The sequence below is a fragment of the Juglans regia genome, chromosome 16, assembly GCF_001411555.2.
Source record: "Juglans regia cultivar Chandler chromosome 16, Walnut 2.0, whole genome shotgun sequence".
Taxonomy (NCBI): Eukaryota; Viridiplantae; Streptophyta; class Magnoliopsida; order Fagales; family Juglandaceae; genus Juglans; species Juglans regia.
The window spans coordinates 10,720,783-10,792,871 of NC_049916.1; the positions used below are offsets into that span (position 1 = coordinate 10,720,783).

Genomic DNA, 72,089 nt, shown 5'->3' on the forward strand with positions numbered 1-72,089 from the left:
CGTGAATGTTAACATGAACATGAAACTTAATATGGACTGAGCAAGAACTTAACGTGAAGCTGAACATGACATTGAATGTAAAACTTAACATGAATTGAACATGAACTTAACGTGAAGCTGTACATGAAACTGAAACCTAAGATGAACTTTATATGAACTTAATGTGAAGCTGAACATGAACTCTAGGGCTGAGCACCGATTGGTTCGGAGTCGGAGGGCCCATCCTCCGACTCTGACTCCGACTTTGTCGGAGGTCGAATCCGACCTCCGACTCTGACTCCACGAGTTACATAATCCGCTCCGACTCCGACTCCGACTTGTCGGAGCGGAGTCGGAGCGGAGTCGGATTTTTTTATTTTTTTTAACTTCATATTTGACCCACTTTAAAAAATATATATATATAATTTGTGGGCTTTCAAATTTCAACTTTCTCAATATTACAATCTAAACTAAATAGAAGACCTGGACATGCATGCAATATCAATCTAATGTTATCATTATACTAAAAGAACATGCAAACAAAAACCTGCATTACAAAAGTTTCGAATGGCCAAACTTACTGATATCCACATCATCCATTATCCATATCCTCATATCCACATCCAACTAAATATTAATCACTACAATAAACATCCACATATCACACCTACCATCTATCATCCACATCTATTATAATAATAGATACTTACACTACTACAATAACATGCATCAAAAATTAAAAAAAAAGACCTATTTTTACATGTACTCCCATCATCTAGATTCTAGATTCCATATCCTGATATCCACATCATTCTAACAAAAAAGAAATCCAAAATGTTCTAAGAGCAAACCAAAATAAATGTTCCAACAACATTTAAATATTTAATTACAAACTTTCAAATGCACCAAAATAAAATAAATTACAAGCTTCCAAATTACAATATTCTAAATGCCCAACAAATGAACCAAAATATATTAAATGTTACAAATTTCCAAATGTTCCAACTTCCAACTTTCAAGTTGTGCCTGAAAAAAAAAATGAAAATATTAGTAAGAAAAACAACCCAACTTTAATATCATATGAAAAATAAATTTAAACAAACATAAAAAGCATGTATATTATATCTTTTTAGGAAGATGCAAAATCTTACATAGTTGTAATATTCTCAAAAAGCCTATTAGGAGGAATGGATCCATTTAGTTTTTTTGAACTAAGGTCTCGGAAACATAAATAAATATGGACCAATGGTATAAACAAAGTAGAAGTAGATAGCATAGTTGTCTTTGAAAAGTAAACAGAATTTAGCATGAAGCATCTAGTATGTTGGATAGTAGCTCAAACCTCAAAGGCTCAATATGTCAAATTGTCAATCATCTTCACGAAGTAAGTTGGCCATACCAGTGATTAATTCTACATTAAGATGTTAAAGTATAAGAGGTTAGTATCAGAAAATGTCAAAATCAACATATATAACAACTTAAAAAAATTCTCTAAATACCTGAGTCTAACTTATAACTCTCCGCATCATCAATGGCATCCGTATAATTTTGACTCAAGCATATAGGAGTTGATTTCAACCAGTTTTGCGTGCACACAAGAGCTTTGACAGTTCTAGGAGCCAAAGAACTCCTAAATGGATCCAGGACACGGCCTCCTATGCTAAATACCGACTCAGATGCAACGGTGGTGATCGGAATGACCAAGATATCTCTTGCCATTAGGGCAAGAACCGAATATTTGCTTGAGTTGACTTTTCACCATACCAAAATTTCAAAATTCCCCGTAGGAATCTCAACATCCTCCAACAAATACCGCTCTAGTTCAGACTTACAATCCATCAAGGATGCTGATTTTTTATCTTTATGGAATTCGAACAAAAAGTCCATGGGATCATCATCATTACCGGTACCACTATTACTCCCCATTGATGCACTAGCCTCACCACTCCGACTCCGATTTGACTTAGACCCAGTTACGCGGCCACCACAAAACCCTACATATTGTTCATATAAATATTCCATATCTCTCTTGAGGAGTACAACAAACTCCTCACCCCTCTCATCCCCCAATGTTTTGTTGAACCAATATGCTTGAGCAACTAATTTGTACCGTGGATCAAGAATGGCAGCAACAAACAACAATCGATTTATTTTTTCAAGATCACCCCAATATTTATTATATTTTGTCTTCATTCTCAAAGCCATTGAACTCAAGCGTCGATTACTATTGGTACAAAAAACATTCAAATTTTTATGAATATTAATGAGCTCTTGGACATACAAATTTGATGTAACATATAGTGTACTAGAAATACGCATGGTGACATTATAAAATACATGAAGAAACTTCGAAAAGTTTCTTATGGTCTCCCAATCATCAGCCTCAGGAGCTCCTAGACCCTTTTTCCCATGCCCATCCTCAGATAAATAAACTCTTGAGTAGGGATCCTCATCAAGCAAAAGTTGGAAGGCTTTTTGATACTTCTCAGCCACGTCCAACATAAGAAAAGTCGAGTTCCATCTAGTAGGCACGTCGAGACACAAGAAACTAGAACATGGCACTTTTGACCTATCAACACAAGACTTGAAAGTGGCAAGTCTTTGGGGAGAAGACTTCACATACTTAATCAGATTTCTGACTCATATGATCGAGTCATCAACATCTTTCAAACCTTCACTCACAACAAGGTTTAAGATGTGTGCCGTACACCTCATGTGAATAAACTCGTGAGCTGCAACACAATCCTCACTTCCTATTTCCCTTGTTCTCAACCAATCAATAGCAGAGTCGTTAGAGGTAGCATTGTCCACCGTAATTGTGAGGATTTTATCAATGCCCCAATCAAGCATACACTCCTCCAACTCCCTCCCAATCGTTGCCCCCTTGTGGTCGCTAATCCGAACGAATGAAATGATCCGCTTCTGCAACTTCCAATCACCATCAATAAAGTGAGCGGTCACACACATGTAATTAATATTTTGGATAGAAGTCCAAGTGTCAGTGGTCAGGCACACTCTTTGTTTGGTGGTCAAAAACATTTTCTTCAAGCTATCTTTCTCTTTCAAAAATAGCCTCATACAGTCACGCATTACGGTAAATCGAGAAGGAATTGGAAACCTAGGATCAAGGGATTTAGTGTATTCCCGAAACCCTTGGCCCTCAACAACCCTAAAGGGTAACTCATCCACTATCACCATCCTAGCAAGGGCTGCCCGGATTTTTTTCTCATTGTACTTGGTCATCCCTAAGGTCTTCTCCCCTTGGCCTTCAATTCTTGCTTCCGGGACCAAGAATGTTTGAGTGTTGTCCAACTTACTCTTACGGTTTTTGGGACAAAGTTGGATGTGTGTTTTCATGGCCGAAGTGCCTTGCCTTTTGGGATGGCATTTCCATTGCCTCCCACAATGGTTACAAGTAGCTATAGGCTCTTCAAGATCACAATCGGGCACTCTTGTGAAGTGGACCCATACTAAAGACCTATTCTTAGAAACTCTACTACCAGGTGGAGGGCGAGGGTTAGAACAGAAGGCACTAGGAGTCCGAGTGCCTACCGAAGATTCTATTGGTCCGGTGGATTCTTCAACCATGGGACAAGGAGCATCAATAGGCTGTTCAGGGATGCCAGGAGAAGATGCAACTATGGATGTAGACGTGTTTCTGCCTTCTATATTCATGATTTAAGAACTAACACACAACAAACAAACAAAATAATACGGTTAAGACAATCACTAAAACAGCCAAACACAGCCCCAAAAGCATAATACAAACTCATTAACTCAACTTGTGGATGTTTTACAATCACTAAAACAGCCAAATATATTTGAGAAAATATATACTCATCTAAAACAGAAAAATAGAAAAAAAATCAAACCCAACATTCAACAACATGAACGAAAACACCACTGGCACTAAAACAACATCAAAAATTACATATAAAAATTACATATAAAATTACTAAACCACTGGCAGCAAGATGTTGTTTGCCTAATACAAATAAAACTAACATTTATAGAGTGAAATTAAACACATCAAAATCAGAATCGCTGCAACCTCTTTAGCTTTCCATGTTCAAATCCTTCTACATCAGACTATTCGTACAGCTAGGAATTAATTATAGAACCAACAAAAATCAACATTATCAACCTCAAAGATTCGAAAAAATCAACATTATCAACCTCAAAAATTTGATTAAAGAACAGAGATGGATTTGGGTAATCGGTTACCAAGAGGAGCTGCGGCCTGCGTGACTCCGTGAGAGGAGGGTTGCTCGAGACGGCGAGAGAGGGGCTCTGCGAGAGGGCCGTGCGAGGGAGAAGCTGCGCGAGAGAGGGGTTGCGCCTGTGCGAGAGATGGGTTGCGCGAGAGAGGGGTTCTACGAGAGGGCTGCGCGAGGGACGGGCTTCGCGAGAGGGAGGAGTTGTGCGAGAGAGATGCGCCGGCTGCGGCGCTGCGCGAGAGAGAGGGCGACTGGCGAGAGAGCCGAGAGGGCTGCGGCACTGCGCGAGAGAGAGGGCGACTTGCACGAGAGAGAGGGTCAAGGGTGCGAGTTCTCGGTCCGTAGGCTGCATTGCAGACCTAATTCTAAATTCAATACCCTCCCAGGTATCCAACGGCGCCGTTTATGCTGTAATGAATAGGTTTTTTTTTTTTTTTTTTTTAATTTTTATAATGAATAGTTACTATAGTAATATACTAATATACATTATATACTAATTAATATGAATCTATTTTATATTATATATATATATATGAAGATTCATAAAAAAAATATATGATATATATTATTATATATGAATATTAGTTATACTAATAGTTATATTAGTATTAGACTATTAGTTATTATTAATACTATATATTATACTAATAGTGATATTAATACTATATAATATATATAGTTATAGTTATAACTTATAGTCATTTAGTATAACTATATTAGTATAAGTTATAGTGATTTAGTATAATTATGATACTACAAGTTATAACTATAGTCTATATTAGTATTAGAATTAGTTGTAGTGATTAGAATAATTATATATTAGTATTTGCTATAATGATTTTAATTTAGTATAACTATATAATAGTATTAGTATATTAGTATTAGTATTAATATTAGTTATACTAGTAGTGATATTAGTTATACTAATAGTTATATTAGTATTAGACTATTAGTTATTATTAATACTATATATTATACTAATAGTGATATTAATACTATATAATATATATAGTTATAGTTATAACTATAGTCTATATTAGTATTAGAATTAGTTGTAGTGATTAGAATAATTATATATTACTACTTGCTATAATGATTTTAATTTAGTATAACTATATAATAGTATTAGTATATTAGTATTAGTATTAATATTAGTTATACTAGTAGTGATATTATTAATTTAGTATAACTATATAATAGTATTAGTATATTAGTATTATACAATTATACTGACTATATCACTGATTGTATTAGTATACTTAATGTCTAATACTAGTATATCACTATAGTTAATAACTTAATAGTATCATATAGTAATATAGTATTAGTAATTGTCAAATTGATACTACATTAATTTATATAGTCATTTATATATAGGCTTAAAGTGGTTTACTAATTTATATATAGTAATTAATACTATTAGACTATTAGTAATTTATATGAATAATACTTTAGTTATTATACATTAGTATTATATGTTATTATAAATTTATAGATTAGTGTTTATACATTAGTATTACAATATTACATCAACATGTCGATGTCATTATTCATCTTAGTGTTTATAGTATATTATATATACATTAATTATTAGTATTATATGCTATTATATTTATACATTAGTAATTTAGTGTTACATGGTAGTAATATTGTAAATTTGTAATAGTATGATATTTACATATAGTCATATACTAAACTATTATTAGTCAATTTAGTCTATATATTATAGTATAAATATATTATTTAACTAGTATATTATTGAGTTTAACTAACTATATAAGATATAATTGTATAAAATTTAAATAATTAATATATAGAAAAACACATATTTTATAAAATATGTATAAACTCGGAGGCAGAGGCGGAGGCGGAGTCGGAGGGCGACGTCGGAGGCGGAGGCGGAGGCGGAGGATCGGAGTCGGATCGGAGCGAAGTCGGAGTCGGATCCATTGAAGATCCGACTCCGACTCCGACTCCGACTTCCAAGAAGAAAAAACCTCCGACTCCGACTCCGACAAGTTGGAGCCGGAGCGGAATCGGAGCGGAGCCGGATTCGGAGTCGGATTGTCGGATTTTTGCTCAGCCCTAATGAACTCTGACAATCAAAATGATTTTTCCAGTTGTTTCGTTAAGAATAGTGAATAATCAGAATGATTCCACTCAACATATTCCGTCAGAGATACTCAAACAGTTAAAATGATCACACCATGAGTATTTTAAATGAGATACCCTAATAATTAGAATGATTACGCTAGAAGTACCTAGTAATACTTTGACAATCAGAATGATTATGCTAGGAGCATTTGAGTATAAGTATTCTAACAATCAGAATGATTATACTGGAAGTACCTCGCATGAATTATCAATGGGGATACTCAAACAATCATAGTGATTACGTCACCAGTATCCTAGGCATGACTGGCTGAGAAATATTGTTTTCGAGACACACTCTGTACTCGATGCATGATGTGACGTGAAACGAGATGATGGCTGACATGACCTACGTAAGTTGTAACGTAACATATACATGAGATGAATTACAAAGCATAACATGAAATAGATAACAATTCATGACATGACATAATGTGTAACAGATAACATTACGTGAAATGACATAATATGTAACAAATGAATATTTTATGACATGATAAATTTGTAACAGATAAAAATTTCATGACATGATAAAACGTGTAACAGATAAACATTTCTTAACATGATAAAACGTGTAACAGACATACATGTAGTGACATGGCATATACAAGAACATAAGAACATGAACAACTGTTCTCTTACCAACACACACAATATATTGACAGTATGTTAGAGGCTAACTTAGAGTGAACGTAGCGTGATGAATTAAATGTGCGAATAAACGAGAAACTATAAAGAGAGATTTCTAAATGTTAAAAATTCCTCACTAACAACTTAAAAACATAAAAATACAGACTTAAAGTAAAATTACCATTTTACCCCCTCTATATGTGGGAAATGACCATTTTACCCCTAACTTAAGGATTTCACATCATAACACCAAATATCTAATTAGAAAATTTTAAAACACATTACAACTAGGTTAAGCATGCATAGGTCAAAACCCTAAATCTTGTTGCAATTCTATCCAACCCCATTTCTCATGTTTAAACTGAAATATGTAACATACAAAAAATCATATCTTATGCTCAAATAGCATGCTATACAACCAATAAAACTCACATCACAAAAACCACAAATTTCTTTAATACAAAACTTCAAATTTTTAACCTTAAGAACAACCCTTGATATTCACGATTTTATCTCTTCCCAAACAACTCCATGAACTCCAAAAGTTCAATAACATACTCTCAATACATTCATAACACATTCCTAAGAGATATCATGCTTTGAATCATCAAGCCAAAACCACAAAAAGTCACAAAATCCAACTTAAAACATTTCGCTTTCACTTTACCAAAACCGAAAACTATGTGGTTTGGTTTTGATCAAACCATTAGATCTGGAACATTTCATGAAATAATCACAAATGAACAACATCATATGGTTAATAATCAAATCCTAGTATAGATCTAAGCATCAAACCTAAGATCACATGGCAAAATTTGCATCAAAATATAGATCTACCCAAAAAACTCAAATACAAGACCTATCTGAACCTTTGCATGCATAAAAATTTGTATTTTTAAAACCAACGCCATAAATCATCAAACTAACATACTAACATGTAAATAAAAATCCTAAGAACATCATATGTAAATATTAAAGTCATTGGAGCATGCTTTTACAACAAAAGATTCTAGCTTAATCAAAACTGAATCTGTTTTAGATCTATGTAAAACTCTAATAAAAAAATTTATAAGATGCTACTAATATTCATCAAAACTTTTATATTAGCATGTCAAGAACACCATAAAAAAAATTCAAAGAATCACACATTGTCTAGTTTATCGTCCATAATGACCTCTTCATGCTTAAAAAAATGTTTCACCCACCAAATAACCATGAAAATTTACACCGAGAATACCAACAGAAACTAGACTTGAAGAGGAACAACTTATGTGAAGGGTAATTTGTGAGAAAACACTTACAACAGCTTGAAAAAAGTCAAGCAAGGTAAGCTAGAAAAACTGCTCGAGAGTCTCTCTGGTTTCCTCTCCAAGAAAAGGCTTCAAATGTGATCAAATGCAAGGGAATGGAAAAGGAAGACACTTAAACATCTAGAGGGGTGATAGGAGATGTGTGAAAGACACTTTGGGTGATGGGTTGTCAACCAAGACCGTGGGTAAAAACAGTGGGTAACAGTGCATGGTTTTCAACCAAGGAATCTTCCATATGAAAGGTGGTGGTCAGGTGGCTTTTGGCTTTCCCATCAAACACTATTTGGAGATCACTTGGGCAATGAAAGGACACCCTTGGTAGGGGGAAACTTCATCCACAAGCCTTGTCTTGGTTGTGAAATTTCGTGGGCCTTAACCGAATGTGCCTTCATTTGGGGTTTGGGTTTCTATCAAGCCCAAATCTAATTTTTTTTTATTATCCAATAAAATTACCAAGGTATAAAAGAATAAAAAAGAATGTAATAACATGAATTTGAGTGGTTAATATCTTGTGCAATTGATTTAATCGAGTGATTAAATACTAAGCTGCAACTGGTTTCAATTTAGGGTTTGGAGGCAAACTTTTGGGGTTTGGGGAAACCATTTGGAGTTTCGGTTTTCACCAGATTTTTGGGGTTTCAATTGAATTCAAAGTATTTAGAGTCTTACTAGGATTCAAACCCTCTTTGGTTCGGCACAAATTGGATGGTTGGATGGAATAGTATTTGGCTTAGGTAGCATGATCACAAAACTTGATTTCCTTCACATTTCCATCTTATGGTTCATTTTGGTGTCAAGTGTCCAATACTCTTCATCAAGTGTGGCTAAGATCTTGCCAAATGTTCAAATAAAACTTCTCTAACCTAATTTGAACATTCCACACTGTGATCCTGAAAACACTGGACTGAGTGCCACATGGTGCTTACACTAAGTCACTATTCATTCCGAAAATGATGAAAATAACTTTGCACCATAAAATCCTAGATATTCACATGAAATTAGGAGCATATTTCGTTTCGTGAAATTGAACTCTAAAGTGCCTCAAACAACTCAAAACGCGCCTTCAAACAGTTGTCTAGAAAACAAAAATTGTTTTATTATGCCATAAAATTTTAAATATTCATATGATACTAATGGCGCAGACCGTTTCTAATTCTCACACTCCTAAGTAGCTCAAATAAATAAACTTGCATTTCTTTCGTCATAGTGAGTAATAGACTGATTATGCTGACAGACTAAAACTTACATGGTTGCTTAATGCGTGAAAACTTTTGAATTTTCACTAGGTTCCTAAAGCCTAAAGAAAATCATCCGTTGTTACAGTTGCTACTTCTTCCAATCACTTAGAGATCATTGCAATTTACGAAGCAAACTGAGAATGCATTTAGTTGAGATCAGTAATTTAACACATGAGAAAAATATGGTTTATCCACAATTAATGATAACTCAACAGCATTATATGAAGATAATGTTGTTTGTTTCATATCAAGGGAGGTTATATAAAATGTGATAGAACCAAACATATTTCGCCAAAGTTCTTTTATATACATGAGCTCCATAAGAGCGATGATATTGATGTCAAGTAGATACAATTATGTGATAAGTTGGCAGATCTATTCACTAAAGTATTACCAATTGCAGCATTTATGAAGTTGATACGCAAATTTGAATATGCCAACTCAAGGATCTTTTATCATAAAGTATTGAAACTCTGCATACTCTTAAGGAGGAAAAAAAACATTCAAATTGTACTATTTTTCCTTTATTAAGATTTTTTCTCATGAAGTTTTCATTTGCAAGGTTTTTAACGAGGTAATCCCAAAATTCTAAAGTATACAATAATATTATACTCTTTTTTCTTCACAATTGATTTTTCTCCAATCGAATTTTTTCTTAATAAAGTTTTAACGAGATATGTTCTTTATATATGATTATCCGCCAGAAAAAAGGTTTTTTTTTTTGGGGGGGGGAGTGTTATAAATGTACACAAACTTGGTAGATGACAATTTAGATTCCACCTCTTATAATTATGGCCTATTCATGTATCAATTCTTAGAATTTCTAAATTCATGAATGTATTTTATTAATTAATATTTCACCCTTTCATATTTCTTATCCTCCTATACTTATAAAAATGTCTTGAAGATTATTTGTACAATATAATAAATTCAAAATGAATAATATCGAGCTCCTAAGAACCAAGTGTATTGCATCTTTCAATCTTCATCCTACTGCTCTGTGCTCTCTAATTTCACAATTAGTAAATTCTAATTTTCTTTGACTTCTCTTACGGGGCATGCACTCTGCAATTAACATTAATAGGAGTACAGAAAAATGCCTCAAGGAAATAGAGAAGAAAGAAATATCCCCATTAATGAGATCTAAATACAACGAAAAAGTTTTGATTGGTACAAGAGAAAACTCGATGTCCTAATTCTGCAAATAAATCCACACCAGCTATCCTGCTCAAATTGAAACCAACTACCCATATGAGCGTAGGTCCACACAAGACGTTTATAGGAAGGAGCAGTCAGTCGCCTCCCCCGTAATCATGAGAACATGACACCAATCTTCTTAGCAAAGTCATCTCCGTCTCCATCTTCATCGTCTACGTACTCCTCGGGGTCTGCGTTCTCACCTTCCTCGATATTATACTCTCCATCATCAACTTGCTCATAGTCATAGTCTCCGTCCCTCTGATCATCATCACCTTCAAGTTCCTGACCCTCCACAGTTTCATCAAAAATCATCCCATCTTCAGCCTCAGACACATCCACATTCGGTGGTGCTTGAGAGGACCCATAAGCTTCATCAATTTTTTTGGTTGGCGTTCTAATGGCATCTGTAGTGTTCTTGGACTCTTCCTTGTTGCCAAGCAAATGGCCGACATCATCTTCTTTGGCACTTTGTGTATCTATGACAGCTGTATTCGCAGAGCCTGCTAATGCTTGTTTCGTTTCTATCTGATTATAGTCCCCTCTGTTGATTGATAATTTCCCAGTTCCAGAAAATGCTACTTCAGCATCCCTTTTTCTCTTGAGAATCTCGTTAAGAGGCTTTGGCCCTTCAAATGAAAGATGACCTTCAGACTGTTGATGATAGTCTATGTTCTTTCGCTTTCCAAGGAATTGTTCTTCCTTACTCTCGGCAATCTTCACAACTTTAAGCTCCGCAAGACTTTTAGGACGAACAAAATCAGCATTGTCATCGGTTATTTCTCTCCTTATATGCGGACTCCTGAGATTTCTCCCCTCGTTGAAATCCTCTTGCACCCTTCCTTTTATTCTGTCTCGGAGCCTTCCATGAAAGATCTGTGGCCTTCCAGGTGACAACCTACCCCAACTCTTTCCCTTGTCCAATTCCTTTTCTCCATGCAAATCACCACCATTCACAGGAAAAGATCTGCCTGGAAGCATTATTCTGCCCCGCAAGCGATTACCGAGGGAACTCTCATTTGAGGGCAAATGAAGTGCATCCCTTCGTGAAGAAGTCCCGTAATTCTGCCCCTCAACATTGTTATCATGAGCATGATCCCGACTGACGACAGATCTTAATCCATTAACCCTCCTCTGTTTGGCTAAATGATACCGTAGATCCGACTCATAAATCTGGTCAGGACTACCAGATTCACGGTGACCCCTCCGCCTTTCCATATGAGCTGGTTTCACAACCATTCTCTCAGATGATGCCCTGTGCTGCTCCCAGGCATGCTGCCCTGGCTTATGATTATACGAGCCATGACCTCGTAGAACATGGAACCTTGGTCGATCAACATCACCCATTGAATTATAGTCAGCAGGATTACCCAAATCATATTCATTCACAGAGTTTACATTCATTCCTTCATGATCCCTCGGTTCCTCAAATTGATCTTCACCATGGTAGTAATCAGAATCACCAAGCTCATCATCTACAAGAACATCAAAGCCAGGTGAGGACTCTCTTAGAAAGTCGTCAGCATCTTTACCATTCTGTAAACTATGATCTTCAGGTACATGAGTCTGCTCTGAACGGTTGGACCGGCTGGCAGTGTTCCCACTAATTAGAGGAAAAGCATTTGTTGCCCTGTATCTAAAAGCATCATCCTCCAATCTCATAGGTGGTGGTATATTTCTCTCAATACCAACTATGCTTCTAGGTAAATCTGTTTCAGCCTTTGGAGCAGATTTAGCATGGGGAGGTATCTGTGCTGGCTTCAAAACATTCAATTGTGGAATTTTCTGCTCCTGATTATACTTTTCAAGGCCTCCGAAAGTCTTCTTAGAAGTTAAAGGCTCAGTAACATTGGTAGCTAGTGCCTGTGGGACTTTATTGCTGGTGGTGGGACTCGGTCCATGGGAGAAGGCACATCTATCACCTTTTAAGCAGAGCCCTTTTTGGTAGAAAATGCAAGGGACTGCTTGTTTACTGGAACCATAAAGAGCATTTGTTGCAGGCATGGCTGCAGTCTGTGCTGTAGGCAGAGATGATCCAACAGAAGTTGCTGCTTGTGCTCCTAATGAAGCATCCAGAGGCTGAAGATTAAACAATCAGCAATTAGAAAAATACTGCCATTAAAATTAATTTCAAAGCATTTGAAGTTGTGAAGTAAGAGCAGACACTTACCGGATGCCGGAACGAACATTTTGGATTCAAGCAATTACCATTCAACCAGTACCAACAATCCCTGGGGTTAAGCCTTGCAAATTCACTATGACGATACTCACATTCACTTCCCTATTTATTCAAAGAGAAATACAGAGAAAGAAACATTGATCAGTATGCCATCCAATACTACTGGTGGCACATTATTATTGGCCAAAAATTTTACCAACTGGTTTTGATGCCTCTAAAATGAATCACATGGTTTTAATTGATGGATCATTCACATATATACAGTACTTCTTTCGATAATAAACAGAAATACCAACTCTGAAAATCTCTCAAAATAGTTAATTAATTCTAACCTGAAGTAGAGCATAGGTGGTCAAACATGGTAACCTGGGGCACAAAGAGAAGTATTTGCAAAACTTTTGGAGAAAAGGGGAAAAGACAGCAAAAAACACGGTCCATATTTTCAATAGCATATTTAGGACTTATAATTAAAATATCTTTTCACCCAACCAACTTACCAATATCCTATTGATCAATCTTCCCCGCAACCAACTAATCTGGAATCCCACCTTGCTTCAGCCACCTCTCAGTTAGATCAGCCTTTTAAACAGAAACCCAACCAAAACAAACCCTAGACTCACCTCTCACCCAAATATAATGGAAACTTTGCTCGAACTAACGCATTCATGAATGCCTTCAAGTTTTCAACTCCTCTGGAAAATCATCTAGAATTCCCTCCCCACCAAACCGAACTTCCCTAGTTCATCAGCCAAAAACCCCAAATAGACAATCATTGTCCTCTTTGCAACGATGAACTAGAATCCACTGACCATCCTTTTCAGTAATGCCCCTTTGCTAGAATCATTTGGCATGAAAACATCTAGCCTCTTGACATCTCCCTCTTCCTCAATCTCACAATTACAAGAAAAAATGGATCCACACAATACTACACCCTCATTCTTGACTCTACCTCCCTCCCGATTAAGCCCACATTTCTATAGCAACCCAAGGAAAGACTAAGCTGCATGAGTCTATACTCCAAAGGAACTAGCCAATTGAATCACTCCAAATCGTTATAAAAGACAAGAGCCTCTTCCTCCCAAGAGACGTGAAATCCTATTCACCATCTATGATACTCAATTTGGGATATTAGAATATTTCCATTTAAATTTCTAAGGTCCTCATCAAGCCATTTCATTGTAGTTTGCACGAATCAAGTGCAACACTTATGGCCAGAAATTGGATCTAATACCATCTGTAACGACCTAACCAAAGCCTCTTGGGCCTATACTCCTAAAGGATTACAATGTTAAAATTGAAACCTCTTGAAAACGTTATGGGACACGAAATGTTTCCTCCCAAACAATGTGGGACATCATTCGCCACCTCCATACTCGTTCTTCGGTATTAAAATGCGGGATGTCATTCCCAAACCTGGAAATCTAACTCCCACAACATAATGATCCAAACATGGACCGCCCTCCCCACCCATATGAGCTCGAAAATCAACGACGATGTTAGAATCAGAGCCAACTTCTCCACTATGCCTTACATTTCTCAACATAATTTTTGATTTCTTATCACAAAAAGTCCAGGTCAGCTTCTTTGATGTCATGACCCTATGAGGGGTCTCAGATGGCACCATCTTGGATACCTGGAAGAAACAATATTTGACCACGGATCACTCAAATGAAGAGGCCCAAACTGCTCAGCTAGTTGCCACTTAAGCTTGGAAACTTGGTCTAGTGAATGTGACCCTTGAAGGTTCTTCTTGTCATATCTCATAAAAGTGAATCTCAATTAGTCCGCAATGCTATGAAAAATCCAAACAAACAAAATGATTGGCAGATTTGACCCGTTACCCAGCAGTTCCAAACCATACCTCAAAATCATCCCAACTAGAACTCTGCCAAACTAACCTGTAGTGCAAACCCCAGTACGCACAATCTAGAGAAAAAATTACGAGCCTGAATCAGGAAAAATTATAATCACAACTGCCATCATAGCTTAATCCTTTTTTGCTGAAATAAGAAACCATATGGTCACTTACACAAGCAAAGTTTATAGCCCATAAAAGAACACTACAAAATGTTCACACTTTTCTGCATATCAAGCAAAACCTGATATATTTTCTTAGTCCTTCCAAATCCAATGCAATAATTAATTACAAAAGCTGATGCAGATAAAATTTGACCCTCAGAATAAGCTCACTAATATACCAAACTCCAGAACCACGGAGAACGTTCAATATTCCCTTATATTCCATCCCTACACCATTCTTCGCATAACCGTTTGAGAAATGATAATCCCGGTAGATATAAGAGCCATATATCACATTTTCCCATAATTATGGAAACATAAAATCTAGGGTTTCCCCAAGAAACTGAGATCCACTCAGAAAATGCATGAAAACCCTAACAAGATCCAACATCTGAATTAGATAGGAGATCCATACCTTAGTTCTTTACATTAAAATAAATCGATCAGTCAGAATCTATAAATACTAAGGAGCTAGTCGTTCATCTGAAACCCAGGGACGAGCAGAGCCCACGATCCCAACAAAGCCAAAGATCATAAAATAGTAACCAAAAAGAGGAAAAACGTAAAAACCCTAGAATCAGATAAAGCTGAAAAGGAAAAGAAAATCAGACCTTTTTGCAAGTCAAAGGTGAAGCTAGAAAGTAAACGCAATCGGTGTTTCTCTTCAAGGCCTCCTCCTGGGAAGATGTCGTTGGCGCTGAGGGGGCTTGTTTCTGTTTCTGTTGCTGCTGTCGCTGTGCTTCTTGCTGTTGCTGTTGCTGTTGCTGCTGCTCCTGTTGTACGGCCCCAACCATGGCGGAGTTCTTTAAGAAAGAAAAAACACAGATCGCACGCGGTCTCAGATCCAAATCTTCCAAGAGACGGGAAAGGGGACAACGATCCAATCTGATAGGAAAATGGAAAAGCCGCCACAAAGATTGATGAGTTTTGGGGTTGAGAGAGAGAGAGAGAGTATATGTGATGGGGCTTTAAGCTAAGCCGAGTTTTGCTGCTGCCTTTTTCTCTTTATTTATTTATTTATTTTAACGTTGGGAGACGATGATGTTTTTGTGCGTGTGTTCGATGCCCTTGAAGCGACAGATCCGACTCACGCGTTAACTAGGTCATAGTCGGGGGCTTCACGGAAGTAATTGCTCTCCGAGTAACCATTTTACTTCTTTTGCAAGTGTGATCAGGATTTTTTACGACAAAGAATTATGATGCTAAAAGAATTTGCAAAAAATGTTTATGGTTTATCAAATTCAGTATGGGTGGCAACATGTGTCGCGACTCATAAATTTCACATCAAACAATATAAAATTAATGAATTTAGATTTGATATAAATGGGTTCAGGTTAAAATGGATTGACCCGTTAAAATATGATTAATAAACATGTCAATATCGGATCTTTATATGACGTGTCCCACCATCTGTTGTAATCGTTAACCTGCAAATTATTATGTGGGCGGCGCGGTGTGCCTGTGACACTTCTGATACTTAAGTCAGCAATAAGTGAAGGATAATAATTCAAGAATGTTCAATTAGATGATTCGAAAGCTACCTGCTGACCATATATATAGGCATAGAGAAGTATTAGAAACTGATTAACCTTGCATAATGCTCAGCCATTAGAAGGCTTATCCTTGATGTATCGAAATTATCTAATCACCACATTATCCATATTCATAATGTGAGGGTTTGTCCCCCTAATAATCAAGGCGGCTAGGGTTTGCGTTAAGCTGCACGACTTCTTTGAGTAGCTATCTTTTATGGATGATGGGCCTTGGGCCCCCAGTTTGGGCTAGATCAATATTGACTCCTCCAGTTACGCTGCTAATTTCTCTCGCAAGTAAGCTTGAGGAATTCACCAATGAAGGAATTGTAAATATCTTACTTTACTTAGTCGAGGATGTTTGAGGTCCTAGAGTACTTCGTTAGGGGTTTTAAACCTATGGACTACCCTGCTGGCCCATTTATTACATTACTCGTCGTTAACACTTTTTGAGAGGTGGGAATTTTAAACTTGGGTAACGTGCGTACGTTGCCCAATAACCATCGCCACGTTCTTTTTCATTCACGTCATTTAGTCAGGTATTGATGATTTTCAATTATCACCTGCTTTTCATTTCCTTACTCCTTCTCATTTTTCATCTTCTTCCTGATTTCTTCCTATCTCCTTTATGTTCTTGAAACCACACTGTCTCGACTTCTTTATCTGCGACCCTAATCTACCCATTTCTTCATTTTCCTTTGCTTCTTTATCATCCTTATGGTCCAATGAAACACATCTCAAACCCTTGTTGTCCTAGAGTCTTCTTATGCTAAAGACGTTCCATGCTTCAAAGGTTTTGGGTGGCATTCCACCCTCACTTCTAGGGACTTGGCGAATCTGCACAACGCCTACGGGATCCCAGACTCAATACTCTTGCGTCGATGAAGAAGGGTTTGCCGAAAAGATTGCTCTTCCTATTTGTGCCATAACCTCGGTTTGCGATTTCCTTTTTGTCACCCAATACACAACGTTCTTGTTCTTCTTCGGCTAGCCCCTGTGTAGCTTCATTCTCACGTGTGTCTAGTTCTTCTATGCTCTTGCATCGTGTTTCGTTTGGTTTTGGAACCCGCTAGGGAAGAATACCCAGATTTAACCGTAGAAAGTTCCTGACGTTTTATTCTTTGAGGAGCTCTCCGAACAACATTTGCATTTTTTCGATTAGGAAGTAGCGGTTGATCCATTTTGAAAGCCATCATTCAAATGCCAAATAATGAATGAGGAAGTTTTTCTTAGTCTATAGCGTAGGTTGGGAATTTCCCAATTCAAAGGCTATGCGCCTGGAATTCCCAATTAGAGCTTCCTGGAGTAAAATTCCCGATGACAAAGGCCTGCCGGTGGCTTTGGAACCTCTGTCTGAAAGAGAGCAACCCCGTGTCGACATGGTCGCCGCCTAGGCGATAGAGCATGAGGATGACCTTTGGACCGAGGACCTCTTGACACCCGCCAATATTGATTGTTTCTTGGTAATGCCTGACCGTTCGAAGGTCAAGGGTCGCCTCTTCCTAAACAAGGTCATGGTGCCACCTCCTCCAACTAAGCCTTCCTCTGAGTATACTCCAAAGGCTTCGCGAAAGCATTCTCACCATGCTATTATGGATACACCTTCTTTTGCAGCGAAGTGGGGGGCTGCAAGCACAGGTGTTGGCGCCTCCCCCATGGCTAACCGACCTTAGAGTACCCCGCCTTCTCCAAGTCTTGACTACTTTGAGAGCTTGATGGGTCAAGCCCTTTCAGACCTGGCGACCGCTTTTGACTTCGAGCTTGATTTGGCATCTAGCCCAACCTTTGAATTCCCTACATTCGAAGCTTCTAATTTGCCAAGAGAAAGTGGCGAGGTCAATGTGGATGTGGATGTTGCCTTTTCGTTGAGCCTTGCCTATCGGGGGGCCCACAAGGGAACTTAGGGTAGTGAAGACGGTGCCCTAGGTGACCATGGTGTCCAGGGTAGAGAGAAAGGCGACGACACTCCTATTTTTGAAGAAATTAAAGAAGAGAATGAAGGTAAAAGTTCAACTCCCCACTTTTTGCCCACGACCATCTCGGGAGGAGAGACTCTTCCACTTGACCTAGGGGATGGTAGCGACCATGTTTCTATCCCCTTTCTTTTTCCCTCCTTCTTTGGGGATGACCATGAGTCATCTCCCTTATAGGAGGGTGTTCCTCCAGGAGGTCTCGTGAGTGAGGACATTAGTCTGGGGGATGTTGAACTTGCTTACATTGACGTTGTTTGCCCAATGGGAGATTTGGATAAAGCTCCTGCGATTGGAGGAGGCTCAGTGATGGCATCACCTAAGGCTTTCCCCCTCAATCCCCACTAAGGGCCTGACATGAGGTATGATGGGGAGGTGCTTCCACCTCCTCTGGGCCTGCTAGAGATTGGGCCATCAGTAGTATGGCTAATCAGCTAAGGAATTTCCTCTCTGAGGTACCTCTGACTTTGCTTCTCTCACTTATCTCTTTTTTTTTTTTTTTTCTTTTTTAACTTTTTTCGGTTTTATCTTTGTAGGGTGTCGACGATTTGGCAGCCTAGATCATGATAGATCTTGCTGACTTGGAGGATGAAGTTCACTCTAGGCCTGTCTTTTCTTCCTACGCCAAGAGGGAATTTGAGAGATGGAGGGTCGAGAAGGCAGAGTTGCTGATCCCACTTGAGCAAAAGGATGGCTACATGCACTCTCTAGTAGGTGACTTGGACATTCTTTGCTACGAGGTTTTCCACCTTCATGATGCACTCCGTGGCATCAGGGAGGTGAAGGCCTGGACAACTTCTTGTTGGGGCTATTAGAGTCAGAGCGTGATTTCACTAGAGCTCAGCTTTACCTTTCTTGGGGGAGTTAGAGTCAGAGCGAGGTCGTGCTCACTCTCAGCTCTCTGCCCTCAAGAAGGAGCTAAATTCTGTTTGCCAGGAGTTGTCTAGTTCCCAGCGGCGCTACTCTGAACTCGGGGAGGTGTTGGCTGCCTCAGAGGAAAGCAAGTGGCAAGTTAATCTTGACCTCTCTGAGGATTACAAGAAAAATCTCATTGACGCAGATGAACAATAGAGGAAGCTTAACGAAACTCTTCTTCATAAGGATACCTGACTGAAGGAAAAGACCCAATAGGTGAAGACATTAGAGTCTGAATTGGCGACTACAAGGGAGGGACTTGCCTGCCTTCACCCTCGCTGGCGTCAACGCGTGGCATCAGGGATCGTGCTTTTGGTTATGGGTATGGGGCCGACGTGTTACCTCTTAGATCGCACTTGCTGGCCAATTCCCGTATTGACTTGAGGCATTTAGATTTGGAGATGTTTAAATCTAATGTAGCCTTGCATCAGTTTGTTTACGCCATTTGTGGGGATACCATGCCCGATGCCTTTGACAGTCCTCGTCCACCTCCACCTTCTAGTGGTCCTAGCACTTAGCCTTTTGTAATAGCTGTCTCCCACTGCTACATTTGCAATAGCTTTTTGTAAATAATATAAACACTTTTGTACTTAGCCAATTTTGGCTCTTTATCATGTTACACTTTGCTTTGATTGCACGAGGCTCTTTCTTTTTACTCTGCGAGTGGCTTGTTTTTGCCCTTGTCATTGTTGTATTACGCACCCTTTTTCCTCGGCACCACGAGTGTTTGTCATTTTTGTGACGCCCCCAAATTCCGCTTGGGATCGGACGGACATTTGAAGCGTCGAGACATGCAACACAAGGTTACCTGCCCCCGTTCATGACATATAAGATGCAATATTCCTAACATGCATCTAGCATTATGCAATATTCGCAACGGATAATTTTTTTCTTTTAGCAATACTATGCACCAAACCTAAATATCCTAAATACTTAAAACATATTTCATACATAATGACGTACTAAACAACTGAGATCACTACACTAGTCCAAAATGGTTGTGATCAAAAGAGTGTTGGAGATTGAACACCACAAATACAAGTAGTAATGAGGTAACTACTGTACTACCATATACGTCACACCATTGTTTAGTCGATCATTTCCAGTTGGTCGATTCTCGATTCTCCTTCAGATCCTGTAACAAAATCTACCATTCGAGGGGAAATGGTAGTTGGGACTACCACGGTGAGATTTGATTACAAATCTCAGCAAGTTAACAGAAAACTTCCACACAGGTTAATGATGCATGCATGGCAGTAAAAGCATGAATGCATAATCAAATCATAAGTAATCATAGCATAACTTGACATACAACATAACATAATTGGCATAACTTAAATTGAAACTGAAGCTTAGCATGAACGTGACTTGAAACATAACATGGACTTGAAACATAGCATAAACGTGAACTTGAAACATAACATGGACTTGAAACATAACATGAACGTGAACATGCATAATTTGAACATGAACTTGAAAAATAACATGAACCTGAGCATGACATAACATAAATGTGAACTTGGAACATAACGTAAACGTGAACATAACATAACATGAACTTGAAATATATTCTTGTCTTATGGGATTACCATGATTGCGTGAATGTAAAATTGAACATAACATAACGTGAAACATGACTTGAACTTGGAATCTTATTCAATAGACTTAATCATTAAAGTGACTATATGGGTGCTACACAGGTCCCCTTGAGCCGTGTGTACCTGCCGATTACCACATCACATCACAGGTGTCTATACTAGCTGTGAGTGCGTTAATACGTACTCCACAGTTGTTGTGACCCCACGTATTCTACGTGTCACAATTACTGTGTCTCAAGTAGTGTATGCTCCACAGTTGTTGTGGCCCCATACTTCATGCTCCACAGTTATTGTGGCCACATGACTTATCTGTTTGTGCCACACTTGCTATGGACACACGTAACATAATGTGTGGCACCATCGGCGTTAGTGCCTGGCGCACTCCGATGACTAGCTAATTAGGCCCCATTCGCAACCTGTTGACTGTACTTCGTCAACTCAGGGAATTTCACACCTATTTAGATACTCCAGCGTGAACAAAGGAGTTCCACTAGGATATTACCCCATCCTAGCGCTTAGGGTCATGATTGACATGAATAGCTTAACTAGCATACATGACATTTCATAACGTGACATAAAAGACAGAAGTCCTGACGTAGCATAACGTGACATGAACTAAGACGACAAATATGACATACTTCGAGGCATAAATGTAACTGAGAACATTTCATAACATGACATAGATGTAACATGCAACATTTCGTAACATGGTATACTATATAACAGACAACATTTCTTAAGATGGTGTAACATGTGACAGTGAATATTACGTGACATGAAATACATGTAATAGATAGTATACTTAACATGACATACTTGTAATGTATAGCAATACGTGACAGAATATCTTGTGTAACAGATGAATAATTCATGACAGAATAAATTATGTATAACAGATAAATATGTAATGACTTGGCATGACACATATGATAACATGCATACATACACTTTAGTTCCCTTACTGATAACTCATACACATTAAACTGATAGTAAGTTAGAAGCTAACTTACCTCGATCTTTGCGCTTCGAGACAAACTCAAGTGCGATCACGAGAAACTGAAAATAGTGATTTCTAAAAATTAGAACTTAATCACTAACAATTAGGAATATGGAAAAATATCAACTTAGAGTAAAGTTACCATTTTACCCTCTACATGTGGGAAAATGACCATTTTACCCCAAACTTAAGGATTTTGCATCCTAACTCCAAAAATCACCAAAATTTACATACCTTATGCAAATTTTGTCCTAAGCTCAAATATCAATTCAGAAAAATTTAAAACTAAATACAACCATCAAAACACTATAGGGCCGAAACTTACAAAGGCTATATTTTTGTTGTAGTTCTTTCAAATCTCAAAACTCATGATTAAACCAAAATTTTTCTTCTACTATACTCATAACATATTCCTAAGAATAATCATGTTTTGAATCATGAACAAAATTCATCAAAATCACTAAAACCATACTTGAACTTTTTGGTTTCTCTTCTAAATTCAAAACAGATTTTTGTTTCTAACTTGTTTTGATCCACCTCTTGATCCATGACTTATAAAGAAGTGATCTTCAAACCAAAACATCACATTGTTCAAAAAGGTGTCCTAAAGCAGATCCAAGCTTCAAACTCAAGATCACATGGTTAAACATCACCCAAAACATAAATTTAGCCAAGAACATCATCACTTTGGCCTAACCAAATATCTCAATGCATAAAATTTCATATCTTCGAAACTAACATCAAATATCTTCAAAATAACATTCTAACATGTATATAAGAGGCTTAGGATCTTCCAATAAAAATATCAAAGCCATTGGAATAAGATTAAACCATAAAAGATTTAAACTTTCTCAAAACAGAAACTGTTTTGCCTCTTCCAGTTTCTAAGTTTCTAGACCTAAGAAAATATTTCACCAAAACTTTTAATCATGCAACAAATCCTCAACCAATAATCATATACACATGTTAACAGTACTCCATAAAAATTTCGGACCAAGATCTATTCATTAGCTTGGTCAAAAACTCAAAAATATAACACACTCTCCAGTTTATCGCCCAGAATGACCTTTCTGGGTTCAAAACAACTTTTGACCAATCAAATGATCTCCAAATGGAACAAATAAGATATCCAAGTAAACTAGACTCCAAAAGAAACAACTTTCATGAAAGAAATGTTGCGAGGAAACACTTACAAAGGCTTCTAAATAGGCATTCAAAAGAGGTAAGAAAAACTGTCTAAGAGTGCCTTTTGTGTTCTATGAAGGAAAAGTGTAAAGGAGAGTTGCTTTTTCATGGGAAGTGGACTGAAGAGCCTCTTACACAAGTTATGGGAAGTGATATGACTGAATGAAAGGTTGAGTGTTGGCCTTTTCTTCTCATAAAAATCAGTCCAAGATCTTTTCTCAAGGTAGAGTGTAAGAGTGAAAAAGTGAGGTGGCCTTTTACCTTTGTATTTCAAGAACCTTCTAGGCCCTTCTTGTACAGATCTGGCCAGCCAAGTGAGGGTACAAAACTTAGCCATGAAGCAATGCTAATGGTGACCAATTTCATGGGCCTTAATGGGCCTAAACCGAATGGGCCTAAATTTTGGGGTTTAAAGAGGGTTTGGGTTGCTATCAAGCCCAAATCCAATATCACTTGGCCCAATCAATTTTTCAAAGTTAGCAAGGTTGGATAATGATGTTCAAACACAAATTTGAAGGATTAATAGCATGTGGAAGTGATTTAATCAAGTGATTAAACACAATGCTAGAAATCGGATTAGAAATTGTTTAGAGGCCAACTTTAGGGTTTTGGGGAAACTGTTTGAGTTTTGATTTCAACCATGCTTTTGGGCTTTCAATTGGACTCCCACCATTTAGGGTTTCACTAGGATTGAAGCCCTCTTTGATATGGCACAATTTGGTTGAACAGATGAAACAAAGTTTTGCTTAAGTGACATGATTTCACAGCTTGGTTCCTTCAAATCCATCAAACGCTCCTCATGGCGCCAAGTATCTAATATTATTCACTAAGTGTGGCTAACATCTTGTCAAGTGTCCAAATAAAACTTCTCTAATCTAATTTGGACATTCCACATTGTGATTTCGAAAGACTGTAATTGGTGCGCTTACCGAGATATAAACTTATCACTAAAAATTCATAAATATTCATATTAACCTACAGTGAAAATCTTTTACCAAAATTCAACCTCGAACTGCCCCTAAAAATAATTTCACAATTTCCAACAGACGTCTCTTCCGGAATTATGAAAATAGGCTATTGCGCCATAAAATCCTAAATAATTCACTGAGTCTAATGGCATAGACCATAATGAGTTCTGACACTTCTAACCACCTCAAATAAATAAAACTCATATTTCTAGCACCATAGTGAGTGATAACACTAACTATGTTGATAGACTAAAACCTATGCAATTGGTCGATTCGTAAAAACTTATGGAATTTTTACGAGATTCCTAAAGTCAATAGAAATTCCACCAATGAATTTCTAGGGGCTGTTACAATTTTTCTTGGTGTTTAAGGTCCGCTGACCTTCACTCCCTTTTTCCTTGGCACCACGAGTCTTTAGACTTGTCATTGGTGTTTAATGGTCGCATGGTCTTTTGACCTTTATGCCCATTTTACTTGGCATTGCAAGTCTTTGTACTCATCATTGGTGTTTAAGGGTCGTGTGGTTTGCTGATGACCTCCACGCCCTTTTTACCTGGCAATCCGAGTCTTTGTACTCGTCATTAGTGTTTAAGGGTCATGTGGTCTACTGACCTCCACGCCTTTTTCCCTTGGCACCGTGAGTTTTTGTACTCATCATTGGTGTTTAAGGGTTTTGTGGTTTGCTGACCTCCGACCCTTTTTCCTTGGCACCGCGAGTCGTTGTACTCATCATTGGTGTTTAAGGGTTGCATGGTCTATTGACTTCCGCACCCTTTTTACTTGGCACCGCTGGTCCTTGTATTCATCGTTGGTGTTTAAAGGTCGCGTGTTTGTTTAACTCGGCACCCTTTTTCCCTAGCACCGCGAGTCTTTGTACTCGTCATTGGTGTTTAAAGGTCGTGTGGTCAGTTAACCCCCACGCCTCTTTTCCTTGGGTGAGTCGGCATTGGCCGGGAATGGATGCATTATTTACTACGAAACATAATCAAGAATTCAACAGTAGAGTTCTAACAAATCAAGAAATTAACATAATCAATGGTAGATTTCTTCAAATGTTCAGCATTCCAAGGGTGTTGCAACTCTTTTCCTTGGCTATCCTTCAAGCCGTATGACCCAGGCTTGTGGTTGGCCACTACCATGTATGGTCCTTCCCATTGGGGTCTGAGCTTGCCCTCTTCCTTGGCCCTATATTCCCTCACCAGGTCTTCTATCTTGAATGTCCTGGGTTTGACTCTCTTGTTGAAATAATGTTTGCCTTTTTCTTGTCAAGTATCATCCTAACTTCAGTCGCCTCTCTCTCTAGAAGGTCAAGGTGCTCTTCCATAGCTTCATCATTCTTGGGCGCCAAAAAATGACGGGTTCGGTAACTTGGTAGACCGACTTCCACGAGGGGCATTACTTCACTCCCGTATGCTAGGGTGAATGGGGTCTCCCCTGAGGGTCTTTACTGTAGTTTTGTAGGTGCACAATACCCTTGGTAGTTCCTTCGCCCACTCCCCTTTCTTCTTTATGAGTTTCTTCTTCATAATTCCTAGCAATGCTTTGTTCGTAGACTCTGTATATGCGGAAACCTTTCCCCAGGAATGGTTTCCGCATATCCCTTCATGTATCTCAGTTAAATCATATTGTGCTTCTTGTGGTGAGATGCATCGTAGTATGGGGCAGCGAAACCCCTCTTATAGAGGATCCCATCCACTTTTACGAATCTCGCAGCCCTTATTCTTACCTTTCTTGCCTCTTATTTTCCCTCAGGGAGCTCACTTGTATCCAGATACTTGATGATGTCGCCAGCCCACTTGGGCTTGTTGCTGCCTATCATGTAGACTTCTAGTCCTATCCCTGGAACTTCTATTATCCTTCTCTCAACTTTCCAGAGGAGGAGAGAGTCCTCCATCCCTGAGGCTGTACGCGACAGCTTGTCTGCCACTACGTTACTTTCTCTAGACCCTTGTGCTGTGCTAAAATAGGAAAATCGGTCGCGTGCCTCCCAGACTCGACTTAGGTATTTCTTTAGTTTTTCTCCCTTGGTGGCATATGTTCCCAACACTTGGTTGACTACTACCTGTGAGTTTGATTTCACCTCTACCTTGGTCGCCCCCAATGCTTCGGCAACTGAGAGCCCTGCTACGAGTGCCTCATATTTTGCTTCATTGTTGGTGGATTTGGACGTGAGCCTTGCCATGTAGCGATGCTCTTGCCCTTCGCCACTGATTATGTGGACTCCTACCCCTCCGCCAGCATGACAAGAGGAGCCATCCAAGAAAAGGATCCAGGGTTTTCCTGTCGGGGCGGCAACCATTTCTGGTGGGAAATTTGGCAATAAAGTCTGCCAACGCCTGCCCTTTCATAGCCTTTCTTGGCAAGTACTCGATTTTGAACTCGCTGAACTTGATTGACCACCTGACTAATCTCCCCGAGCTATCTGGTCTCTGCAACACCTTTTCCAGCGGACTTTCTATGAGCACTTTGATTGAGTGGGCCTGGAAGTATGGGCATAACCTCCTGTTCGTTGTCACCAAGGCAAATGCCAACATCTCTGCTCATGGATATCTAACTTCTACTCCCCTTAGGGCGCAACTTGTGTAGTACATGGGTAGTTACGCCTCCCCTTCTTCCTTGACAAGGACGGCTGAAAAATGGCATGGGGGGATACCGCTAGATACGTATAGAGTGTGTCTCCTTTCTATAGGTTGTCTCAAGAGTAGCGGATTGGTCGAATGTTGCTTCAGCTTTTGGAAAGCTTCGTCACACTCCTCGTTCCAGGGGTGTACCTTCCGCAATACCTTAAACAAGGGGAGGCATTTGTCTGTGGATCTAGATACAAACCTATTCAAGGTTGTTATTCTTCTCGCCAGCCGTTGCGTGTCATTTAGGCTCTTTGGTAGGTTCATGTTCATGATTGCTTTTTTTTTTTCTCGAGAGGCTTCAATTCCTCTTTTTGACAAGATGAACCCCATGAACTTACCCGACCCTACTCCAAACGCGCTTTATGATGGGTTTAGCTCCATCCTATACAGCTGTAGTACTTCTATAACACTCCGCCTAAAAAACTCCTTAAGCCTTGACCTTAGTAACCTTAATCCTAGTTAATTAGGAGTTGGGCTATTTGAGAATAAGAACAATTTTGGATATTTGATTTGGCAAGAGGACCGTATACTTCGGATTTAGTAGAATTATTAGAAGATTCTAGTGTGATATTGATTTTGAGGAAAAAAAAATTTTTGGAGCTTGATTGGCTAGTAATATTATTTTCGATAATTTTTAGTATTTAATAATTTTAAGGGTAAGAAGCTAATATGCCCATAAGGGCATGACACATGGCATATTGGAGGGTAGTCACATTAATGGGCTAAATAATTTGGGTTAAATATTTGATGGATTTGGAGAAGGCCCAAATATTGGTTTACTAAGGGCCCAAGCTTTTTGGGTATAAAGGCTTGGGAGACTTTAGGCTCTACTTGAGGGACATAAGACTTTAGGGTCCTAATGCACTAAGGATATGATGGCCTAAGGATAATATGTTAAAAAGTCTTAGGTCTAACTTGGGAGATATAAATTTTTAAACACTTATTAGAGGACACTAGAAAATAGGCCCAATGTAAAGGATATAAGGCCATTGGGCCTAACTTAGTAAGAGTGAAGGCCTTAAACCCAACTTGGAAGACATAAAATTTTAGGCCTTGCTTATTGGACACAAGACTATGGGCCTAACTTATTAGACCTAAGGTATTAGGCCCAACTTAGTAAGTATAAGGCCATTGGGCCTAACTTAGTAAGATTCAAGACTTTGGCCCAATTGGGGAAAGACCCAAAGATTAGAACTCAACCTAGTATGCCTTTGAGGTCATAAATAGGCCCCACAAATCTAGACATAAGGTTCATATAATAACCCACTCCAAAGCCCAGATCCGTGGCTTGCACTTTTGGCCCAACCAAAGCCCAACTCTCGAAGCCCAATACCTTGTCTTTTATTTCATTCTTCCAATTGAAGCCCACATACACCATACCATTGGTTTTTCTCAAGCATAAGAAGTGTCACACGCCCCTAAGGTTTCCACTTGAGTTAAGGACATTAATTAACCTACAAATGATTAGTGAGAAGATACCTAATGACCTATTCAGTTTGTAGGAGCGAAAAACGTGGAGAGAGTTTGTAGCGATTCACATTTCCTGTTTTCGGGGTTGGCCTAGGGCGAGCCCATGGCGGTGCCCTCTGCCCTTCCTTCATCGGAAGGGCCTGCTAGAGGAGATGGAGGGGCTCTGTCTTATGTTCAGATTGTTTCGAAGGTGGCGACACCCTCAGCGTTCAAGGTCCCTATGAGATACCCAGTGGATGTGGACGGGGAGCCTGGTTTCGTTTTTACGGAGCCAGAGATGTCGAAGGCTGCAGATGATTTTCGTTTTGCTATTGTTCTGAAGTTTGTGTGGATGAGGCCTACGATTGATGATATACGATTGGTGATTATTAAGTCATGGGGTTTACTGGAGATTCTGACTGTGAGTATGATGGATGACTATCACGTTTTGGTGAAGATGCAGACTGAAAGGGATTTCGTGCATGGTTGGGCACGAGAGGGTCGGTTGATTGCTGGATCGGTTTTCCGATTATTTCGATGGACAAAGGATTTTGATTTGCAGAAAGAATCAACGCTAGCGCCCCAGTGGATTTTTCTGCCAGGCTTGCCTCTTCATATGTATCGGGCGGATTTCCTACAAATTCTAGCAACAAGGTTTGGACGGTTTTTGGGGATTGATAATGCTACGTTGCATAGAACCAGAGCTTGGGGGCTCGAATGTGTGTGGAAATAGATTTGACAGATGAACCGGTTCAAAGTTTTCCTATTGTAATGGCTAACAAAAAAATTTGGTAGGAGGTTCGGTATGAAAGACCTGGATTCTATTGCACCAAGTGCTGCCGTCAGGGTCATACGTCAGTTGTGTGTCGAGCTAGTGAAGAGGTTGTGCGTAAGGGACGTGATGTGGCAAAAGGGGTGGGGAGAAAAATATGGCAAGAGATTCCTAAACAGAAGAGTTTGCAAGCGGTTCCAGGAGTTGGGTTGAAGGAAGTCCAGAAGGAAGATGGGGTTGCAATGGAAGTAGTGAATGGGAAAGAGGTAGTAGTTACTAGGGACGAAACAGAGACAATTTTTAGAGGAGAGCGAGTGAATATTGAGATGAAAATGGTGGAGGAGCCATGTGAGGAAGAGGAGGTGGTCGAGCAACCTTCAATCCAAATGTTGCGGGAGGTTGAGGTTGCTCGGGGGGATGGTTCTGATATGGACTTGATTTTAGTTGATGCTTATAAATCACCGCGTAGTGGGGGTCGTGGTCAAGCTGCGATGGTCTCTGCGGTGCTTGCTATGGAGTGTCATCTACAACCGGTTATAGTAGAAGAGCCACCAGATTCGTATGGTACTGATGTGGAAGAGGAAGCAAATGTTCTTGATTTGGCCAAAAATAAAGGATATGATTCTGACTCTGTTTCGCAATAGGGTGAAGGTAGCAAAAAAAAAAATATTGTGCTTCGACAATCTCAGCGGGTGTCTTCCCGTCTCAATAAATTTAATCTATGACTGAGTCCATCATTGCATGGAATATAAGGGGGTTGGGCAGTTCTCAGTGTGTGCTACGTAGTTTGATTCGGAAAAATAATAGATATATTGTCGCTCTTTTTGAGCCTTTTGCGAGATTAGATAAACTTCAGCGTTTAGTTAGTTCATTGGGATTTGATGGTTTTTATTCAAACGAGGGTGCAGGGGGCAAAATCTGGATTTTGTGGAGAGCTCCATATGATTTTGAGGTTGTTAGTGTGTCAACGCAGATGGTTACGGGGTGGTTTGTGTTAGATGGGACAAAGATGTTGGTTTCTTTCGTTTACGCTAAATGTATTCAGCTGGATTGAAGAGAGTTATGGGAGCAACTGGTTGGTTGTAGGGCTGCTGGAGCTCCATGGATTGTTATGGGGGATTTTAACATTATACGAGAGGACCGGGAACATGTGGGGGGTTGTCCCCGAGCTGCTTAAGCTATGGATGATTTTAACTTGTGTATTGATCACTGTGGTCTAGTGGAGCTGAATTATCATGGTAATCCTCTTTCATGGTGTAATGGGCAGGAGGGGGTTGCACGAAAGTGGGCAAGGCTTGACCGGTTCTTATGAATGTGGCCTTCTCGGATCGTTTTAACTTGGCACAGATGGAGTATATTAAACGCAAGACATCAGACCATAGCCCTATGGTGATTCGTTTAACCCTTGTTAATATTAGGTATGGGCCTTCTCCGTTCCGGTTCCAAAAAATGTGGTGTACTCATGGTTCATTTCAAAAGTTGGTAGAGGAGACATGGAAACAGCCTACGTTGGGTTCGGGAATGGTTAAGCTGGCTGCAAAATTGAAGCGACTTAAGATGGAGCTGAGGATATGGAATAAATCGGTGTTTGGGAGAGTGGATACTAATATACAGGAGCTAGAAGCGAGGATGGCAGTCTTGGAAGCCTAATTGCAGTCCGGTTTCTTAGGAGAAATTGAAGCCGATTATATTGTCACTAAATTGGAGATTGATATTTGGGAGAAGAGGGAGGAGAGTCGTCTAGCCCAATTAGCAAAGAATAAGTGGTTAAAAGAAGGTGATCAGAATTCGAAGTTTTTCCATGCAGTTGTATCACAGCATAGGCGTGGTTCGGTTATTTCGCATATGAGTTTGGCAGATGGGACTATGTTGGATTCAGCAGAGAAGGTGCACTTGGGGGTGGTGGAATATTTCACTAATTTCCTTACAGATATGCCGCAGATTGAACATGCAGATCTTTCTCCTCTTGTGGGATTGGAAATCTCCGAGGAAGATAACTCCAGTTTTTGCCACAGGCCTTCAGAAGAGGAAGTGAAGGAGGCCGTTTTCTCGATTCCAGAACATAGTAGCCCTGGTCCGGATGGGTATGGTTCTTCTTTTTATATTTCTTGTTGGCATATTGTGAAAGAAGAGGTGGTCGAGGCCGCAAGGGATTTTTTTGCGGGTTCTCTATTACCAAGGTTCTATACTTCGTCTTATATTGTTTTAATTCTGAAAGTGTTGGATCCCAAGAGTTTTGAGAAATTCAGGCCAATAAGTCTATGTTCTGTGGCTTACAAGATTTTTTCGAAAATCTTGGTGAAGCGGTTGACGGGTTTTCTGCCTAGACTAATTTCGGCTGAACAGGGGGCATTTATTCCGGGTCGTAGTATTTTTGAAAACATAACTCTTGCTCAAGAAATGGTTCATGCGTTGAAGAGGAAGATAGTTGGAGGTAATGTGATGGTAAAGTTGGATATGGCAAAGGCATATGATAGGGTGCATTGGGATTTTTTATTAAATGTTCTGTCTAGCTTTGGCTTTTCAGAAAAATTTTGTAGCTTGGTGAAGGAATGTGTGGCGTCCCCTTGGTATTCGGTGATGATGAATGGAGCTTATAAAGGTTTTTTCAAGTCCAAGAGAGGCCTACGACAAGGTGACCCTTTGTCACCTTATTTATTTATTTTGATGCAAGAAGTGTTCTCAAGGCTTCTTCGGAAAGAATTTGACGAGGGTCGTATTGGGAAGTATTATCATCCTAGAGGGGCACCGTTGGTGTCTCATCTGTTATATGTGGATGATATTCTGATTTTTTTGAATGGCGAAAAAAGATCTCAAAGACGGTTGGGGTATACTTTAGCATGTTACGAGCGTTGGTCTGGCCAACGGGTTAGTAAAGAGAAGTCGGCAATTTTTTTCTCGCCAAAAATTAGTGCTACGAGGCAGCGTGGGTTGGTACGTCTTACGGGGTTTGCATTTGGGAGTTTTCCAGTTATGTATCTGGGGGTGCCGTTGGTTTGTGCAAGTTTAAAAGCTGTTCACCTTGATCACTTGGTTGCAAAATTTCAAGCTAAGGTGGCGGGGTGGAAGGCAAGGCTTCTGTCGCAAAGGGGGCGTTTGGTTCTTCTTAAACATGTTCTTACTAGTATGGCGTCCCATTGTTTGGCTGTGATGAACGTCCCTCAAGTTGTGCTTAAAAAAATAAATTCAATTCTAGCCACTTTTTTTTGGGGAGAGAAGAATGGGAAAGCAAAAATGAAGTGGTGTGAGTGGTCTTGAATCAGCAAGCCAACGGAAGAGGGTGGGTTGGGTTTGAGGAATTTTCTGGAAATTCAAAAAGCGATGCATATGAAATTGGCTTGGCGTATTTTGTCGGTGGATTCATTGTGGGCTCGGTTCATGGCTTCGAAGTACGAAAGAGGACAGCATGCTTCGTTGATGGTAGCTAGAAATAACAGTTCGAGAATTTGGAGCTTTATTGTCTCTGTTATGCAAGATGTATGTGAGGCTTCCAAGGTTAGAGTGAGAGAGGTGGTTTGATAGGTGGTTTTCAAATGGCACTTTATGCAATTTGGTGGGGGTAGTTGATACACCTTCATTAAAAATTAAAGATGTATGGGTTGGGAATACTTGGGACGGTGACATGCTTCAGCAGCTAATTGGTGAGGAGTTGGCGGAGGAGGTGATGAGGGAAATTGGTGCAGGGCGCACTGGGCAAGATATCTTGATCTGGAAACCTACTGTTGGGGGAAAGTTTACAATAGCTAGCGCATGGGAGTTAATCCGTGTGAGAGGAGTTTATCATGGTTGGATGGATTGGATATGGAGTAAATATTTGCCAAAGAAAATATTAGTTTGTATGTGGAGAGCACGATTTAATTTATTAGCAACGGACACTAAGGTGCAGACTCGTGGAGTTGTTATGGCTTCAAAGTGTAACTACTGTCATACTCCACAGACCGAAACTCTAGATCATGTGCTTGCTACTGGGGAGATTACAGAGCAGGTTTGGCATTGTGCTTCACTAGCGCCGGGCATTGGTGTACAAACCAGGACCTGGGCGCATCGGGTGGAAGCTTGGATGGCGTGTGCTAAACGAGGAACGCAGAAGGGTATTTTAGTGGGCCTGTTACCAAGTGTTATTACTTGGAAGTTATGGTGTTGACGCTGTCAAGCTAGGATGGAGGGAGTCCAATCCAGTGCTATGGAAATTTGGAGAGCTGGTCGGATATGGCTGGGTATTTTGGTTAATGGTTTGCATGCCAAGAAGGTCTCCAAAGTTGATGCACAGGTCTTGAAGGCTTTGGATATGAATATTCTGGAACAGGGATACGTAATCCACTGCAAGTTGCTTGGTTAAAACCACCTATGGGATGGTGGAAATTAAATGTGGATGGAAGTTGTCGTGGCAATCCAGGGAATTGTGGTGGGGGTGGGGTGTTGCGGGACCATAGGGGGCGGATGATAGCAGGATTTTCTGCTCATTACTGGTTCGGAACGAACAATGAGGCTGAGTTAAGAGCTTTACTTCAAGGGGTCCGGCTTTGTAAAGAGATGAATTGTCTAAATGTTATTTTCGAGTGTGATTCTAAGGTAGTGGTTGATTGGGTGAAGAAGCGAGGTTGTAATTTATGGTATCTTTGGGATTATTGGGATGCTCTCCTTCAAGAATTAGATAGAGTTCAATTCTTAGTGGTGCATCAATTTAGAGAAGGTAACAAAGCAGCGGATTTTTTGGCAAGGAAAGGTGAGGAGGGTCTCACTAGGATGTTCTTACCTGGTGAGTGCATACCGAGGCTATTGAGGGGCATTATTAGGTTAGATGCTTTTGGATGTCCTTCCTTAAGGAAGTAATGGTCTCAAAGTTTATCTTTAGTTTTTCCATGGTTTTTGGGGGTTGGGTTTGTGTTTTGTTTATTTTTGGTGTTGGATATTTTTTGTTTGTTCCACGGTATTCCTCCGCCATAAGTGAGGTTTTTCTTCAATAAAATTGGGACGAGGCTGCGTTCAGTGGCTTCCGACTCTTAGAACAAAAAAAAAACATATGGCATACTTAACTTAACATGACATACTTGCACGTGACATAATATCTTGTGTAATAGATGAATAATTTATGACAGAATAAATTCTGTGTAACAGATAAATATGTAATGACTTGGTATGACACATATGATAACATGCATACATACAATTTAGTTCACTTACTGATCACTCATACACATTAAACTGATAGTAAGTTAAAAGCTAACTTACCTCCATCATCGCGCTTAGAGACAAAACTCAAGTGAGGTCAGAGAAACTGAAAGTAGTGATTTCTAAAAATTAGAACTTATCACTAACAATTAGGAATATGAAAAAAATATCAACTTAGAGTAAAATTACCATTTTACCCTCTACATGTAGGAAAATGACTATTTTATCCATAACTTAAGGATTTTGTAAGCTAACTCCAAAAATCACCAAAATTTACATACCTTATGTAAATTTTGTCATAAACTCAAATATTAATTCAGAAAAATTTAAAACTAAACACAACCATTAAAACTCTATAGGGCCGAAACTTACAAAGGCTATTTCCTTTGATTTTTGTTGTAATTCTTTCAAATTTCAAAACTCATGATTAAACCAAAATTTTTCTTCTACTATACTCATAACATATTCCTAAGAATAATCATGTTTTAAATCATGAACAAAAGTCATCAAAATCACTAAAACCATACTTGAACTTTTTGGTTTCTCTTCTAAGTTCAAAACAGATTTTTGTTTCTAACTTGTTTTGATCAACCTCTTCATCCATGACTTATAAAGAAGTGATCTTCAAACCAAAACATCACATGGTTCAAAAAGGTGTCCTAAAATAGATCCAAGCTTCAAACGCAAGATCACGTGGTTAAACATCACCCAAAACATAAATTTAGTCAAGAACTTTTCGAATATCTCAATCCATAAAATTTCATATCTTCGAAACTAATATCAAATATCTTGAAAATAATATTCTAACATGTATATAAGACTCTTAGGATCTTCCAATAAAAATATCAAATCCATTGGAATAAGATTAGACCATAAAAGATTTAAACTTTCTCAAAACAGAAACTGTTTTTCCTCTTCCAGTTTCTAAGTTTCTAGAACTAAGAAAATATTTCACCAAAAATTTTAATCACGCAACAAATCCTCAACCAATAATCATATACACATGTTAACAGTACTCCATAAAAATTTCGGACCAAGATCTATTCATTAGCTTGGTAAAAAACTCCAAAATATAACACACTCTACAGTTTATCGCCCAGAATGACCTTTCTGAGGTATAAATAACATTTATCCATTCCAATGATCTCCAAATGGAACAAATAAGGTATCCATGTAAACTAGACTCCAAAATAAACAACTTTCATGAAGGAAATGTTGCGAAAAAACACTAACAAAAGCTTCGAAGAAGGGGTTCAAAAGAGGTAAGAAAAACGGCCCGAGAGTGTCTTTTGTGTTCTATGGAGGAAAACTGTAAATGAGAGTTGCTTTTCGTGGGAAGTGGACTGGAAAGCCTCTTACACAAGTTATGAAAAGTGATAGGACTGAAAGAAAGGTTGAGTGTTGGCCTTTTATCGAAATTCAACCTTGAAGTGCCCCTAAAACTAATTTCACAATTTCCAACTGACGTTTCGTCCAGAATTATGAAAATAGGCTATTGCACCATAAAATTCTAAATAATCAACTGAGTCTAATGGCGTAGACCATAATGCATTCTGACACTTCTAACCACCTCAAATAAATAAAACTCATATTTCTAGCACCATAGTAAGTGATAACACTGACTATGTTGACAAACTAAAACCTATGCGATTAGTCGATTCGTAAAAACTTATGGAATTTTTACGAGATTCCTAAAGTTAATAGAAATTCCACCAATGAATTTCTTGCGGGCTGTTACATCCTCCCCTCCTAAAAAAAAGATTTCGTCCTCGAAATCGACGCAAGTACAAACATAAGATACGCTCAAAAGAAGAAGTTGCTTACCAACCTACTGCCCATCACTGGATGCCTCATCACGCCCAAGGGGCAGGTCTCGTTCTTCTTGAGGTAACGCCTTCTTCTCTTAGTCAACACTATTCTTATCTATAACCATCACATGGTTATACAAAATAACTACTACTATAATATTAGGGTATAACAATCCCAACGGTTACTACCTAAACTTAATGACTTCTAGGCTGGCCTTCTATGATACTGAATCCTTACTTAAAAGAAATCACTATTCTCTTCACTATTCAAAGAATTATCCACAACGTGTATATATATATCTACCATTCTTAACTCTCTCCCTCTCAAATTATATCAATTTGTACTGGAATCCTTCCACAAGGTCGGTCAAGTCATACCAACATACTTTCTAAATCTAAAACTTCCAGTATTCGTGCAGTTCAATTTGGAAGAATTTAATCCATACACAACTGAATTCACATTCTATTTCCTCAAGGAATTATATCTGCCTAGGACTAACTTACTCCTTCATAATCACCACGAATCGTTCCTCCTCCTAGGTGGTATCTCGATAAACAATCAGCTATTAACCTCAACTTAAGACTTTCTCTCTTATGATTAACATAGCTCTTCTATCCATCATGAGCTACCTCTTATTCTGACTCTAATCCAAAGAATTTGTTCCTACTGTTCACGTAAATCCTCAAGACAGATTTTACTCCCCATATAAATGTCTCCAATATAAGGGCAATCTAGGTTTCCACAAACACGGTGCTTCGCCTGAAACCATTTATTCGCGATTGGATAAAACTATTATCATAAGTGAATCCTACTAAAGCCAAAGTTTCTCCCACACACTGTACTCTTCTGAACACAAATATCATTGTAACCTTCGAATCAAAACAAACTCCAAATATGTGGGGACTAATTCAACAACCTAGAATATCCTTCCTCGTACTACCAAAAGGTATTTCATATCTACACTGGTATGAATAGAAATAATCTTAATAAAAAATGTTACTCTTACCACCTGGTAACAATTCAAAGTACGAACTAAACTCTCGTACAATACCACAATCACTAAAAATAAGGCCTCGCTTGAATCAAACTGCTTACAAGTTATAAACCTCAATGATTTAACTTACCCAAAGTATCAATAATGCAATAGTACCATCAATTGCAATCTAATCAACCTTAAATAAGCTTAACAATATAGAGGTCTTAGAAAAATACCAGTGACGGCGCCAACTCCTTTAGTTCCTGGGGTGTCAGCATCTGCGTCTCTAGAAGTACCTGCATACACTTAAGCTAGTACTGGAGGTCGTGGCTTTGGTTTGGAATCTTTGTTGGGAATAGTTCCATTTCTCTGGCCTCTTCTGGGACAATTTCTAATCAAGTGGTCAGGTTGGCCACATCTGAAACAGAGTCCTAAGGTAAGCCTGCACTTGCCTTCATGGTTTTTTCCGCACATCCCACATATTGGGTACGTGGTCAGTATTGAGCTTCCAGTCTCGATGCCTTTTCCCTTATCTAGTCTAGTAGACATCTTTTTCATTTCTAGATTTTCTTCAGTAGCATACAATGAAGTTCTCTTTCGTTCGGTATTGATCTGGATTGCTAGACCTCTCTGCTCAACCTCTGCTATTGGAGCCACGTTTACCAACTCTTGGTAATTCTCTATTCTTAGGCAAGCTACTTGGCTACGGATCTATGGCTGAAGTCCAGCTTGAAACTTTCATGCCTGCAGCCTTTGAGTAGAAATCAAGTGTGGTGCAAACCTTCCTAACACCATAAACTTAGCGGCGTACTGCTCTACGGTCAAACTGCTTTAAGTTAAAGTTGCAAACTCCTGCGCCTTTAGCTATTTGACAGAATCTGGGAAGAATCTGTTGTCAACTCTTCCTTAAATCTCTCTCAAGACAATGCATTCAAACTTCCTAGTTCCCTAACTAGAAGCTGCCTTTGTTTATCCCACCATATTCCAGCTTCTCCTTAGAATAGGTATACAACATATAGAACCTTCTGGTCCTCAGTATATCCACAGATCTCATATGTCCTTTCGAGATCCATAATCCATTTCTCAGCTTGTAGTGGCTCTTCATTATCAGAAAAGTTTGGATAACGATGGATCAAGAACTTCTCACACAGACAATCCCTGACTTTGGGTCTGGGTACATGTGCTTGCTGATTTTGCTGTTGTCCAAGCATGTCAGTCAGCAAACGTACAGCTTCAGCTAATCCTCCATCAGTCGGGGGATTCTGATTATCCTAATTTGTGACTCCCTTAGGGTTTTGAGGTATCCTACCTCCAGTCATGTCACTTCCTAAATCACACAAGTACACGTGTTACAACCACATACTATCTCTTATACTTCAAGAAATTCAAGCCTAATGAAGACTAAAATTTCAAGCATAATATTTGGTGTATTTCCTAAGGACTTGTGGATTTAAACCCAGAGACGTATTGCTCTAATACTACCCTGTGACGCCCCCAAATTCTGCATGGGATCGGACAGACATTTGAAGTGTCGAGACATGCAACACAAGGTTACTTCCCCCGTTCGTGACATATAAGATGCAATGTTCCTAACATGCATCTAGCATTATGCAATATTCACAACGGATAATTTTTTTCTTTAGCAATACTATGCATCAAATCCAAATATCCAAAATACTTAAAACATACTTCATACATAATGACGTACTAAACAACTGAGATCACAATAATAGTCCATATGGTTGTAGTAACCTGAGATAACTACTGTACTACCATCTACGTCGCACCATCTCTTAATCGATCGTTTCCAGTTAGTCGATTCTCATTTCTCCTTCAGATCCTGTAACAAGATCAATCATTCGGGGAGAATGGTAATTGGAACTACCACAATGAGATTTGATTACAAATCTCAGCAAGTTAATAGGAAACTTCCACACAGGTTAATGATGCATGCATGGCAGTAAAAGCATGAATGCATAATCAAATCATAAGTAATCATAGCATAACTTGACATACAACATAACATAACTGGCATAACTTAAACTGAAACTGAAGCTTAGCATGAACGTGACTTGAAACATAATATGGACTTGAAACATAGCATGAACGTAAACTTGTAACATAACATGGACTTGAAACATAGCACGAGCGTGAACTTGAAACATAACATGAACGTGAACATGCATAATTTGAACATGAACTTGAAACATAACATGAACCTGAGCATGAAATAACATAAATGTGAACTTGGAACATAACGTAAACGTGAACATAACATAATATGAACTTGAAACAAATTCTTGTCTCATGAGATTATCATGATTGCGTGAACGTAAACTTGAACATAACATAACGTGAAACATGACTTGAACGTGAAATGCATAAGCTTGGAATCTTATTCAATAGACTAGATCATTAAAGTGACCATATGGGTGCTACATAGGTCTCCTTGAAACGTGTGTCTCTGCCGATTACCGCATCACATCACAGGTTTCTATACTAGCTGTGAGTGCGTTAATACGTACTCCACAGTTGTTGTGGCCCCACGTATTCTACGTGTCACAATTGATGTGTCTCATGTAGTGTATGCTCGACAGTTGTTGTGGCCTCATACTTCATGCTCCACAGTTGTTGTGGCCCATGACTTATTTGTTTGTGCCACACTAGCTGTGGACACACGTAACATAATGTGTGGCTCCATTGGCGTTAGTGCCTGGCGTGTTTCGGTGACCAGCTAATTAGGCCTCATTCGCAACCTGTTGACTGTACTTTGTCAACCCAAGGAATTTCACACCTATTTAAACACTCCAACGTGAACAAAGAAGTTCCACTAGGATATTACCCCATCCTAGTGCTTAGGGTCGTGATTGACATGAATAACTTAACAGGCATACATGGCATTTCGTAACGTGATGTAACATGAACGTGACATAAAAGACAGAAGTCCTGACGTAGCATAACGTGACATGAACGTAAGACGACAGACATGACATACTTCAAGATATAAACATAACAGAAAACATTTCATAACATGACATACATGTAACATGCAACAGTTCGTAACATAGCATACCATATAACAGACAACATTTATTAACATGGCGTAACATGTGACAGTGAATTACGTGACATGAAATACATGTAACAGATGGCATACTTAACTTAACATGACATACTTGCAATGTATAGCAATGTATAACAATATGTGACATAATATCTTGTGTAACAGATGAATAATTCATGACAAAATAAATTCTGTGTAACAGATAAATATCTAATGACTTGGCATGACACATATGATAACATGCATACATACAACTTAGTTTCCTTACTGATCACTCATGCATACACATTAAACTGATAGTAAGTTAAAAGCTAACGTACCTCGATCTTCGCACTTCGAGATAAAACTCAAGTGCGATCACGAGAAATTGAAAGTAGTGATTTCTAAAAATTAGAACTTAATCACTAACAATTAGGAATATGAAAAAAATATCAACTTAGAGTAAAATTACCATTTTACCCTCTACATGTGGGAAAATGACCATTTTACACCAAACTTAAAGATTTTGCATCCTAGCTCCAAAAATCACCAAACTTTACATACCTTATGTAAATTTTGTCCTAAACTCAAATATCAATTTAGAAAAATTTAAAGCTAAACACAACCATTAAAACTCTATGGGGCCGAAACTTACAAAGGCTATTTCCTTTGACTTTTGTTGTAATTCTTTCAAATCTCAAAACTCATGATTAAACCAAAATTTTTCTTCTACTATGCTCATAACATATTCCTAAGAATAATCATGTTTTGAATCATGAACAAAAGTCATCAAAATCACTAAAACCATACTTGAACTTTTTGGTTTCTCTTCTAAGTTCAAAACATATTTTTGTTTCTAACTTGTTTTGATCAACCTCTTGATCTATGACTTATAAAGACGTGATCTTCAAACCAAATCATCACATGGTTCAAAAAGGTGTCCTAAAACATATCCAAGCTTCAAATGCAAGATCACATGGTTAAACATCACTCAAAACATAAATTTAGTCAAGAACATCATCACTTTGGTCTAACCGAATATCTCAATGCATAAAATTTCATATCTTCGAAACTAACATCAAATATCTTCAAAATAACATTCTAACATGTATATAAGATGCTTAGGATCTTCCAATAAAAATATCAAATCCATTGGAATAAGATTAAACCATCAAATATTTAAACTTTCTCAAAACAGAAACTGTTTTTCCTCTTCCAGTTTCTAAGTTTCTAGACCTAAGAAAATATTTCACCAAAACTTTTAATCATGCAACAAATCCTCAACCAATAATCATATAAACATGTTAACAGTACTCCATAAAAATTTCGGACCAAGATCTATTGATTAGCTTGGTCAAAAACTCTAAAATATAACACACTCTCCAATTTATAGCCCAAAATGACCTTTCTGAGGTATAAACAACATTTGACCGATCAAATAATCTCCAAATGGAACGAATAAGGTATCCATGTAAACTAGACTCCAATAGAAACAACTTTCACAAGGAAACTTTGTGAGAAAACACTTACAAAAGCTTCGAAATAGGCATTCAAAAGAGGTAAGAAAAACTGCCCTAGAGTGTCATTTGTGTTCTATGGAGGAAAAGTGTAAATGAGAGTTGCTTTACGTGGGAAGTGGACTGGAGAGCCTCTTACACAAGTTATGGAAAGTGATAGGACTGAATGAAAGGTTGAGTGTTGGCCTTTTCTTCTCATAAAAATCAGTCCAACATCTTTTCTCAAGGTAGAGTGTAAGAGTGAAAGAGTGAGGTGGCCTTTAGCTTTGTACTTCAAGAACCTTCTAGGCCCTTCTTGTAAAGATCTGGCCAGCTAAGTGGGGGTACAAAACTTAGCCATGAAACAATGCTAATGTGGTCAATTTTGTGGGCCTAAACCGAATGGGCCTAAACCGAATGGGCCTAAATTTTGGAGTTTAAAGAGGGTTTAGGTTGCTATCAAGCCCAAATCCAATATCACTTGGCCCAATCAATTTTTCAAGGTTAACAAGGTTGGGTAATGATGTTCTAACAGAAATTTGAAGGATTAATAGCATGTGAAAGTGATTTAATCAAGTGATTAAACACAATGCTAGAAATCGGATTAGAAAGGGTTTAAAGGCCAACTTTAGGGTTTGGGGAAACCGTTTAGAGTTCCGATTTCAACCAAGCTTTTGGGCTTTCAATTGGATTCCCACCATTTAGGGTTTCACTAGGATTGAAACCGTTTTTGGTCTGGCACCATTTGGTTGATCAAATGAAACAAAGTTTTGCTTAAGTGGCATGATTTCACAGCTTGATTCCTTCAAATCCATCAAACGCTCCTCATGGTGCCAAGTGTCTAATATTATTCACTAAGTGTGGCTAAGATCTTGCCAAGTGTCCAAATAAAAGTTATCTAATCTAATTTGGACAATTCACACTGTAATTTTGAAACACTGCAATTTGTACACTTACTGAGGTTACTATTCACTCCGAAAAAGTGAATCTTAAACTTCACACTAAAAATTTCTAAATATTCATATTAACATATAGTGAAAATGTTTTACCAAAATTCAACCTCGAAGTGCCCCTAAAAATAATTTCACAATTTCCAACAAACGTTTCGTCCGGAATTATGAAAATATGCTATTGCACCATAAAATCCTAAATAATCAACTGAGTCTAATGGCGTAGACCATAATGCATTCTGACACTTCTAACCACCTCAAATAAATAAAACTCATATTTCTAGCACCATAGTGAGTGACAACACTGACTATGTTGACAGAGTAAAATCTATACGATTGGTCGATTCGTAAAAACTTATGGGATTTTTACGAGATTCCTAAAGTCGATAGAAATTCCACCAATGAATTTCTAGCGGGCTATTACAACTGCTGCATTGGAAATGCAGAATGCATGCAAGGTGCTTGACAAAATGTGACAGTAGAATAGAGAAAATGAACAGAAAAGATGGAGATGAAAGCGTTGTGACGCTGGGCTAGTTCGAGGCAGCCCTTCCTCCAAATAGTTTCCCAATACGAGATAATTCCATAATAGCCTCCTTTCCATCCATTCCCTTCCCTTTATATGAAACTAGAAAGCAAAATAACAAGCTCTCTAACAAACTCCACTACTTCTATACAACCAGACTACTTGACACGTGGGTAAGGCTGCTCCTCTGTGCATACTACAATTGTTAAATGCACACTTCACTAACATTAATACCAAACGACACTGTGCAGATCTCCAAGAACAATGTTGTCTCAATTGTGTTCATAACAATTCTCTCCCTTTAAAAAAAAAGCCTTATCCTCAAGGTTTAGAGTATTGATAGTTTCATGAATAAGCTAGCATGTGAATCTTCCAAAGCCTTGGAGAAACATGTTATCACCCATTGTTTGTTCTTTCTCTCCACTTTCAGCAGTAAACTTTGAGTGGTGTTCCTAACATTATTGCAACAACTTTTATTTCGGCCATGGCTTGCACATACAACACCCACTGCCGTCTCTAATGCCAAGGTTGCACTAACAAGCTCCCATAAGAACAAGAGCAATAGGAAGGAATAGGATTGCTTCCCAATCTTGCTAAGAGCTGTATTTGTTAATCCCACTTTTATTGCCGCAGGCCCATTGAAGGGAGAGAAAACCCACATTGCAATGTTAGTAAAAGTAGCACCAAGAGTAGTCTTCACGTGAACATAAAGTTTTTCACTTTTCAAGTTTCCTTGTTTGACCCTCTCTCTCCGATCATCACAAGGCAAGTCCATCCAAAACTCCCCGTCATTCACTTCCTCACCTGGTAAATTTGAGCCATTATCATCAGTAGCCTCACCATCCGAAATCCAAGTTCTAAACAACAATGCTCCATTTTTTTAAATCCATGAAACAGAAGATGACAAGAAGATCTCTTCTGGATGAAAAAAAAAATGCAGTGAGTCCATAGTGGGGAATTGGTGCCTGAATCTGCTCAAGTGTTCCTATAGTTGGAAGTTCTACAGGGGGAGAGTAGCAGTAGTGCTGGTAGAGGCATTCAGAACCAGAAATGCTAGTATGGGAGAAAAATCAAGAGTCCCTCCAAGTGGTGGGATAATTCCATGGAATATGTTAAAAGTAAGGGTCACATAAAGTGCTGAGGGGACTAGCAGTGACAGGAGGAGTGTTTGGAAACCAAGTCAAAACAAGCCTGACAATCAAAGGCTTGTTATAAATGTTCAAGAAATTTAGGATACCATTAGCCACCACAATTGTTGCCACTAAATCTCTGGGTAAAACGGCAGCAAAATTGTGATTGTACAGAAAATTCACATTCTTGTAGTTCCTGCAGTTAATCTGAAGTTCTTTTCTAGCATCCTCATGGCTACTGCATAAAATGTACCTATAGAAACTCCTCTCCCCCTCAAAAGAACCTTGTCCTCAAGGTTAATAGCAATGGCGCAACTGTCTCCCACACTCCAAGATAAGAATATTGAAAGGTATAGAAGTATAGAGTATAGAGTGCAATTTTGAACATACTGCAGCGTGCATAGTAGTAGGGTTGTACACAAACCAGCCGGACTGACCGCCACCGACTCAGGCCGACTGTCGAATTCAGGAACCGGCCGAAACCAACAGAGAACTGGTCGGCCGGCGGTAGCAAATTAAAGAAACTGACGTCGGCCGGTTCGGTCTACGGTTCAAACTCGATCTAAACCGGAGAACCGACCGACGTCTTATATATATTTTTTAAAAATATATTTCTTATACAAAACGACGCCGTTTCACATGAAATGGCGTCGTTTTGTTCTTAAACCTAAGAAAAAAAATATATCAGAGATGACACTGTTTGGTCTAAACGAAATGGCGTCGTTTTTGGGTAGGGTTAGAAACCCCCCCCCCCCCCCCCCCGCGCGCGCGCGCGCGCGCTGTTTCTCCTTCCTCATTTCGTAACTTCTTCGTGAGCCGCTCCCAGTCCCAGGACGTAGACTCCCTCTCCCTCTTCCTCTCCCCAGACCCAGTGGCCAGTGCTACAGACTCCCTCTCCCTTTAAACATTTGGATTTTCATGTACACATTACTCTCCTAAGTCTCCTTTCCCATCGATCCCTCTCTCCTTTCTCGTCATCGACAACCCACAGCCCTGTCTCCCCTCTGATCGCCGATGACCCACACGGCCCACATCCCACTGTACGTTTTATATTTTCAAAACTGTAATTCATCTTTTCTGGGTTCCATTTTTTTGTTAGTTGTTATTGTTAATTTCTTGAGGAATGTTTTGGAGGAAGATGAAATACTGAATCTTTAGTCTCTGTTTTTGCCTTGCTTAGTAAAAATATTGTGGTTTGTGATTGACATTGTGTCGTGTGTGATGGAGTAATGCCGAAATGAGCTTATGCCGAATAGCCTAAGGCCCGAAATGCTTACAGTGTGACTGTGACAGACAGTGTGTGATAATTTGTGTGTGTGTGTCTGTGATAGACTTGTGGGCTGTGTTTGTTAATTTTATTTTCTTACCAGTATTTGAATCAATGAATTTAAAGCATGAAATGTGATGAGTGAACTAAACTTAGATTAGAGTCTTAGACTTGTGATGCTCGCTATGTTGCAAACTAACTGTTGTGATAATGTACTTGATAACGTATTTAGTACGTGATGTTTGCTATGCTTTATAATGTACGTGATAACGTATTAAGTATTAACGTGTAACATTTATGTTTTGTTTTATAATTAGATGGATTCTTCGTCGTCTCCGATTGATGTTGATGCATCAACACCAACCATTAACTTGGGAGATGATGTGAGGGAGACCCAATCATCAAAACCCCCTAGTGCCACTACTAGTACTACTTGTCCATTACCTATGAAACAAAAAGGGAAGGATCCATCTATTATTTGGGACCATTTTATGTAGGTGGAGGGTTGTGCTATAGATGATCCAAAGGCTAAATGTAATTATTATGGCAAGAGGTATGCTTGCCACTCAAAGAGGAATGGGACTTCAACCATGCAAAACCATTTGCCTTCATGTCGTAAAATTCCTCATAAACGTGGGCCTTTGGATAAGTACCAAAAAATATTAACAGGTGAGGCAACACTTGAGGAGGGGGTTGGAGAGAGTGATGCTATGTTAAAGAGTATTGTAACCCACAAATATAGTGAAGATGTTGTGAGGTTGGCGATTGCAGAGATAGTAATTGTCGATGAGTTACTATTTAGAGTTGTTGATGGACAGAGATTTAAGAAAGTGTGTTGGTCTTTTGAACCTCGGTTTAAAGTGTCATGTCGTGTCACAATGGTAAGAGATTGTATGAAAGTGAAAATGGAAAACTTAAAAAAGTGTTAAAAAATGGTGGCAAGAGGATTTCGTTGACGACCGATACATAGACAGCAATACAGAATTTGAATTATCTGTGTCTAACTGCACACTTCATTGATAAAGGTTGGAAATTGCAAAAAAAAATCATTAACATTTGTTTAATCCCTTATCATCGAGGGGAAACTATTGGGAGATATGTTGAGTCATGCTTGTATGATTGAGGCATTGATAAAATATTTATTGTGATAGTTGATAATGCAAGTTCAAATGATACTGCAATTTCATATTTGAAACAATTTTTGAGTGAGAATTTGTTGGGGGGTAAATATATGCACATGAGATGTTGTGCTCATATGTTGAATCTTATTGTGAATGAGGGTTTGAAGGAGTGTAATGATGACATCACAATGGTTAGAAATGCAGTTAGATATGTGCGTTCATCTCCCGCAAGATTAGACAAGTTTAAGAGATGTGCTGAAAAAGAAAAAATTAATTGTAAGAAAATGTTGTGTCTTGATGTACAGACACGATGGAACTCAACTTACATGATGTTGGAGGCGGTTGAGAAGTTTGAGAAGGCTTTCAGGCAGATGGAGAGTGATGATTACAATTACCTCTCTTATTTTGATGATGGTCCTGGGTCTGGGCACATAGGGCCTCCTAAAGCTAGGGAGTGGGAGATTGAGGATTTTTGTTAAATTTTTGGAGATATTTTATGATGCCACTAATAGATTTTCTGAGTCTTTATATGTGACAGCCAACACTAGTTTTCTAGAAATTTGTGATCTCCAAAATGAGTTAATGGAGTTGAGCGAGAGTCCTAATAGTTGCTTGAGGAGTATGGCCATAAATATGAGAACAAAGTATGATAAGTATTAGGGGTCATTAGACAGGCTAAACTTGTTCATGTTAATTGCAGTTGTGCTTGATCCACGAAGCAAGTTAGGACTTCTTACTTTCCACTTGAAGAAAGTTCATGATGAGTTTCGTGCTGAGGAGTTGGTGTTGAGTGTGAAACAGGTATTGAAAGATTTGTATGTGGAATATAATGCGGAATTCGGTTCCACCACGAGTACCCAAGAACATGTGCCCCCTCCGACATCTAGAATCATGAATGATGGTGATGGCAAGCGTGAGACCAAATGATTCTACGAGTGGTATAAAGCATCTTCCACCATGAGATCTAATATTGCCAAAACAGAAGTAGATCGATATTTATCAGATGGTTGTGAGGCACTCTCCACATCGTTTGACTTGTTGACTTGGTGGAAAATTAATGAGGCTAACTATCCTATACTTGCGAGGATTGCAAGAGACTTATTGGCCATGCCTGTTTCCATGGTTGCATCCGAGTCAGCATTTAGGACAGGAGCTCGTGTGCTTGACCTTCGAAGGTCATTGGCTTTGAGAACTGTTGAGGCACTGATTTGTACTCAAAATTGGTTAAGCCATCCGGCAACAACCATTGATATCCGGGAGGCTATGGATAATGTAGAGAGCTTCATAGTAGAATCAGGTAATATTTTCTTTGTTTTCATTGTAATTTAATTTTAGTATTTTTTATAAACCAAATTCACAAACATTTGATGTTTTATTCTTATTATTAATATTTATTAATGTTTGTATATAGAGTTGGGCACACAATCAAACGTGACAAGTATTGAAGATTGAAGGTTGATGGCTTGAAGTTGAAGTAGCAAGTAGCAACTATCCAATTTGTTGTCATTTTAATTATGTTATATTTTTTAGTTGCATTTTGCTATGCTTAAGACAATTTGTTTTTGTTTTTATTTTTTTTAATATGTATTAAGTAATACTAAACATCTAGTGAAGTTATTTTTATTTTTTTAATATAGTTAGTTAGTAATAGTAGAAAATTATAAATGATATTACTATTAAAATTTAAAATGAAATCAACTAAAAAAAAACTCAAAAAGAAGTTGGATAATGAAATGAGGAAAAAAAAGCCAAAAACGGTTTGTTGAATTGGCCCAATTGGAATAGAACAAAAGCCCAAAAAAGGGCCCAAGAAAAAGCCCAAATCGTAAAAACAGATCATGGGGCAGTCGTTCGGTTTCGATTTCATGAGGAAATCAAACCGATAATGTCGGCTTTCAGGCCTAGTGGATAGATCGTATATTTCATATTCATTCAGATTGGCACCAAATCCTTCCAGCCCATCTTTGAGTTCTTCAAAAGTAATTTGACCACTATTGTGAGCGTCTATCACCTTAAACATTTCGTTTAACCCAACTATTTCTTCTTCAGAGAGGTGCTATGTAATAACTCTAAGAGTTGTCTTCTTAAGCTTGTTGATTGCAGAAAATTGTTTTAAGCGACTCAAGACTACAGAATCAAGAGGCTTTTCTGGAGCCACCCCATCAACCTGAATCCAAGGGTGGCACAAAAGTTCATGCGTAGTTATCCTCTTTCTTGGGTCTCTGATGAGCATCTTTCTAACTAAATCTTCAACACTCTCAGAGATATTAGGCCTGGGATCTGATGAGAAGTTAAGATCACCATGCAAAACTTCTTCAAATATTTATTTCTTCGTTTTAACCCAAAATGGAGGCACGCCACTTTCAAGAATGTAAAGGATCACTCTAGAACTCCAAACATCTGCTTCTGGACCGTAATGATTGCACAAAATTTCAGGGGCAACATAATATGGACTTCCAACGACATCATTGAAAACCTCTGCTGGATTCATATAGATCGAATTGAGAGAGGTAAAGTCACTGCCCCTGAGCATCAGTTGAGCACCGAGCTCTGAATCGGTCTCCAACAGAGAATGAGAAGGAGCTTCCTCCATCATTATTTTTTTCCTTCCTCTATCAAAAGGCCTAAAAATAATTTTAAGGTACAAAACATCAAACCGAAAGTGAGCCAGAAATCTCTCACCTCTTAGGTTTGTCTCCTTCTCAAAATCAAACACCATGCCATTCAGTGTATGCATAGCCACACTTACAGAATGCTAATCTGAGAAAATGACGAAAGTGAATGGCTGACACAGGTGGTGGTGATGTGGTGGTGGCACCTTCGCCGTATGGGAATGCATCGGTGGCTGATTGTGCTTGAAATATTTTTGAGCAATTGACCCTATTAGTTTCTCCACTTTGTCTGCCATCTCTTTTCCTTCCTCAATAAATTCATCCTCATTTGTTGATTCATTTGCCATCTACAGTATTGAGTTTTGTATTTCTTTGGTTGAATCCATAGCTCCCTTGTCTACTCCCTCCTCTGAACCTTGGTCTTCCTAGACCAAGAAGGATTCCTCGACTTTTTGCTTGAAAACTTTATAATTTGCATGCATCGATCAAGTAACTTTGTGATGTGTGAAATTTTTTCAAGAGCTTTTTCCATCAATGGTAGCAAATTTACTTCCTTATTGTTGAAGGTTATTTCATCCATGAAAGAATCGGTGGCTCTCTGATACCACTTGTAATGAACTTGGTTGTGGTTTTCTGTTTGTATTAAGGGAAAAGTGGTGGAAATGGTGGTAGACTTGAAAGTAGACTACTAGGTTGGAAATGCAGAATGTATGCAAGGTGCTTGACAAAATGTGACAGTAGAATAGAGATGATGAACAAAAAAGATGGAGATGAAAGCGTTGTCACGCTAGGCTAGTTCGAGGTAGCCCTTCCTCCAAATAGTTTCCAAATACAAGATAATTCCAGAATATCCTCCCTTCCCTTCCCTTTATATGAAATTAGAAAGCAAAATAACAAACTCTCAAATAGACTCCACTACTACAATTGTTAAACGCACACTTCACTAACATTAATACCAAACGGCACTGTGCAGATCTCCAGGAATGATGTCGTCTCAATTGGGCTCATAACAGGTTCTGGAGTAAAAATACCTCAATTGAATAAAAGTCATTCATGTACAGTGACTAAAGCAAGTATTTATATCAGTACATAGGGAAATAAAATACATGTGACTAACACGTGATACAAAGAAGAATAAAAATAATAAATTTAATTCATGATACCTACTTCAAGATAGAGAGTATATAAAATGGACTCCCATCTTGAAAACTAAGTGATGAAATTGTTGAAAATCAAGAGCTTTGGTTAACACATCAGCAAGTTGATGATTAGAAGCCAAGCGAAAGGTCTTGATAACTCCAGCTTGAATTTTTTCTCGAATGAAGTGACAATCTAGCTCAATTTGCTTTATTCTTTCATGGAAGACTAGATTGGTAGCAATGTGTAAGGCAGCCTGACTATCACAAAAAAGTTGAGCAGTGTATGGGTGATAAGTGTGACTTTTATGTGATTTTTATTACTCTTTTATTTATGAAAAGAGTCATTTTTCCTTCAATACTATTGATTTTATTTTATTTCTATATATTTTTCTTTATTTTTTTGGATTTGCAAGAATGAGAAGATTTAGTGCGAAATGAGAGCATTTTGGTACAAGGCTCGGTAGGTTGAGCGACCAGTCTAAACAACCAACTAGGTTGAGCGACCAGTCTAAACAATCAACTTAAGCAACCAACCTAAATGACATATTGGGCAAAAAATTTACTGCTCGGTAGGTTGGCGAGAAGGTTCTATCATCTCGGTTAGGAGTCTTTCCTCTTTGTAGGCGAGGAGACCAGTTATATTCAGCGCACACAACATCTACCCTTATGAGTTCCGCAATCAATCTGTTGACCACCAAATCCTCCTGAACTCCGTAAATCAAGTTGCTTATTATTGAATCTTCCATTTTAGATAATTTCTTTATGCTGCGAATAATTTCTTTTATGTTAATATTTATCTTTAGAAACTATTTTCCGGATCTTTAGGTTAGATTGTAGCCGCATTTATCTTGTTTCCAGATTTGAGTTTTGATATCTATTTAATCCCGTCTTGTGGGATGAATAGAGAAGAGGGGAGTCTAAGTTTTAGATTTCATTAGTCCAGAGTTTATCATTTAAGTTTCTTTCAAGGAAGTGGATTTGGAGGGCAGAGGCAAGAGCCGCATGCTTCATTAACTGATACCAACGAAGAATACTAGTTTTATTTATTTTTTTTCAATTTTATTATGAACTAATTTTATTTTCTAGAGCTTTGGTATAGTCTAGCATTGAACACACAATTTATATTCTAAGTTATCGTATTTTCAATATTTTCATAATTGAGTGTTTATTCCTTATTTTTAATGCTTGCAATTTTCTAGCTAATTATTGTTTGATCTATTGAATCACAATGAGACCGAGAAGTGCTTTGTGATTAGAACTCTAGGATTAAGCACTATTAGTTGAGCAAAAGTAGAGATACTTTACCACGACTAGTGTGATTTTCAAGAAAAACCCAAAGAACTTAATGAGTCTCCAATTAGTTAAATTCACATAGAGATATTGAGTTATTAATTGGAGATATTCTTGGTATTGTTTGAGAGAAAATATTGAATAGTTAAGGGATATTTATCATCAACTTGAGATAATTGGAATTCTATAATAGGGAAGAATAAATTGTGTGGGATTTGCTAGGTGAAATCAAACGCTCTAAATCTATTCTTATTATCTTTAATCTTAATTTTAATGCTATTTTTCTTCAGTTTAATTTAGATAATCTATTCTTCAAATTTCGGTTTTCCAAATAGTAATTAATTTAGTAAATTTCAATATTCAATACCAAATAGTAGTAAATTTAGTAAACTAATTTTTAGGAAATACAAAAATTAGATAAGAGAGTAGGAAACCAAATAATATTACAAGTGGTAGAAGCCATGGATCTATACTCAACTTCTGCAGAAGATCTAGAAACAATGGTTTGTTTCTTTGTTTTCCAAGAAACCAAATAATCCCCAAGAAAAACACAATAACCACTTGTAAATCGTCTACTGTCAGGACAAGAAGCTCAATCAGAATCAACAAAAGTTTTGAGAGATGATAAATTGGCAGCTGGGAAGAAAAGACCATAACCAGGAGTGCCTTTGATATATTGTAGAATTATGTAGGCTGCTTGTAAATGGGGCTGTCTAGGCTGAGCCATGTATTGGCTAAGCCTATAATAGAATAACACAAGTCTGGCCGAGTTAGTGTGACGTAAAAAAGTCGACCTATAAGTCTTCTATAAACTGTAGGGTCAGACAACAAGTCTCCCACATCCTTACTCAACTTAATATTTTTTTCCATAGGAAAGGTAACAAGTTTTGAAGCAAGTAAACCAACATCTTGAACAATCTCCAAAGAATATTCTCTTTGACACAAAGAAATACCAGCAGAAGACCAAGCTACTTCTAAACAAAAGAAATATTTGAGCTTACCAAGATCCTTAAGCTTAAACTTCTCATCAAGCAAGGACTTTAAAAGCTCAACAAATTTCATATCATTACTAGCTATGAGAATATCATCAATATAGACAAGAAGGGCAATAAAAGATGAACCCCCAATCTTAGTAAACAGAGAATAATCAGCTTTAGATTGTTGAAAACCCATACTGAGTATAGAAGCTGAAAACTTGAAGAACCACTACCGTGAGGCCTGTTTCAAACCATAGAGTGATTTATTCCACTTGCAAACTTGGGACCCCCTTTAACATAAAAACCAAGAGGTAAAACCATGTATACTTTTTCAAATAAGTCCCCATGCAAAAAAAAACATTATTTATATCAAGTTGTGTAAGATGCCAGCCTTTCATAGCAGCAATGGCCAAAAGTTTTCTAACAGTAGCCATTTTAGCAAAAGGTTAAAAGGTCTAAGAATAATCCAATCCTTCAATTTGAGTATAACTCTTGGAAACCAACCTTGCCTTATATCTTTCAATGGAACCATCAGCACAATACTTAATCTTATAAACCCATTTGCAGCCTATAGGCTTCTTACCATGAGGTAAAGAAGTAACAGTCATTGTATTATTAATTTCCAAGGCTGCAATCTCAACTAACATGGCATCTCTCCAATGAGAGTGCTTGACATATTAATGATAGAACTCAGGTTCAGTATCGGTAAAAACGGACATGACAAAAGATTTATGTGAAGGAGAAATATTAGCATAAGATAGAAAGTTGAAAATATCATATTTAGGATAGGAAGACAAAAGGGAAGAAGAACCTGAGGAATAGGAATTTGTTGAAGGATCTGATTTGGAGGAAGAGGAATTACAATAAAAGTTTTGCAAATAACTAGGTACATTTTTTATTCTAGAAGATCTTCTAGGAAAATAAGAAGGCAATGGTACAGTGATAGAAATTGGGGAAGAAGAAGACTGAACATATGAATCATTTGAATGAAAAGCTGAAGAGGTGTTAAGAGGTAAATCAGGAAAATGTGTTGTTGAAGGCACAATTAAAGAATCTAAATTTGAACATTCAACAGGAAAAATAGAAGGTATGATAGAAGAAAAATCAGTGGTATTTTGAGAAGTAAAAGGAAAAATATGTTAACGGAAAACAACATTTATTGATATAAAAGATTGATTAGTTTTTAGATCAAGAAGTTTGTAACGTTTTACGCCAAAAGGATAACCAAAAAAAATACAAGTTTGAGCCTTAGGATCAAATTTGGTTCGAGGTCTTTGTAAAGTTGAAGCAAAACAAAGACAACCAAAAATTCATAAATGATAAGAGGGAAAAGTTTTGAACAAAAGCTCAAAGGGATATTTTTGTTTTAAAAGAGGAGTAGGAAGCCTATTAATGAGATAAGTTGTTATTAAAACAACATCACCCGAAAAACAAATAGGCAAATGAGACCGAATCATAATTGTTTTAGCTATATTAAGGATTGTGTTTTAACCATTTTATAAAAAACTCTTAAAATATGTGAAACTTCATATTTATGCTAAAGAAGATAAAACCATGTAGCACGAGTTGAATCATCAACAATAGTAAAAAAAATATTTATAACCTTCAAGAGTAGGTACATAATATGGACTCCAAACATCACAATGAACAAGATCAAAATGAGCAACAAACAAATAAACATTATTAGAAAAATGTAATTTCCTTTGTTTAGCTAAAGGAAAAATCATGCAAGGATTGCATGGAATAGTCAATTTAGGAACAAATAATTCACAAACAATATTCTGGAATTAGAACGATGACCAAGTCTATTATGCCAAAGCTTATAATTAGAGCATTTGGAAGAAATAGGGCAAACATGTGAAGATATTGTATCAGGTAAACAAGCAACATATGTACTAGAAAAGGAAGTAGGTTAAAAAATAGAAAGGCCTGCTTGTTGCATTATATAAAGGTCTCCCTGCAATCTACTCACTCCAATCATCCTCCAACAAATCAGGTCCTGTATTAGACAAATGTCAGAGGAAAACAGAAAGCAACAAGTTAGTAATTGTGTTAACTTGCTAATAGAAATCAATTTAAATTTAAAGGTTAGAACACTTAGAAAATCATGCAAAACAAGATGTTCAGAAATAAAAACAAAGCCAATATTTGTAATAGACACGTATTGACCATTAGGAAGATTCACAGAAGCATTAACAGAACTGGTAATAGAAGTAAAACAATCAATAGAAGGAACCATATGATCAGTGGCTCCAGTATCAAGAATCCAGGAAGTTGAATTAAATGTAGCAAACTGAGCAACAGAAAATATATGGTGAGTATTATTACGAGGAAAAATAATACCAGAAAAAGAATTGGAAACAATTGCATTGACAGCGGAATGAACTTCTTCAATAGATTTAGAAGGATGAAGCATGGACAGAAGCTGTTGATACTGAGCCTCAATCAAGGAAAAATGATAAACAACTAAGGAGTTGCTATCACTAAGGACATCATTATTAGCCATATATCGTTGCCTCTGTTTCGATTTGTAGCATGGGGAAAACCATGCAACTTGTAACATTTTTCAATCACATGACCTGTAACGCCCCGGTCCCGCACGGGTCGGAGAGTTACTTCCTAACACTTAAACTCGCATTCCAACAATATAAAAAATAGACTCCAAATTCCAAATATCATATAGAAAATTCAATTCAAACTAATTTCCTCAATATAACCAATTTTTCAAAAAGGCCATGTCATCATAACACAATAAAATTCCTAAATAAAATTCGACAATACTCATAAAAAACTTCCTATGCTTGAACCACTACACTTAAATCATCTCACCCAATGCCTCATAATCTTGATCCTTAGCTGGACCATCATAATATCTAAAAAATATTGTGGAGATAAGGAGTGAGTTATTGACAACTCAGTAAGTAGAGAGCATATACTAGCATGTAAACATAAGCATTTATAAAGTTCGGTATGCAGAACAAGACATTTACTTTCAGAATGCAGAAACAACATATTTTTCTTTCAAAATGCATAAAAAAAACTTGTTACAAAACATCAAAGCGAAATTTTCAGAAAAACAAACTTGTTCTCAAAAAGAAAATCATTTGGCATATCCAAACTAAAACGTTATATTTATATCATCTCATAGCATCACATCGGGACAAATACCATGTTTAACCCCTGTGGTAGGGTTATAAACCATCATTATACCCGTGGTTGGGCCGTATACCATGTTTCACCCCCGTGGTAGGGTTATAAATAAGTCGGAGGGGAAGAGGTTGGGCAGTGGGGGTGATTCACGGTGGCAGCCCAAGGCTAGCGGTTGGATGCGAACATGCTGACGGCAGTGTGGAGTGCAGCTATGAATGGGTTGCTGCGGCAACTTCTCCTGAGCGAAAAACATGCATTTATGGAGTTGATTCGGGAAAAAAAAAAGGCAGAACAAAAAGGAGGGTAACTGTGCATGTGCATGAGAGACGTGCATGCGGATGTGAAAAGAGTCGTGCGGGTGAGGGAAAACTGCTCATAAACCGATAAGGTTTTTCCAAGGTTTAAACAAATGGCCACAAGCTCAAAATAAAAATCACTATCCGATCCATAACATTAAAAAAAAAAAAAAAAAACCTAAATATCAAGCTCAAATAAATAAATAAAAAAATATCCATAGTCCAACCTTACAAATTCTGGGTCTGGGCGTTACATGACCAGTAATTCCACAGTGTTTACATACTAGTCTATCCTTCTTAGAAAAGGATTTAACAAATATGGTTCCATCAATTTGAGAAGCAGCAACATGTGAGTCAACAGAAGGCATAGAAATATAAGAGATTTCTCGTTGATGTTCCTCTTGTAAAACAAGAGAAAAAACTTTATTAATAGGAGGCATAGGCTCCATAAATAGAATTTGTCACAAGCAGGTGCAAGAGATTCATTCAATCACATCAAAAATTGTAAAACACATTCTTGTTGAACATAGGAGTTCAACGTTCGTACAGCTCCAGAAGAACAAGCAGGATCAGGCTTGTAATTAGTAAGTTCATCCCGAAGGCCCTTAAGACGAGTAAAATAATTACTCACCGAAAGAGAACACTGAGAAAGAGAGAAAATCAATTTCTGCAACTGAAAAATGAGAGGTCCATTTTTCTGAGAAAATCATTCCTTAAGATCTGACCAGATCTCACAAGCTGTTGTAATATACAAGATACTAGATGAAATTTCAGGAGAAAGAGAGTTTAAGATTTAAGATATTGCTATGTTACATCGGAGCCATGAAGAAAGGAGAGAATCTGTCGGATCCGAACATTTAGGAATAGATCCATCAACGAATCCAAGCTTGTTCTTCGTCGAGAGAGCCATGGACATCGAAAGGGACCAAGCATAATAGTTCTCACCGAGAAGAGGCTGAGTGACCAAAAAAAACCAGGACTATCACTAGGATGAAGAAAGTAAGGAGAAGTAGCATTCTCGGAGATGGATTTGTGAGACGGTGCCATGGAAGTAATCAAAAAGGACATCTGATATCATGTAAAATGCAAACCCTATTAGAATACAAAGGTTGAAACCCTAGCACTGTAACACCCAAATCCAACACCGTGCTTAGGCCAAGCCCACGTATGATCCAATATATATATTTTTTTGAAAGCTCAAGATTTTACACAAAAGAACCCAAGCCCATCTATTCTATCCCACATGCACATTCTATCTCTTCTTCTCCTCTAGGATTTTAGCTTTCTATATTTAAACACACCCTTCTTCCATCTTCAGAGCTTCAACAACCCAACCCTTCCACGTACAAAATTTTGTTTTTCAACATCCCATCACTCTCTCAAACCATACTCAGCTAGCAACCACCATGCAAACTTCTCCCCCACCCCAGACGGTTTCTCCTCTTCACTTCCTTCTTTAATTTCAATTTTCCCTGCACCAATGATCCTCTCTTCCACGATCCCAGCGGTCTTCCTCTTTACATTGCTGTTTATAATCTTTTTTCTCTTGCTCATTTTCAAACTATCAGAAGACGCCCCTCACCCTCTATCTCGTTCTTCCTGCGATTTTGGTTGAATCGTGGTTCCCCACTAGTGTCGTCTTCATGCTCGACGACAAGCACTCCTCCCCCACCGTCCAGGAAAAACACCCAACAACCATGGGAATTTTCTTCATGTATGCTGCTGCATTGTTCCTCCTCCGCGAACCAGATAGCAACTTTCCTCTTCTACTCAGCCCTCGGTGGCATCAACGACCAACCAACCTCCAGCTGGCGAAAATATCTGCACCACACTCACGACTTCAACCAAGTCAGTGCTCAACACCACTAAACGACGACCAAATAAGCCGTTCCTCACGGCCCAACCAGTGGCACACTGAAATTGCTGAGAAAGAGACCACCAGCGTTGGTTTTTCCTCACCGTGCAAGGAACTCTCCCTCCTCTACCGCATGCTCCTCCACGCCAAGCCAACAATGAAAATCACTACAAGTAGCACCTTGTTTTACACCACCCAGCCATTGCATCGTACACACCACCACCATGCAAACTTCTCCTACGTTTCCTCGGTTCCAGGCACCACTTCACGATGGGAGCTCCACATTGCCACCACCCTTCATCGTGAAACCCAAGCCACCATCGCATGCTAAGAGGCCTCTGTTTTCACTTGCCAAAAACAGAGCATGTTTTCCCAACACTACCTCCATACAAGCCTCCCAGTCACTTGTTGTCTTTGCGCCGTAGCCCAGCTGTGAACTCGTAAATGGAGCCACCACAGATCTCGAAGCAAGACTCCATGGTTGGATTGCAGCCCCCACGTTGCATGGTTCGTAACTCCCTCTCCCTCTTTCTCTTGGGTTCTATGTCTTTCTCTATCTCTCTCACAGGGCTCTTTAGCCAAGCCGTACATGACCGTCGATCTAGTCCAGCAGCCGCTTCCGTCGTCCCTGGCCATTTCTCTCGGTGAGTTCACCCTTATTTTTATGTAAGGGTGAACTCACCGAGAGAAATATGTGCATGGATTTTAAGCTGTTAGAATAAATACGTGCTTACGTTTTTACCCTTATTTTTAATCCACGATAGATATCATATTTTGGACTTACTAGTTTTATCTGTTGCCCGTAGTAGCCTCATTGTACCTTGTTTCAAAAATTATATTTTTAAATGTGCTGATTTCACATGGGTTTGATTTTAAATTGGATTTGTTATAGTTTACAAAAAAAACTACGTTAACGATTTTTAATGAACTTTATTTTTATTGTATTAAGAGACTAATGTATTATTTTTAATTTAGATTGTGTTTAGTATTTTTTTAAATTAGGCATGGTCTCTTTGGGGAAAAAAACATTAGCTATAAACTTGATTTCATAGAAAATATTTAAAGACTTTAATTATATTACTTAGCATTAATTTTTACAGTTTGATTTTCGGTAGTAAATTGTAAGTATTTAACGTTTTTTTATTTTTAAGCACTCTAAGCCTATTATATGAAATAAACCTAGTATGGTTTTAAAATAGATATGATTAGTAGTTTGCAATGATTTTTAATATAAATATTATTAAATATATTTTATGAGCTACTATTATTTAAGAAATTTACAATTTCCTACCACGATATATGTTAGTAGTATTAAATTATGATTTCAATATGATTTAAGTTAATTTTCAACATTAATTTAAGTTGTTTCGCCATATTTTGATAAAAATTATATTATAATAAATTAATAATATACTTTTAATGATATTAGTATTCATTAGATTTCTTGTAAGATTGAATAGTAAATTTAATTATAAGAAAATAAGCCTATTTTAAGAACATTAGTTTCCGTGACTTGTTTTACAGAATGAATATAGCCCAAGTATTCTACCAACTTATATTTTAAAAGTAAAAATATGTTACTAGTATTTTAAATAATTTTAAATATTAGCATTCTTGATTTTCGTATTAAACTGAATATTTATAAAACTATTTTCGTAGTATGGATTAAGTAGATGGAGAGTTTTAGCAGTCATTTTAGAAGTTTAGTAACATTTAGTTTTCCTTATAGGTGACGATTGGTATTCATTTGGCATGATTGTAGAAAGATTCAGAAAAGTTTAAAAGTCCAAGTAAGCGGGGTTCTTATACTAGATTTGCATAAAAAAAAATGAACTGAGATTAGTTTATAAAAATGTGCATGTTGTTTTAAAAAGGAAAGCTGAAAAACAATCTCAGTATATGTGTTTGCATTCACGCATGAAATATGTATGAAAGAAAGAAATAAATGCTTTTGGTTGAATAGTGTAGACATGAATAATATTTGACATGTTTTTGAAATGTGCAAAAGAAAGTGTGACGCCCCCAGATTCCTCTTGGGATCGGACAGACATCCGAAGCGTCGGGACATGCAACACAAGGTTACCTGCCCCCTTTCATGACATATAAGATGCAATGTTCCTAACATGCATATAGCATTATGCAATATTTACAACGGATAATTTTTATTTTTTTTTTAGCAATACTATGCACCAAACTTATAATATCCCAAATAGTTAAAATATAAACCATGCATACTTAAAACACCCACAATTACAGCACGAGTCATAAAATACTGTAATCATAAAACAATGGAGACTTGGCTCCATAATTACATTGCCAAAATATACTATTGGCTAGTTCGTTGAGTAACTCACGTAACTCGACTAACGATGCCGGAATACTATCAAAAGACCTAACTATGGAGGCTGCAAGGTCCGTGTTGCATCTACGGCGTCTAATCAACCTACTCCAATCTGCTAGTGTCTACTCCCTGCTCTGATCCTGACATATCGCCTACCATTCGGGAGGAATGGTAGTTGGGACTACTACCATGAGATTTGATTACAAATCTCAGCAAGTTAACAGGAAACTTCCACACAGGTTAATGATGCATGCATGGTAGTAAAAGCATGAATGCATAATCAAAGTCATAAGTAAGTATAACATAACTTAACTTATGGCATGACATAAATGACATAACTTGAACTGAAACTGAAACTTAGCTTGAGGTGACATGACATGTACGTGAACTTAAAACATAACATGGACAAACAACATAGCATGGACGTGAACTTGAAACATAACATGGACTTGAAACATAGTATGAGCGTGAACATACATAATTTGAACATGAACTTAAACATAACATGAACCTGAGCATGGCATAACATAATTGTGAACTTGAAACATAACGTGAACGTAAACATGACATAACATGAACTTGAACTTGAACATAACATGATATAGAGATGAACTTGAAACATATTCTTGTCTCATGGGGTCACCATGATTGAGTAATCTTATCTCATGAGGTTACCATGATTGACATGAACTTGAAACTTGACATGAACGTAAACTTGAACATAACATAACGTGAAACAAGACTTAAACGTGAAATACATGAACTTAGAATCTTTTTCAATAGACTTAATCATAAAATGACCATATGGGTGCTACACGGATCCCCTTGAGCCATGTGTCCCTGCCGATTACCGCAGCACAACACATGTGTCTATACCAGTTGTGAGTGCATTAATACATACTCCACAGTTATTGTGGCCTCACGTATTCTACGTGTCACAATTGATGTGTCTCACGTAGTGTATGCTCCACAGTTGTTGTGGCCCCATGAATTGTTTGTGCCACACTTGCTGTGGACACACGTAACATAATGTATGGCTCCATCGGCGTTAGTGCCTGGTGCGCTCCAGTGACCAGCTAGTTAGGCCCTATTCGCAACCTGTTGACTGTACTTCGTTAACCCAGGGAATTTCAAACCTATTTAGACACTCCAGCGTGAACAAAAGAGTTCCACTAGGATATTATCCCATCATAACGCTTAGGGTCGTGATTGACATGAATAAATTAACTGGCATACATGGTATTTCGTAATATGACGTGACATGAATGTGACATAAAAGACAGAAGTCTTGACGTAGCATAACGTGACATGAACGTAAGATGACAAACATGACATACTTTGAGACATAAATGTAACATAAAATATGTCATAACATGGTGTACATGTAACGGACAATATTTCGTGACATGTCATAACATGTAACAGACAATATTTCTTAACATGACATAACATGTGATAATGAATATTATGTGACATGATATACATGTAACAGATGGCATACGTAATGTGACATACTTGCAATATATAGTAACATGTGATAGAATATATTATGTAACAGATAAGATTTTCGTAACAGAATAATTCGTGTAATAGATAAACATGTGATGGCATGGCATGGCATATATAACAACATACGAACATAAACTGTAGTTCTCTTACCCATCACACATACACAGTAAACTGATAGTAAGTTAAGAGCTAACTTACCTCGATCATCGTGTTCTACAAGAATAAGCACGAAACATGAGGAACTGTAAGAGGATATTCTAAAAGTTAGAACTTTAATTACTAATAATTAGAAATGTGAAAAGAGACAACTTAGATTAAAATTACCATTTTACCCTCTATGTGTGGGAAAATGACTATTTTACCCCTAACTTAAGGATTTCACATCCTAACTCCAAAAATTACCAAAATTTATATTCCTCATGTAAATTTTGTCCTAGACTCACATAACAACTCAGAACAATTTAAAACCAATCACAATTATGGAAAACTCACAATGGCCGAAACATTCGTAGACCATTTCTTTTGATTTTGGTTGCAATTTCTTCCATCTTCAAAATCCATGATTAAACCAAAATTTTGTAACAAGGATCTTCCTATCCTAAGTTTAAAAATACACTTAAAATATCCATTAAGAAAAGATAATCATCAACACCAAACTTTTGACCAATCAAATGAGCATGGAATGAGACTAATAAGATATCCACGAAAACTAAACTCAAAGACGAACAACTTATGTGAAGGAATTATCGTGCGAAAATACTTACAAAGAGTCACAAATGGCCACGCAAAAAGACCCAGAAATATGCCCAAGAGAGCTCTTTTGGGTTACTCTCTAAGAACGGGGGAAAGAAGTGATAAAATGGAGAGAAATGTGTCTTGCACGACTTTAGACTTCTGGAGGGGGAAGTTATGGGCTTGAATGACCCTTGATTGGAGATGGCTATGTGACATAAAGTGGAGAATAGTGAGAGGCATGGACTGCCTGCAGCAGTTGTGAGAGATGGAGGTTGATGGAGTGGACTTCTCTTCACATCAAGGCACTAATGAGTTGCAGCCAATGGCAGTGGATGGTCTGCCATGTGGGGGAAGAAACTTCTTCAAGAAGCTTTGCCAAGGTGGCCAATTTCATGGGCCTTGGTGGGCCCCAACCAAGTGGGCTTCAATTTGAGGTTTAAAGGGGGTTTAGTTAGGGTTTAAGATGCTATTAAGCCCAAAACCAATTTTTCTTGGCCCAATCAAATTCCCAAGATTTAAAAGGTTGCATAATGATTTCATAACAAGGATTTGATTAACTAATAGCATGTGGAAGTGATTTAATCAAGTGATTAAACACAATGCTAGAAATCGGATTTAAAAGGGTTTGGGAAAACCGTTTAGGGTTTTGGTTTCAACCAAGCTTTTGGGGTTTCAATTGGATTCCAACCATTTAGGGTTTTGCTAGGGTTGAAACCCTCTTTGGTCTGGCACAATTTAGTTGATCAGATGAAACAGAGCTTTGCTTAAGTGGCATGATCTCACACCTTGACTTCCTTCACAAATCCATCTAATGGTTCCTCAGGGTACCAAGTGTCTAATACTATTCGCTATGTGTGGCTAAGATCTTGCCAAGTGTCCAAATAAAACTCCTCCAACCTAATTTGGACATTTCACACTGTGATTTTGAAAACACTGCACTAGGTGCGCTTATCGAAGTTACTATTCACTCTAAAAAAAATACATAATAAACTTAGTACTAAAAAATTATAAATATTCATATTAACCTATAGTGACAATCGTTTACCGAAATTCAACCCCGAAGTGCCCCTAAAAATAAATTTCACAATTTCTAACAGACATTTCGTCTGAAATTATGAAAATAGACTATTATGCCATAAAATCCTAAATAATCCACTGAGTCTAATGGCGCAGACCATAACGCATTCTGACACTTCTAACTATTTCAAATAATTAAACTCATAAATCTAGCACCATAGTGAGTGATAACACTGATTATGATGATAGATTAAAACCTAAGCGATTGGTCGATCCGTAAAAACTTATGGAATTTTTATGAGATTCCTAAAATCAATAGAAATTCCACCAATGAATTTCTAGTGGGCTATTATAGAAAGAATATGATATTTGAGAATTTTTGTACATGTGATAAGAAAATTATTTCGATCTGTTTTTTTATCATATGGAAATGATATGAATATGTTCAACATGTGGTTTGATATGATATGCATCTGAAAAACCTTGGCATGATTTATATGTTTTTTATTCTAATTCTGATTCTGGTTCTGATATGATGATACTGGTTCACATGATATGGTTGATACCAACATGATATGATATGATATTAGTGCACCCACTTTGGAAGCAAAGTGGTCTTGGTCTTTTATGTGTTTTTTTTTGTGTGCACACTCGGGCTCTGATAACGAGTAAGGGGAAGTTTCATAATATGATATTGTCTGGTTTGGCAACCGGGAATAGCATAACCCTACCACAGGAGTTAAACATGGTATATGATATGATATAGTGACATGACATGATATGATACTATACCATACGATATGATATAAGAAGATAAAGATGTTTAGTTATGTTATGCCAAAGTGTTTTTGAATATGAACACTTGGTTTTTTAATATGAAAAGTTGGTTTTTGAATATGAAAAGATTGAAAATTTGTTTTGATTTTCTAATAACACGTTTTGAGATGTGCATAAGAAAATGAAATGTTTTGTTTCTACATACCGAACTTTCTGAAAAGGCTCATGTTTACATACTAGTATATGTTCTTTGCTTACTGAGTTGTTGATAACTAACCCATTACCTCCATAATATTTTTTAGATATTTTTTATATTTTGGCTGAGGATCAAAATTATGAAATATTGGGAGAGATGATTTAAGTATAGTGGATTAGACATAGAAAGTTTTATGAGTATTGGCGAATTTTATTAAGTAATTTTGTTGTGTTCTAATGACTTGGCAATTTGGGAGATTGATTATATTGAGGAAATTAGTTTGAAACAATTTTTTTTATATGATATTAAGAATTTAGAGTCTATAAATACATTGCTAGAATGTGAGTTTAAGTGACAAGAAGTAACTCTCTGACCCATGTGGGACCGGGGCATTACAAGCACAACAAAGGGATGAAACCCTAGCAGAGCAAAGGTCCAGAGAAGGTTCTGGAGAAAAAATACCCCAATTGAATAAAAGTCATTCATGTACAGTGGCTAAAATACATGTGACTAACACGTGATACGAAGAAGAATAAAAATAATTAAAAGAATAAATTTAATTCACAATAGAACTTGAGGAAATATGCAAAGCATGCTACAATCAGATAATTAGATAAAAGTGGCTCAAATACCTAGGAAAGCATACCTAGCAGCAACAAATTATGTTACTAACGTTGGGCTAATAAACAGTCTTTGGGATCTTAACTCTAGTTAAATCTTCTCTCTCTTTTCCGTTAGTGGAAAGAGAGGAGGAGTGGGTCACACAACACCCAAGGAAGATTCCAATAGAATGATGGTGGAAGAGCAGCTGTGAGTGGGTGCAGTTTCTGTTAGAGCCTGGTAGACTAAGGACGTGCTTGGTGGATCGGGGTGGAATTTTACATTACGTCGAGACTTTTGGCGGCAGCTGAATTGGGAGGAAGGTGGTTGGCAATGGAAAATTTGGTGGCTCAGTGGGGAAAGCTTCGATTAACAGAGAAAGAGAAGCTTTGTGTTGATTTAGATGATGTTGTTCCAAAGGAAATAAAGAACAAAGGAGAAAGAAGTTTGGTGGGAAAGATGTGGCTAGAAAGGAAAATTAGTTCTGGGATACTAGAGTCTATGATGGCAAAGATTTGGAAACTTAAAAAGGCAGCAAAATTTCTGGAGGTGGGGATGAATGTATATGTCATCACCTTTGCAAACCATGCAGACAAACAAAAGGTGTGGGGTGGGAAACCATGGCTACTTGACAACCAGATAATGGTGCTCAAAATGTTCGATGGTTTTACACTTCCATCAATAATGTGCTTTGATCATGAGAAGTTATGGGTGCACATGCATATCTGCCGTTAGCCATGATGGCAAAAGAGAAAGGTGAGCAGGTGGGGAACACGGTGGGGAAGGTGGAGGATGTTGATGTACAGGGAGATGGAAGTGGATGGGGATGTTACTTGAGGGTTCAAATTGATATGGATTAAGGCCTTTGGCGAGAGGTAGAACAGTTTCAGCTCAAGGCAAGAGCATATGGGTTCCCTTCAGGTATGAGAAATTACCTTTTTTATGCTTTTCCTGTGGTAGAATCATTCATGGGTCTAATGTGTATCCAATGAAGAGAGAGTTAAGGGAAGGGAGTAGTGGGAGAGATGAGCAATTTGGGGCCTAGTTATCGGTGAGTTTAGTGGGGAAGAAGAAGGTTGGTTTAGGGTTTAATGGGGAAATCAGAAGTGAGGGGAGATGGAGAACCGAGGTGGAGGAAGAGTGAGTGTCTAGTAAGTTGGGGGGTAGGGAGGTCACGAGAGAAATGGAGTTAACAACCCAAGTGGTAAGCCAAGATCATAAAAGGGTGGAGGAGCATGTGGAGATAGGGGAGAGCCAGGAGGAGTGAAGGTATATGTTCAACCTGGGAATGAGTTTCAAAGGATAGGTAGGCCAGAGTATGAGGGTCTTAATGAGAAATCTATTTCCCAAAGGGGTGAGGAGGCTCTAAGGGACTTGGTAAAAAAGGGTAAGACATGGAAGAGAAGGGCTCGAAATATGGAGAATAGAGAGGCTCTGTCATTACAACTTTTAACCACAAAAAGGTCCTGTGAGGATGAAGGTTTGTTGATAAGGAGGCAACTCTTCAAAAGAAACAAAAAATAAAAAGAGAGGGAAAGTCTAATGTTGCACAAGAAGAATTGGCGAAGTCTGTTAAACAACCCTACCAAATATTATGAAAATCTTAAGTTGGAACTGCCGAGGGCTTGGCAACCCTCAGATAGTTCAATACCTCTACTGCTTAGTGGAGGATAAGATGCTAGATCTGGTCTTTGTGATGGAGACTAAGCTATAGTTTCGAAGGTTGGAGGGTATTAGAAGAAGGCTGAGAATGGAAGGGTGTTTTGAGGTGGAATTAAATGGAAGAGGGGATGGCTTAGTATTGTTTTGGAAAGAGGAAGGTTTGGTTGATATTCTGAAATTTACTCGGAGGCACATCAGTGCATGGATTTGTGATAACAAAAGGAGATATCAATGGCTCTTGACAAGTTTCTATGGGCACCCTGAGACAAGCAAAAGACAGGAGGCGTGGCATTTGTTATCTTCCATAAAACCCAGGGATAATAAAGGTTGGTGTGTTCTTGGGGACTTCAATGAGATACATAGAAATGATGAAAAGGAAGGCGGCAGGCCTAAGGGGGAAAATTTAATGAATAATTTCATAAATGCTTTGGAAAGGGGAGGCTTATCTGATCTAGGCTGGGAAGGGGATAAGTTTACTTGGAGCAATAGACATGTGAATGATACTTTCACTAAGGAGAGGCTAGATAGGGTGGTTGCAAACAAGGCTTGGATTGAAGCACAAATGGAAGTCAGTGTTGAGGTTCTAGTGGATAGAAGTTCTAATCACAAGCTTGTTTTACTGAGTTTTTCTCAAACAGATAAATCATGTTTCAAGGGTAGTAGAAATTTTAAATATGAGGTTTGGTGGGCCTCAGAAACAGAATGTGAGAGGATGGTTAGAGAAGGGTGGCAGCAACCAGCTAGAGGAAGGGGACCTTTCAAGAAGCTTAAAGGGTCAATTAGAAGCTGCACTGATGGTTTGAAGAGGTGGAGTAGAGCTCTAAAAAGAAATAAAACTCATGATATCACTGAAAAAATTGAGCTATTAAAGAGATTGTAAAAAGAGGAAGGAAGTCACAATATAAAGGAGATTAGAGAGGTCCAAAAGGAGCTGGAATGTTTGCTTAACCAAGAGGACTTAAAGTGGAAACAGAGAACCAAAAGAAACTGGTACAAGCATGGAGATAGGAACACAAAATATTTTCATGTTTGTGCTAGTCAGAGGAAAAGGAAGAATCTGATCACTCAAGTTTTTAATGAACAAGGACATTTGTTGACAAACAAAGATGACATAGAGGGGGCTTTCAATGAGTATTTTAAGAAGCTGTTCTTTTCATCCTACCCAACTCAGGAAGACCTTAATGATTGATTAAAAGTTGTGAAGCCTAGAGTGACTGAGGAGATGAATGAGCACCTTTCCAAAGTCTTTACTAGTGTAGAAGTTGAAAGAGCTATAAAACAAATGGCACCCTTGAAATCTCTTGGACCTGATGGGCTAAGAGCTTGGTTTTATCAGAATCATTGGTAGGTGGTGGGGGAAAATGTGTGTGAAGCTGTCTTGCCTTTTCTAAATGGTGGTAATTTTGATGAACTAATGAATTATACACACATAGCACTTATTCCTAAAGTCAAAAACCCTATTGTGGTCAGCGAGTACAAACCTATCAGCCTGTGTAATGTGATTTATAAGATTACCTCTAAAGCCATTGCTAACAGATTTAAGAAGATTCTGGCAGTGGTCATTACCCCTACTTAGAGTGCATCCATTCCAGGAAGGATGATCTCTGATAACATCATGGTTGCATATGAGCCTTTCCATGCTATGAAGACTAGGTAGAAGGGTAAGACTGGGTTTATGGCCATCAAATTGGACATGTCTAAAGCCTATGACAGAATTGAGTAGTGCTTCTTGGAGGCTATGATGAAGCGGTTGGGTTTTTGTGAGAAATGGATAAGGTTGATTATGAGTTGTGTTTCTAGAGTGACTTATTCAGTTCTCATAAATGGGAGACCTGGTAGAAAACTCAAGCCAACAAGGGGTCTAAGGCAAGGGGAACCTATTTCCCCTTACCCTGTTATCATTTGTGCAGAAAGCTTAAGTGTTCTACTCAATTTTTCTGATGCAAGGGGCTTAACAAAAGGGGTAACTATGGCTAGACGGGGTACCAAGATAAATCATTTGCTTTTTGCTGATGATTGTGTCTTGTTTGGTAGGGCCAAATGTGAGGAATGGAAGAAGCTTATAGACTTGTTAAAGGTCTATGAAAGAGCCTCGGGTCAGCTTTTGAATAAAGAAAAAACTTCAATTTTCTTTAGCTCTAATACTAAAGTAGAGGACATGGAGCTTATTTTGAGGAATGGAGGATATGTGACATGTGGTTGTTATGAAAGATATTTAGGTCTTCCATCAATGGTGGGGAGATCAAGATATAATACCTTCAAGTGCATCAAAGACAGAATTTGACAAAAGATAAGCTGCTGGAAAAATAAGTTTTTATCTTTGGCAGGAAAGAAAATATTGATAAAAGTTGTCTTGCAAGCAGTACCTACATACACAATGAGTGTGTTTATTCTTCCAAAGAATCTATGCTATGATATTAATACCATGTTTTCGAGGTTTTGGCGAGGTAGTGCAATGGGGGAGAAGAAAATTCAGTGGCAAAGCTGTGAAAGATTGGGGACTCAGAAGTTTAAAGGAGGGATGGATTTTAAAGATCCCGATAGTTTTAATTTAGCCTTACTAGCCAAACAGGCTTGGATGTTTTTACAGAAACCAAACTCTTTAGCTGCAGTAATTTTCATAGAGAAGTATTTTAAGCCCAAGCATTTGTTGGATGCAAACTTGGGCTCCAACCCTTCTTTAATTTGGAGGAGTATATGGGGGTCCTTGAAGTTATTAAAGGAAGGGTCGAGATGGAGGATAGGGAATGGCAAATGTGTTGGTGTATGGGGTCACAAGTGGCTTAATACCCCCTCATCCTTTAAAGTCCAATCTCATGTCAGAATTTTGGACAAAAATTCAAGGGTATGTGCTCTGCTGGATCAAGGTGGAAAAGGATGGAATGAGGAGCTAGTGGGGGAGATCTTTGTGAAGGAAGAGGCTGAACAAATCTGCAACATTCCTTTGAGTAAACTGGATTCAGAGGATGAGTTGATATGGGTGCCTTCTAATAGGGGCCAATTCACTGTAAGAAGTGCCTATTATGTGGATCAAGAGAGGAAAAGAGTTCAGAAGGGGGAAACTTCAAGGGAGTAGAAAAAAGATTTGCTATGGAAGAACATTTGGGGCCTGAGGGTTCTAGGAGTGGTCAAGTCTTTTCTATCAAAGTTGGGGAATGATGTCTTAGCTACTAAGAAGAATCTATGGAGAAGGAAAGTGGTGGAAAATGCATCATGTCCAATATGTGGTTGTGAAGAGGAAATTGCAATGCATGTTATGTGGAATTGCCCTGCTGCTTGGGATGTTTGGGCAGGTTCTGTTCGAGCCATTAAAAAATTATCCTTTAATGAAGACATTTTTTTGGTTTTCTGGGAGAAGCTGATGGATAGATTGAAAATAGAGGAGCTAGAACTAGTGGTTGTTCTGATGAGGTCACTGTGGCTCAGAAGGAATTCATTTACTTTTGAAGACAAGTTCAGAGGACCTGACTCTTTGATCAGAGTAGCAAGAGCAGTGATTGAAGACTTTCAAGAGGCTCAACTGAAGGATAAAGCTAAGCTACAGAGTGAAGGTAATTCGAGTAGTGGTTGTCAGTTGTGGATGAAGCCTTACAAGGATGGATTAAGGCAAATTGGGATGTTTCTCTCAATAAACAAAACATGGGGCTGGGAGTTGTTTTAAGAAATGAAAATGCAAAAGTATTGGCATGTGCTTGCTACAAAAAAACTTCCATTTCCTGATTCTGTCATGGCAGAAACTGTGGCCTTGTGGTATGCTGTAGATTTATGCAATGATTTGGGTTTCAATAGAGTCATTTTTGAATGGGATGCTCAAGTTGTAGTTGAAGCTATTAACATTGAGGAGGAGGACTTGTCTGCTAAAGGCCACATCAATGAGGATATCAAAACAGTTTTGAAATAAAGAAGTGCTTGGAAGGTGCAGTATATAAGAAGAGAAGGAAACGGGGTAGCCCATTTGTTAGCCAAAAATGCTTTAGTTTTAGAACAAGAACATATATGGATAGATGAATGTCCAAATTGTATTCTTTTACAAGTTCAAGATTCAAATTGTACTAGTTTCACTATTGAGAAATGAAATATATGAGGTTCTTTTGTTTCAAAAAAAAAAAAAGGTCTTTGGCACTTGGGAGGACAACAGGAGGATCTGGTGGTACATGATTGCCTTTTTTCTCATACCAAGGAAAAGGAAAAAAAAAAAGGTATAAAATCAATTGACTTTTAACTTGAATAAATAATTTTTAGTGGTTTCTTTAGTTATTAATCTTTTGATCAAATAATTGTGGAGTAGACTTGATGTGTTAGTCATTTCCATTTTTATTATTGTCTCAGAGTCCGCATTTAGTATTAGTGGACTCATCTTCGATCTTTGTAGGAGTTTATTGTCTCTGGAGATTGTTGAAGCATCATTTGCACCCAAAATTAATTAAGGACCAAACCAGTCGACATTCGGGAGTTGGAAGAATGCATACAGTCGATTGATGTTAAAGGTAAATTTATATATAAATTACTTAAAACTCAAAATCTTGTTTGTATTAGTTTATTATCTATTTCTACACATATAAGCTCGTTTTACTTTGAAAATAATGTTCCTATTAATGTTACTTAAAAAAAATAATGTTCCTAATGTATCCTCCGTATGGTCTGTGATATGGCACTAGTCAATGTACTTTGGTACTGTAGCTTGCAAGGAGAACTGTGTGGCCCATCTGTTTCTGTTACCCTAGTAAGAAGTGCTGGTAAACATGATGAAGAGAGAAAGAGAGTCAGTTGACTGAAAACAGCAGTGAATTCTTCTTCTAAGATGTCATCCCTGGAAACTACAGAATTTCCCAAGACACTAGTTATTTTGGAATTGTTTCTTGGTTGTGAGTAGTAAAATCTGAAAATATTTATGTGGAATTGATGTTCGTTGATTTGTATTTAAAGTTTCTGAGTGCTGTTTTGATTCTATATAAAATTTCCCAAGTTCAGATTTCTATTCTTTTGTGTGATCTGCAAAAAGGTTCCCAGCATATATGCGTAGTATCTCCTGGATTGCATGATCTTCATTTTTTTGACTCTGTATTTTCTTTGGAAGCTCATCAATGAAGATTGATACATCCAATCCTTTGGTACATTTTTCGAAAAATATTTCATTTTGAAGTTCTTTTTATGGCTGTATTAAAGCACTAAATTTTTCACCTCACTTGTTTTCTTTTTGTAGCCCCCTCTTCCTAAGAGAGAGAGATGTATCTACTCAAGGTACTGATCATCAGTGTTGAGTCTAGCATAATTAATGGTGTGTTGAAGTACCCGAGAGTATCCCTGTGGTCATTCTGAACAGTGAGGGCAGTGTTGATGATACCACAGCTAAAGTTAGTTCCAATGAAAATTGTAACGCCCAGATCTCGAAAATTCGAAGAGTTAGCTCTTATTATTTAATATCAATTTCAATAGAATCTTAAAAACTCCATAAAATATTAATTTATTTGCTTAATCCAAATATCCATGTTCCTTCTTAGAGACAACAA

At 37.9% G+C, this 72,089-nt stretch overlaps 3 protein-coding genes across 3 annotated transcripts; 2 read left to right on the top strand and 1 right to left on the bottom strand.

Annotated features, from left to right (window-relative positions):
- Positions 1–10,632: 10,632 nt before the first annotated feature.
- Positions 10,633–15,930, bottom strand: LOC108993467 (zinc finger CCCH domain-containing protein 17). Its single transcript, XM_018968398.2, has 3 exons — positions 15,532–15,930; positions 12,893–13,003; positions 10,633–12,801 (listed from the first exon to the last, which is right to left on the bottom strand). Exons 1-3 carry the CDS (start codon positions 15,712–15,714, stop codon positions 10,837–10,839), a joined length of 2,259 nt encoding a protein of 752 aa, XP_018823943.2. The 5' UTR covers positions 15,715–15,930; the 3' UTR covers positions 10,633–10,836.
- Positions 15,931–28,285: 12,355 nt separating this feature from the next.
- Positions 28,286–29,577, top strand: LOC108993458. Its single transcript, XM_018968382.2, has 2 exons — positions 28,286–28,882; positions 28,957–29,577. Exons 1-2 carry the CDS (start codon positions 28,286–28,288, stop codon positions 29,575–29,577), a joined length of 1,218 nt encoding a protein of 405 aa, XP_018823927.1.
- A 536-nt stretch (positions 29,578–30,113) lies between these two features.
- Positions 30,114–47,350, top strand: LOC118344791. Its single transcript, XM_035686190.1, has 7 exons — positions 30,114–30,235; positions 30,352–30,517; positions 30,590–32,098; positions 32,197–32,353; positions 32,497–33,024; positions 33,240–33,692; positions 47,124–47,350. Exons 1-7 carry the CDS (start codon positions 30,114–30,116, stop codon positions 47,348–47,350), a joined length of 3,162 nt encoding a protein of 1,053 aa, XP_035542083.1.
- Positions 47,351–72,089: the final 24,739 nt, after the last annotated feature.

Coding starts and splice junctions, on each gene's coding strand:
- LOC108993467 (XM_018968398.2), bottom strand. CDS start 15,714: ATGGTTGGGGCCGTACAACAGGAGCAGCAGCAACAGCAACAGCAACAG. Junction 13,004..15,531: donor CACCTTTGACTTGCAAAAAG/GTCTGATTTTCT, acceptor TTGAATAAATAG/GGAAGTGAATGTGAGTATCG. Junction 12,802..12,892: donor AATGTTCGTTCCGGCATCCG/GTAAGTGTCTGC, acceptor TTTAATCTTCAG/CCTCTGGATGCTTCATTAGG.
- LOC108993458 (XM_018968382.2), top strand. CDS start 28,286: ATGGCGGTGCCCTCTGCCCTTCCTTCATCGGAAGGGCCTGCTAGAGGA. Junction 28,883..28,956: donor GAGCTTGGGGGCTCGAATGT/GTGTGGAAATAG, acceptor AAAATTTGGTAG/GAGGTTCGGTATGAAAGACC.
- LOC118344791 (XM_035686190.1), top strand. CDS start 30,114: ATGGATGATTTTAACTTGTGTATTGATCACTGTGGTCTAGTGGAGCTG. Junction 30,518..30,589: donor TGAGGATATGGAATAAATCG/GTGTTTGGGAGA, acceptor GCCTAATTGCAG/TCCGGTTTCTTAGGAGAAAT. Junction 33,025..33,239: donor TAAACGAGGAACGCAGAAGG/GTATTTTAGTGG, acceptor ATTCTGGAACAG/GGATACGTAATCCACTGCAA.